Here is a 72089-nt window from a genome sequence, read left to right as displayed (position 1 = left end):
GAAAACCTCTGAGTAATTCCACTGGTGTAGCGTATGGGGTTTCTGGCGAACATTCCTTGGAAGTGGACATCTACTAGTAAGAATACGGGTTTCATGCTTGAGGATTTAGAAGTAGCTCATGAAAAAGGGTTTACCGATGAAGTGTTGAACAGTGGATGTAAAAGGGATCTTTTATAAAGCATATACGAACATTACGAAGGAGGCGACTAATTAATGACATGACATTAGACAAAAGTCACAGTCAGCATCCGATGTGGTGTTAGTAGAAGGAGGTGGACTTAAAATGATCGGCTAACCCCTTCAAAATTGAAATAAGGACTTAATCGACCCGACAAAGACTAATTCGTTCCCTTATTAAGCCACAAAATAAGTTAACTGGCTAAATGGGTCAACCCTAGAAACATTATAGGGCCTATACATCACCCGATTAACTTAATAACATTTTATTTTATTTTTTATTATTTTTTATTTTTTAACTAAGATAACACATAACACTCTTATTAATTTATTTATTTGGCCTATTTCTTTATATTTTCATCCTTGACTTTTTTATTGTGGGACATCTCACGGTCTATTACCGTGAGGGGTTTCTAGACATTTTTTGGGGGACTGAAGTTAACATGCAAAGACCCGTAGGTATAGCTGAAAACTATGTTCCCAAGCAGGGTATATAAAAGGGGATTAATAGAAAAGACTTTTAGAGCGCTCGAAAGTTCGGGACACATAAATTTTATATATTTTTTTATGTTTTCCCTCTCATCTTCAGTCCCTCCGTGCCTCCACTACTAAAACGAGTCTAAATAATTAAACTAATTCAAACATCAAACCTAGTGGTTTAGCCATTTAAGACGGCTAAACCCCCGGAAACTACAATTCAATTATCGAAAAATAAAACTTACTAAAAGAATTCACAGTATTGTTTTGATGCTTGAAACCTAGAAAACCCTCAAATGGCCTTCTCGTTCTTCTTTTTTCTGTTTTTGCCGTGCGTCCCCACGAACTCCCCCAAAGAAAAATGCGTGCCCCCTCTTTTAAATAACTAATCCCCCCCCCCCCTTTTTTTTGTTTTGTTTTTTTTTTTCAGGCTGAATTAATCTTATGCCTAATAATCGAGACATGTTTGCTATAACAATGGGTCTTAAATCTGATCTTGGGCTATTGAGTATATTAGCATGGATTGTTAAAATTCAGCCAAACAACACTAAATTGTTTGTGCATTTTTTTACACGATTTGGGTTGCACAATACATGAGCTTGGGCTAATCTTAGATTACAAAAGTGGGCTCCATTTTCTCATATATGACAGATTCATTGCTGCTGTTCTCAAGAACCAAAATGTGCATCAAACTTCGTTCAAATCCAATCTCCACCGTTCAGATTGAAGACCCCACTAAAATTTTAGCTCAATCGGACTACGTTTACCCCTCGATCCAATCACTTTATGAAGACTGCGCATTGCTGCCAAATTTCCAAAAAATCTTAAATCGCTTCGTTTTATTGCTTTATCGTGGATGTTGTCATGGAACTTCAATCGTGAACGCAAGGCCTTCCATGTGACTTGTATCGGTCCTCAAAAATATTATTATCCACTTACATAAATCTGCACAAATTAAGCTTAAACGAGTAAAATTTTCCAAAACTAACGATGTAATAAAAATGTATGAAATGCATACTAAATATACATAATATATCGTGAAAATGATTAACAAGATGTACTAAAATGATACGTAAAAATGAACCTAACAATTGGTGACTGATTCTTACACTCTTGAGTAGAGATTTGCGATGAATTGGGAGCAGTTCTCGGAGATGTTCCGTACGAGGTGTGTTCCCTTGTGGAGAATGAGAGACTAGCCCAGGAGTACCAGGATTTGAGGAAGACGACTAAGATGGTGATAGAGATCACAAGATGTTCACTGAGAGGGCCCTGTTTTGTCCTGAGTTCGCTGCTTTGGAGCAGGCTTAGATGACTCGATACTTGAGCATGCTCAAGATGGATATTTGACAATTTGTGTTTACCCAACGATACGACACCCTCGCTAAGCTCCAGGAGGCCGCGAGGAGGAGAGAAATTAAGATTGAGACACAAAATAGGGAACTACATTAGGCTCCGGTTCAATCCCAACCCGTGGCGAAGAGATTCAAACCCACTGAGTCGCAATCAGGAGGTCCGAGGGGTCGTACTTTTGGAAAGTGCGTCAAGGTTCATGATGGAGTTTGTCGATCTTCTTCTTCTTCTTCTGGTATCCACAAATGTGGCAAGGAGGGAAACTACATGAGGGATTGTCGTCTTTAGGTCCCGCCTGTGGGTCCCATGATTTGTTATCATTGCGAGCAGGTGAGCTATATAAAGGCCAACTATCCCTTACTTGCCGCTAGGCTTGTGTAGGCACCTGTCACTACTTCTCCTAGGATCACAGATGGACGAAAGGTTAGGGTGGAGCCCTCGAAGGCTCGGGGTCGTGCGTTCCATCTTACGACAAAGGAGGCCAGGGCGGTACCAGATGTCATTACTGGTATGTTTCTATTTATTATTCTGTCAGTTGTTTTATAGTATGCTTATGTTTATGATTTTGTTAGGTTCCTTCTTAGTGAATTCATTGCTTGCTCTTATGCTATTGGACTTGGGTGCAAGTCAATCTTTTGTATCTCGGTCTTTTAGTAGGGGTATGGTATGACTCTTGGAGAGTTGGAGAGTCTATTGCGAGTTTCTATCGCCAACAAACACAAGGTTTCGACATCGAGTGTTTATCGGGGTTGTGTCTTTGAGATTTTTTGGGTACCTTATCCGATTGATTTGATTCCCATTCCCATGGGGGATGTGTGCGTGATAGGAGAGATAGATTGTTTGAGAAGATTTGGTGCTATGATTGACCACGAGCGTCAGCAGATGGTAGTTTGAACCCCAAGTGGGGGAGAACTGGTTATTTGTAACGACCCAAAAATCAAGGGTAAAAATTTCATTTTTAATATAACTAAAACATTGATACCATTGGTTTCAAACATTTCGAATCTTCATTAAGTAAAACATTTATCAGAGTTCATTCCAAAATCATTTATTGCGGAAATCATAGGTGTGTGCATTGCGATCAATGCGAGCCTTTCTTTTCCCATCGATGGTACCTGAAACCAAAACTGTAAACCATAAGCACAAAGATTAGTGAGTCCTCCAGAGCATACCCCACACACAATCCACATAACACATACTGTGACATCCCCAAAATCACGGCCAGAAAAGACCGGTTTTGTTTATACTTTATTTCAAAATCAGAGTTATCTTTTAATAAAAGGTTTGCGGAATTTGTCCCAAAACAATAATATGATAAAGATTTATCAAAGCATTTCCATAGAAATGTATTCATTAGAAGACTCGGGATGTCATGTTCGTACAGATCAAAAGTATAAACAGTACAATATAAGCCTTACTACATTATTTCATATCTATAGGCCTATATCCGTAATCCCTCGTCCAAAACATCACACCTATGCTCATGCGCCACTACCTGTAATACATAAAACTGAGTGGGTCAGGCTTGGGAGCCTGGTGAGCACATAGGGTTTTCAACCCACAATAAATAAGTTTATTAATTTCATCAATCAACAATAACCCGATTAACCGTTCCCGTTATCCTCACTTTACGTCCCTAAACACCTATCACAAGGGACCTAGCCTAAGGATCATCATCGGGATGGACACTACTGCTAAGGGGATTCCTCAGCAATAAATGTCCTAATAGGCAACCATGTGGGGGATGGAGTACACCGGTGAACACATCGTTCACAACACCTACAGGTTGCGAGCCTGCTAGTGTTCCACTGGACTGTCTAGAAGAGTCCGTGGTCGTCATCTATACTCCGCTAGATGACTGGATCAACAACAACAACATCGAGGCCTCTCATCATTTTATCACACATCACCTATTACATCTACCCATGTTTTACCCCAACATTTTCGTAGATATAAAATACATATACAGTTTAAATCATTGAAAACATGTATAACAACGTTCATCTAGCATAGATAGCAAGTATTCAGATAATATGCACACATAGCACGTAAAATACTTCATATCTATGTGTAAGTTGAAGGTAACTATGCACTCACCTGATTAGGTGGTGACTCAGCACTCGGACAACGCTTCGATACTCTTAAAATGATATTCCTTCGATAAAACCTAGTATCAGTACCACTAGGGTTTAGTTTAATGATAACCGCGATAAATTAATTAGTCTGAGTATTATTACGCATTAATAATACTCGATATATCTCATAATAATAGCCCAAATAATTATTTTAAGGACCTAATAACATTCCTATAATTATTTGGAAGCTATATTAAAAATTGCGTAAGCGTAGCATACTTACAGCGAATTTTATCGAAAACCGGGACTCAATTGGAGCAGCGTTTCGAAACCGAAAAACTCCTTTTTCTCGGGACTCCGGGAGCCTCGGGGTTTCCTTAGGGTGCTAGGGGTTCAACTAGGGCTTAGGGGTGGTTTGGGGTTGTAGAGAGAGAAAGTAGTGAGAGAAAGAATGAGATTTTGGTGTGAAAAATGAGGCAGCCTCGGCCTCCTTTTATAGCCGCGAGGCCTCGGCGGTACGCAGGGCGTTCAGCAGCTACGCGGCGCGTTCTCTCGGATAAGGGTGCCAGCTCGCAGCCAGCTGTTTCGCACACCGGCCGATGGGAAGCGAAGGTACGCGGGGCGTACCGGTCCTCGTACGCGAGGCGTAAGGCGAGGTGTCGTGGCGCCTTCTGGACCGAGAGCGAGCGGACGCGGGGCGCACGAAACCGAACGCTGGGCGTAGCGAGGAGCGACGTGTCGCTTATCCGAGCGAGACCGTGGGCCGCAAGCGACGGCTCTGATCGTGCCACGTCATCCGATTCGCAACAGGTCTCGCATTTTCGAGTCCTAACTTCAAAAATTCGTAACTTTCGCATACGAGCTCCGTTTTTGACGTTCTTTATATCCACGCGAAGGTGGGAACATACTCTACAACTTTCGTTTAGACTTTGTCGGCTAATTTTGGCTCGATTTTAAATTTTATATTATTAACGGGCCGGGACACGATTGATCCGTTAAATCCTCATAACTTCTTCATCCGACATCCGTTTTTGCCCATCTTTTTCTCGTTACGCTACTCTCAACAAGATATTCGATTCTCGTTCAGTTCGTGTCGGCTAAAAACCGCTCGATCATGCATTCGAATTTTGGGTAGTACACTGCTAGTCCGAAACTTCGAAAAGGCGTAACTTCTTCATACGAAGTCGGATTTGGGCGTTCTTTTTATCGATGTTCTTAGTTTAACATATTCTACAACTTTTGTTTAGATTTCTAAGGTTAAAAAGTCTTCTATCGTAAATTTACTATTTTATGTCTTCCGGTGCCGTGCCGGTTTTGCCGTAAAACTTCGGCGGACCATAATTTCTTCATTATAGCTCGGATTTCGGCATTCTTTATATGTATGGAAACCTTGAGACATATTCTACAACTTTATGTAGAGATATCGGGATTATCTCACACTTTAATTTTGACGCTCATTTTTATTCTTTGTTAATTATACATTTATAATAAACACATAAACACATAGTTCACATAATATTCAAATATTTCATATTTATTACTTCAAAAAGAGTTACAATAGTTGACCTAGACTATTACACTGACAAAATGCTTAGCCCTGAAAACCCGGGCGTTACAATTCTCTCCCCCTTAGGATGATTCCGTCCCGGAATCATGCATCAGCAAATAGATGTGGATAACGACTCATCATGTCATCCTCTGTTTCCCAAGTGAGATTCGGCCCATTCGAATGTTTCCATTGGACTAGCACTAAGTCGACCATCTTGCATCGTAACTTCTTAGTCTTACGGTCAACAATTGCCTCGGGCTCTTCGATCAGCCTTTTATTTTCATCCATCCTTAACTCTGAGATTGGAATTATGTCGGGAACATCTCCCACGAATTTCCTCAAATAACACACATGGAAGGTGTTATGAATACCATTGAGTTCTTCGGGCAATTCCAGCTTGTAAGCTTGGTTCCCAATCCTCTGAAGAACTTTGAACGGTTCAATAAACCTTGGTTCCCAAATCGTATAAGTCCCTTCCACGGTGAGACTTTAAGTAAAACGGAATCCCCAACTTCGAAGGTTATCGGTCGTCTTTTCTTCTCAGCATAGCTCTTCTGACGATCCTGAGCTGCTAACATTCTTTCCCTAATCACCTTCAATTTCTCAGCAGTCTCATGGACTATCTCGGGGCCCATAAACTGCTTCTCTCCAGCTTCAAGCCAACAAGACGGCGTACGACACTTCTGTCCATACAAGGCTTGATAAGGTGCCATCTTGATGCTCGAGTGAAAACTATTATTGTAGGAAAATTCTACTAGAGGTAAGTGTTCGTCCCAATTCCCTTGGAATTTGAGGGTACATGCTCTCAGCATATCTTCCAACGTCTGAATCGTTCTTTCGCTCTGACCATCAGTTTGCGGATGGTAAGCAGTACTCAAACACAACTTCGTACCCAACTCCACTTGTAGACTCCTCCAAAACCTTGACATGAAACGACTATCACGGTCTGACACAATCGTAACAAGGACACCGTGAAGTCTTACAATTTCCTTCATGTAAGCATTTGCGAGCTTATCCATAGACCACTTCTCATTGGCGGCTATGAAGTGTGCACTCTTGGTGAAACGATCCACGACTACCCAAATCATGTCGTGTCCGTTCTTCGTTTTGGGCAGTTTAGTCACAAAATCCATTGTGATGTCTTCCCATTTACCCATGGGTACAGGTAAAGGTTCTAAACTCCCATACGGTTTCTGATGTTGTGCCTTAACCCTTGCACATGTTACGCACTCAGCCACATACTTCGCAACATCGAGCTTCATCGTTAGCCACCAGTAGTAGGGTTTTAGGTCCCTATACATTTTAGTGCTACCGGGATGAATCGAGTACATGGTCTTGTGTGCTTCTTCCATTAGAAGATCTCTTATTCCTCCCGTCTTAGGTACCCAAATTCGATCTTGGAATACCTTCAGTCCTCGACTGTTCGTACCGAACACTAACGTTTTTCCCAAACGTTCTTCCTTTCGGTCATTCTTTTCTAAGGCTTCTTCTTGAGCTTTCCTGATACTTTCCACAATCTTCGAGACGACTTCAATTCTTAACGCTCTTGGCCTTTTTCTTTCAAGATTGACTTTCCGACTGAGAGCATCAGCAACAATGTTTGCTTTACCTGGGTGGTAAAGTATCTCACAGTCGTAGTCTTTGAGAAGTTCTAGCAGCGTCGTTGCCTCATGTTCAACTCCTTCTGATTAAAGAGATACTGGAGACTCTTATGATCAGTGAAGAGCTTGCACTTCGTGCCGTAGAGGTAATGCCTCCATATCTTTAAGGCAAATACTACTGCTGCCAACTCCAGATCATGCGTGGGGTAGTTCTTTTCGTGCTCTTTCAATTGTCGAGATGCGTATGCTATCACCTTTTCTCTTTGGGTCAGAACACAACCCAACCCGACTCCAGATGCATCACTATAAACTGCGAAATCTTCGACTCCATCGGGTAGAGAAAGTATCGGTGCTTCACATAACTTCTTCTTTAGCTTCTCGAACGCCTCATCGTGTTTCTCACTCCATGTATACGTAGCTCCTTTATGGGTCAAAGCTGTTAATGGAGCAGCTATCGAAGAAAAGCCTTGGATAAATCATCGGTAATATCCGGCTAATCCTAGAAAGCTTCGAATCTCCGTGGGACTCTTCGGACGTTCCCACTTCATTACAGCCTCGATCTTGGCGGGGTCAACCATTATTCCTTCCTGGTTAACAACATGACCCAAGAATTGGACTTCCCGTATCCAAAAGTCGCATTTGGAGAACTTTGCAAAAAGCTTCTCCTTCTTTAACACCTCCAATACTTCTCGTAGATGCTTGCCGTGCTCCTCCTGGATTTTCGAGTAGATGAGAATGTCGTCGATGAACACTATCACAGATTTATCGAGGAATGGTTTACAAACCCTGTTCATTAAATCCATGAATGTTGCGGGAGCATTGGTTAGTCCGAATGACATAACCAAGAACTCGTAGTGTCCATATCTTGTTCTGAATGCAGTCTTCTCAATATCCTGCTCTCTCACCTTCAGCTGATGATATCTTGACCTAAGATCGATCTTTGAGAAGTAGCTTGAACCTTGCAGCTGATCGAATAGGTCATCAATCCTCGACAATGGATACTTGTTCTTCACCGTTGCCTTATTCAGCTCTCGGTAGTCTATGCACATCCTCATGCTTCCGTCCTTCTTCTTCACGAATAACACCGGAGCTCCCCAGGGTGATGAACTAGGTCGAATGAATCCGCTGTCCAACAGCTCCTGAAGTTGCGTCATGAGCTCCTTCATCTCCGTCGGTGCTAATCGGTAAGGTGCCTTTGCTATCGGTGTTGTTCCTGGTAATAAGTCTATACGAAACTCTACTTGCCTATCAGGTGGTAATCCGGGAAGATCTTCGGGAAAGACTTCCGGATAATCGCACACAACCGGTATATTCTGCACCTCTTTCTTTTCCTTCTTAGCATCGATTACGAATGCCAAGTATGATGCACATCCCTTGGACAAACATTTCCTGGCTTTCATCAAGGAGATGATTCCAGAATTCACTCTACGTTTGTCCCCGTACACCATAAATGATTCCTTTCCGGGTGGGTTTATCCTAACTATCTTCTTTCGGCATAATATCTCGGCATCGTTGGCGCTAAGCCAATCCATACCCAAAACGATGTCGAAACCGTTTAACTCTATGGGTAATAGTTCCTCATGGAATTTGTTTCCGTTTAGGTCAATGACGATGTTCCTAATACGATTACTAACAGGTACGAATTTGCCACTGGCAACTTCTACAATTAGGGCATTATCTAGTTTTTCTACAGGTAATGCTAATTTCGCACTAAATTTATGCGACACAAAGGAGTAGTTGGCCCCGGAATCAAACAGTATATTTGCAGGTAAACCATTTACAAGAAAGGTACCTGAAGCGACGTCTGCTGCCTCCTTTGCAGCCTCGAGCGTCATCTGGAAGGCTCTCGCCTTCGGCTTCGGTGGTATGTTGGGTCTTCCTGCCTCCTTCTTCTTTGGACAGTCCTTCAAAATGTGCCCTTCTTCATTACACCCATAACATGCCTTCTGGTTAAGGGTGCATTCATTGGCATAGTGCCCAGGCTTTCTGCATTTGTAACAAGTGACTCCTCCCTCACACTTCCCAAAGTGCTTCTTCTTGCACTTGTCACACCACTTTGTTTCTGATCCTCCTCCTCTCGAACCAGACTTCGAGAATCTACCTTTCTTACCGGACCTCGAGGATCCGTCAAATTTCCGTTTCTCTCCCACTTCCGCTCTCTCCAGACCCTTTTCTCGTATCTGGGTCTCCACATTCTTAGTAGCCTAGATGGCAACTTTTAGAGTGGTAGTTTGCTTGACCATTGGACCGAAGTCCGCTGGTAATCCGAGGGAAAATTTGTTAACCTTGGAGAGTTCAGTTGGGACGAGGTGAGGAACAAGCTTCATTTTCTCAGTAAAGCTTGCAGCGTATTCAGTAACGCTCATCCTTCCCTTCTTCAGACTCTGGAATTCGTTGTTGATCTCCAGAAGATCCTGCTCAGAGCAGTATTGCATCTTCAATTGTACCAGAAAATCCTCCCACGACATTTTGCTTGCTTCACCTTTGGGCATTGAATCAGCTAATAGCTTCCACCAGCTTAGTACTCCAGATTTCAATAGAGGAACTGCAAGAGCAGTCTTCTGCCTATTGCTACACTCGCAGCTCTCAAACATTGTCTCCATCTTAGAGATCCAGTTCATGACTTCCACCGGCGTCGGGCTTCCGGATAAACTCGGTGGCTTGGATGCCATGAAATCCTTGTATTTTCATCCACGTCCATCATTTCCTCCATCCTGGTGGTTTTGCCTAACTATCGGTGGGTTGGCTTGGCCAATAGTCCCACTGTAGTTTCCTTCTTCAGTCTGCCCTTCGTTCAACTCGGGCTGTTCCAGCTGAATAGTCGCTTCCTCTCGATTTTGCTGGAGCAAACGCCTGGTTTCCTCCATTTGACGATCCAACATTGCCTGGATCATCGCTTGCACTCCGGCCATCGCTATTGGTCCGGCAGCGGCTTCCACAACTGGTATTTGCTCGATCACGGGGGGTTGGTGTCTGTTCCCATTTGCGTTTATGTTTCCGCTACGGGTCCTTACCATCTTGATCTATTCACCGAATAAGGCGAATTTAGATCTTTATTTAGGAGAGACGTTTTAAATCGTCCTTATCACTCCGAAACGTTTACATGCTAGTTCTAATAGCGTAGTCGTACATTTAGAATCCTAAACACATAAGGTTTCCAGATCCGGTCGGCAACAGACCATAGATCCGAACAAAATAACAGCATATCATGCATAAAGCATTTAACACATAAAAGCATTTTAGGCACAATTCCTAAAATAAGCTAGTGCTCACACCTCACAATCATCGCTTAGCATTCTAAGTTTAAGTCTAGAAATCCTACAAATTCCTAGTTCGCTTAAACTAATGCTCTGATACCAACTCTGACATCCCCAAAATCACGGCCAGAAAAGACCGGTTTTGTTTATACTTTATTTCAAAATCAGAGTTATCTTTTAATAAAAGGTTTGCGGAATTTGTCCCAAAACAATAATATGATAAAGATTTATCAAAGCATTTCCATAGAAATGTATTCATTAGAAGACTCGGGATGTCATGTTCGTACAGATCAAAAGTATAAACAGTACAATATAAGCCTTACTACATTATTTCATATCTACAGGCCTATATCCGTAATCCCTCGTCCAAAACATCACACCTATGCTCATGCGCCACTACCTGTAATACATAAAACTGAGTGGGTCAGGCTTGGGAGCCTGGTGAGCACATAGGGTTTTCAACCCACAATAAATAAGTTTATTAATTTCATCAATCAACAATAACCCGATTACCCGTTCCCGTTATCCTCACTTTACGTCCCTAAACACCTATCACAAGGGACCTAGCCTAAGGATCATCATCGAGATGGACACTACTGCTAAGGGGATTCCTCAGCAATAAATGTCCTAATAGGCAACCATGTGGGGGATGGAGTACACCGGTGAACACATCGTTCACAACACCTACAGGTTGCGAGCCTGCTAGTGTTCCACTGGACTGTCTAGAAGAGTCCGTGGTCGTCATCTATACTCCGCTAGATGACTGGATCAACAACAACAACATCGAGGCCTCTCATCATTTTATCACACATCACCTATTACATCTACCCATGTTTTACCCCAACATTTTCGTAGATATAAAATACATATACAGTTTAAATCATTGAAAACATGTATAACAACGTTCATCTAGCATAGATAGCAAGTATTCAGATAATATGCACACATAGCACGTAAAATACTTCATATCTATGTGTAAGTTGAAGGTAACTATGCACTCACCTGATTAGGTGGTGACTCAGCACTCGGATAGCGCTTCGATACTCTTAAAATGATATTCCTTCGATAAAACCTAGTATCAGTACCACTAGGGTTTAGTTTAATGATAACCGCGATAAATTAATTAGTCTGAGTATTATTACGCATTAATAATACTCAATATATCTCATAATAATAGCCCAAATAATTATTTTAAGGACCTAATAACATTCCTATAATTATTTGGAAGCTATATTAAAAATTGCGTAAGCGTAGCATACTTACAGCGAATTTTATCGAAAACCGGGACTCAATTGGAGCAGCGTTTCGAAACCGAAAAACTCCTTTTTCTCGGGACTCCGGGAGCCTCGGGGCTTCCTTAGGGTGCTAGGGGTTCAACTAGGGCTTAGGGGTGGTTTGGGGTTGTAGAGAGAGAAAGTAGTGAGAGAAAGAATGAGATTTTGGTGTGAAAAATGAGGCAGCCTCGGCCTCCTTTTATAGCCGCGAGGCCTCGGCGGTACGCAGGGCGTTCAGCAGCTACGCGGCGCGTTCTCTCGGATAAGGGTGCCAGCTCGCAGCCAGCTGTTTCGCACACCGGCCGATGGGAAGCGAAGGTACTCGGGGCGTACCGGTCCTCATACGCGAGGCGTAAGGCGAGGTGTCGTGGCGCCTTCTGGACCGAGAGCGAGCGGACGCGGGGTGCACGAAACCGAACGCTGGGCGTAGCGAGGAGCGACGTGTCGCTTATCCGAGCGAGACCGTGGGCCGCAAGCGACGGCTCTGATCGTGCCACGTCATCCGATTCGCAACAGGTCTCGCATTTTCGAGTCCTAACTTCAAAAATTCGTAACTTTCGCATACGAGCTCCGTTTTTGACGTTCTTTATATCCACGCAAAGGTGGGAACGTACTCTACAACTTTCGTTTAGACTTTGTCGGCTAATTTTGGCTCGATTTTAAATTTTATATTATTAACGGGCCGGGACACGATTGATCCGTTAAATCCTCATAACTTCTTCATCCGACATCCGTTTTTTCCCATCTTTTTCTCGTTATGCTACTCTCAACAAGATCTTCGATTCTCGTTCAGGTCGTGTCAGCTAAAAACCGCTCGATCAAGCATTCGAATTTCGGGTAGTACACTGCTAGTCCGAAACTTCGAAAAGGCGTAACTTGTTCATACGAAGTCGGATTTGGGCGTTCTTTTTATCGATGTTCTTATTTTAACATATTCTACAACTTTTGTTTAGATTTCTAAGGTTAAAAAGTCTTCTATCGTAAATTTACTATTTTATGTCTTCCGGTGCCGTGCCGGTTTTGCCGTAAAACTTCGGCGGGCCATAATTTCTTCATTATAGCTCGGATTTCGGCATTCTTTATATGTATGGAAACCTTGAGACATATTCTACAACTTTATGTAGAGATATCGGGATTATCTCACACTTTAATTTTGACGCTCATTTTTATTCTTTGTTAATTATACATTTATAATAAACACATAAACACATAGTTCACATAATACTCAAATATTTCATATTTATTACTTCAAAAAGAGTTACAATAGTTGACCTAGACTATTACACTGACAAAATGCTTAGCCCTGAAAACTCGGGCGTTACACATACCATATTAGCTATAAAAGCTACCTCTACCACATATCACATATCACATTTAGCTATAAAGCTATCTCTACCATTAGCCATAAAGGCTATCTCTACCGTTAGCTATAAAAGCTATCTCTACCCTTAGCCATAAAGGCTATCTCTACCCTTAGCCATAAAGGCTATCTCTACCATCAACCATACGACTATCTCTACCACATATTGCCACAGAAACATGCCACATCCCTTTTACACAGCAAGTATACCAACTATCATAAAATGGGTCGGCTTTGGTGCCTTAGACCTATTAGTATAGTGAGAAGACTCACTTGGCACTGCTAAAGTCCCATAGATGCAACTCTAGCTATTGGTTGATAGATTCCCGAACTGCCAACATCAAACAACACCCAATTAATAATTGGGTTCCAAGCCCAAGGTCCAACTCACACCCCAAAATTCCCAAATTCAAGTAATGGGGCCAAAGCCCAACATATGGCCCGATTTTCCAAATTGGGACCAACCCTTCACATGTGCCTTACCTTATGGCCCAACCACTTATTCTGGTCCAAATACTTGGCATTCCAATGGTCCAATATCTCATAATCATAAAGGCCCAATTATGGCCCATCTATGGCCTAATTTTCCAAATTAGGCCCAAGTCCTTAACGTGGGCCTTATCCTAAAGCCCACCTAATTATTTTAGTCCATTTACTTGTTCTTGGATGGCCCATTATTAGCCCAATCACCAAAGCCCAATAGGAAGGCCCAAGTGAAATTAGGGTTTCACATAAAAGATGATTAGGGTTAAGTGTTCCTCACTTAACCCATTAAGGACTTAATCCATTAAGTCCAATATGGCCTTAGGATAATTACAATTGGTTATTAATTTATATTTTAATTTAGTAAATGATTCTAGTGTGGTTCCCGATCAATCAAAAGCCCATATATCTAAAATCTTGGGTTTATGACATTAGGGTTTTCCAAACCCTAATTTGGATTTCCAACCCAATACTAGCCTATTAGCTACATGTTTGGGCTTTTAGGTTAATTAGGGCTTCATTGGGCCTATTAGGGTTTCATTGGGCCCATTCTGTCCAAGCATCCCAAATGAGTCCAAAACACAAACGAGGCACACCGCCACCCAACATGGCGGTTGGTGGCGGCAGCCACCACTTCACGGTGATGGTTTTGAGTTTCTTTTCATTATTCCGACCCGATTACAATTTACAATGCTTAAACTCAAAAATAAACACACACACACACACTAATAAATAAACACACACACACACATGTTAGCAGCCGCCACCTTATGGTGGTGGCGGGGTTATTCCTTGGTTTTCCAACCATAGCATTACATATAACATAATACATCAATACACCTAAACATATGGCAAACATGCACACAGCCACCTTCCACGGTGGCTGGTGACGACGAACGGCGACAGCAGACGGCGACGCAGTGAAATGACCGTTGAATCAACTGCAGTGGCGGTGCGATGGCGATGGTTGGTGGCTTACGGCCTCAACATCAACGTATATCCATTCCCGATAGGAGACCACCGCTCTAATCCATTGATTAGGCAGCAGGTAGCACTGGAACGAGTTGAAATGGAGACCGAAAGCCATTTGTGGCGGCAGCAACGAGTCATGCGGGCGACAATGGAACAACAGCAACACTCGATATAGTGGTGGGTTATTCCGACTCTAATGGCGGCCAGTACGCTAAGCGTACCAAGTGGTATGCCCCGCGTACTACTTCAGGGACCAAACTGCATAATTTCAAAATAGAAGGGTCATAAGGTACATACCAGGGTACAAGTGTTACAAGAAAGTTTTTCATAATTATGAAACATAATACATGTCTCATCAAGTAAAACATATATTCAATCAAAACATTAGAAAGTGCTTCACGTTGGTTCAAGAATTGAATAAAAGGAAGTCTAAGAGATTAAGTACTCAAATAGACTAATAGTTCAGTTAAGGAAAATACAACATAAACGAAGAAATCAAGAAAGGACCAAATGATTAGTGTTGTTTCTATTGTGGAAGAAATCGGACACTAAAAGAGAAATTGCTTCATTAATCTCATTAAGTTGAAGAAGTATGACTTGCACAAGCCTTCTGATATCTATATGTTTAAACTATTTATTTTTCAAGCATCCACTTGAGTGTGTTATACTTCAAGTGACACTAATAATTGATATTATGTGCTAATGATTGGAATAAATAATCAACTAATTACAAACGAATGACATTTCATGCTAAAGGTATAACAAGTGTTGTTATAGTCTTTATTTAAACAATAGATGTTTGTACCTATTCTTATAGGGACATGTAATAGTTGTAATTTTTGAATAAATCTATATTTACTTACCGTTTAATGGATGTTCACATTCATGATCTGAAATGACGTATCCTGTGTTAAAGAATATTTTCTCATAATGTTAATTATGAAGTAAATCTATACCCTTTTCTTAGATTGATAGTTCGGATCGTAACACCTAAATGATCAAATGATATTTGAATAAACTTATCTATGTCATAGTCATCATGACTATATAAATAAGATATACATATATCAACTTCAAAAGGATAGAATTTTTGAAGAAAAATAAGCTTGATTCATTTGATATATGTGATGGGTTTTGGTCATAAGACATCCTATGTGCTCATACAAACCCTAAAGCTTGGATCTAGGTTTCTCTATTGTACATGCAAGTTATCCAAGACTATAAACCCTAATTCTAGCATTCAAATAATCATATTAGCCATAAGAATAGGTTTATAATGTTACCTTGATTGTTATGTAGCAATAACAATCCCAAATTTCCTTGTATTGACTTTGGAAGGCTTAGAGTCACAAGTGTCACTCCTCTAATGGTTCACAAACACCATAAGCAAGAGGATGAAGAGGAGAGAGGATGGAGGCTCCCAAAAACGTGTAGAAACCCTAAAAAGAAGCTTAGCCACGTTTTTGAGCCTTAAGGGGTCTTTATATAGTTGGGATATTAGGGTTATCTAACACGGAAACCCTAATTGGGACGCTTAAGCCCTAAGCAACCCATGGAGCCTTTTCTTTAAGCCTTGGACGATTTCATATGGGCTTCCCCATAGAATTCATCCACCTTATAATATAAGGCAATCCATGGCCCAATTGCAATTATCTTATAATTACAATTCGAGTCCATTAAGTTTAATTAATCTCTTTTAGTCACAAAACTAATTACCAATTAATTATTGACTAATATTAATTAAACAATATGATTTCTCCTTTAATATATTATTCTCATAATACATTAATAAATCATATTTAATCCTTTCTCTCCATAATTCATCCTATCAAGTTGCTTTGGTGAAGGCAACCCAAAAGGACCATGCACCATCGGGTCAAGTACATACCAAAATAGTTATGGACTTAGACACTAATCCAACAGTCTCCCACTTGGATAAGTCTAATACCTATTATGCGTATGACTTCAGATCCTGATCTGCAATTGTAGCTTTCCAAAGCCGTTGTCAACTCTGATCCTATCAGATACGCGTGTCCTTAGATAAGGGATCATATATTCCTCCATTCTAGATATCGTAAGACATGATTTCTAATCATTCTCTTTGTACTATTTCTCGATTCCTGATTTATGACGACTGACTAATTGAACAAATCAAATTAGCCCTAGCCCGGCCGAGCATTTACGTTTGTCATCACTAAACCATCGAGGGGCCCAAAGATATCGCTTTTATCCTTATTTGGATAAAAGGAATGGATAAACTTGGATACAATATTCGCTTGCACTTACTCACCGAATCACACACAATAATATGTTTTATAACACCAAGTTACTAGTGCGTTTTCATATTATCAATATGCAGCCGATTAGCAAGATACAACTCACACATCTCGATTTCAAGAATATAAGATGTTATCGTCTCACCAATCACTCGTGATACAATTCATGGAGTGATCCAAGTGAGCGTGAGTTTAATCCAATGCTCAAATTCATATTCATAAGCACTCATGAACGTTGCGGCAAACATTTGCTTATGTCTAATACTCTTTTAGACAATCCACACACCAATTCACGACAGTCTTCATTCATATCTACTTCCAACATATGAACGACTGTGGCTCGTTTGAATAATTTGATTATTCTTAATAAACTCAATTATTCTGGAAGTCAAAACATGCAAAGTGAAACACAAGAATAATACTAATCCCACATAGCCTCAACTCTTTGAGTATAAATAAAACTCCTTTTATTTATCACCATATCGAGTACTCATTATTTTTCGTTTCGGGTAATCAACTTCTTACTTGAATTATTACACTTGTCCCATGCTCCTAGCATGCACACAATGTTTACCTATGGTTTTTACTTTGTGAAATAGATCAAATTGAACACATTTCCAATCATTCTCATTTCACAACTCCAAATCCTTTTCCATAAGTGAAAGAATATCAAATTCTTGCTTCTTATAGAATATGCTAGATTCTAACATTCTATGCAATGATTCTTTCGTAATGTCACTGCACTAAAGTCACAAAGACTATTGACAATGATATTACAAAGTCCTCTATCGGAGATTGTTACAAGACAATTCCTTAGATATGATGTCTCTCACTCAAAGTACATTCCTTTGAACATCCTTTGCATAAAAGTTTCTAATCTAGACATAGATTTTCAATATTCAATTCCCAATATGTACACGCTTCCATATTTTCCATATGACAACTCATTCTTAATAGAATCTTATCTATTCGTAATAATGTCGATATGGTCCATTCAATACCATGCTTCCAACTACTCACAAGCAACCAGTCCTCGTCGAACTTTGGATTGTCCTTTGATAGTTGTTTAATTATTTTAGTCAAAACCAATTCTAGTCCCTTTTTCCTCTAAATACGCTAGACATTTGGAAAATTTTAGAATGGTCAAAGATTAAAGCATTTGCAATCGATCCTATACCCGAAGCGTATGAGACACGATGCATGATATTTTATTTGCTATGTTCTCAAAATTCGAATTGTGAAGAGGAATGCCGTAATCATAATCGAAATTTTAAGAACACACTATGTATCCTTGACTAAATTTATTAACATTTCTCAACCTAAGCCTTTAGATTTGAAATGAAGCATAATATTCTCTCCCTTAATTATAGCAAAACAACTTTACAACCCTTACGACTTTGCAAGGTACAACTCTTGTTTTCTATAATTAATATTGCCAACTTGCAAAACATTCCATAATAATCATGCAATCATAACTTTTATGCTCCCACTATCATGATTATTACTATAAAAACATAACACTTATGCTCCCACTAGCTTCGACATGTATTCAAAACATCTTATCTTCCAGAAAAAAAAACAATACCTATTGAATTTCTTAAGTCCATGTTTCTAATACTTAATGCTTTGATAATCTTTTATCAAGGCCTCTTAAGCTTATTCACCTTTGCCGTAGATAGTTCATATGTGTGTCTAAACAATTAAGACTAATTGCCAAACCTCACAACTCAAATCATGGAAAGGGATACCGTAACCATAATCGAATTTGAGAATGCAATTTTACAATCACTATCCTTTTAAAATCTTTGTTAGTGAAAGCATTTTCTCACAATCATTTTCATGAAGGAGGAGATCTTATGACACTTAGATTTAAATGGTGTATTTGTTCCTATCCATGTGAATTTGTTAAAACCAAAGTTTACGACAAATTCAAACTCATATGGATCGAACTTTCTTAATCTTGATTTCTTGCCTTATGGTAGCACAGCTGTCCACCACGTCTTCCAAGTAGTTAAGCAGCTCACCTTTTCCTATCAATGTACCTTTCATTGATCAAGGTGCCTTGCCTTTTATGCGTTCAAAATGAGAACTCATGGAACTCTCATGCATAATTAACTCAATTGGAAATAGCACATAAACAAAATAATGTCAATACGATAGGTTGTAAACTTCAACTCGTGTGCTAGTGATGATCGATAAGGTTTATTTGATTTGTTCTTGAAACCTTTCAAGACCTTTAAGACTCCCACTAACTCCTTGACATATAAGATTCTCTTGTCAATAACCATTTCTTGACAAAACAAATATTCAAGAGTTAGTGTAGCTTTTATCAAAACACTTCATAAATTGGTCCTAGTTGGCCTTTGTCTTATCCAAGACATCACAACTTTCCATATTTGATGAATGTTATAAACCTTCTTAATACTTTTCACTCATTGTCACAATCTTAACTTTAAAACTTGTTATTGGAACGCAGTATGATTGACCTTTTGATTTAACCATTTCATCAATTCTTGATTCCTCTTCTTAAACATACAATTGTACTAAGTCTCACTTAGAGGATCAATTCAGATATGGTTCTTAATCATAAAGACCTATCATAAAGCATAAAAGGTACTCTCCCTTCTTCTTAGGATGGAGAAACTTTTATCTTTCTGCCTACTTGATTCTTATTCGTTTTGCTATTGATTTAAACCTTTTTAATCAATTCCAAATTATACTTAATCTTATAAGTATAATCATATTTACTAAACCTTTAGTAAATCATGACGAATATCTTTGTTACTTTTATGGTGTATTTGATCAACACGCAACTTTGTGTACTCGATCTCCTAGTCCTTCTCTTAACACTTTGTCAATAAATTAGTCTAATTTCCAAATATGAAATTTCTCATTCATCATGCAACCAAGTTGCGTGATTCCAAATTTCTATCCAATTGAAATTTGGGCGATGAGAAACTCTCCCTGTTTGGTAAATTCTCGACATTTCCATAAATAAGAATCATATCCATTCGTTGTAGAAATATGTAAACATCAATTTTCATAACGATTTCATTGCAAGGAAGTAAACAAATAAATAAATAAGTCAAACCAAAATTTATTTTATTTATAAAAGCAGCAGAAAACATTTGTCCTTACAATGCAAAATCCATTGAAAACTATGTATTTCAAAAGGAAAATTTCTAACAACTCTATCATAACTATCTAAGCTCAAAATCTAATCTTCAAGTCCATGCGATCAAGATCCATTTTTTGTGATTAGATTCATCTTGCTCTTTCACCAAGCTTCCTTTCTTTTCACCGATCCTGCAAAAACATTCAAATGCAATCTTATCACATCATGTATTTTGAATCAATGAATAGGAACTTAACAAAGTTAGATAGTGGATTTTACCTGAAGCGCAGTCATACTCTTTGACTCTCCCATCTTTGGAATTTCCAGGCTCTCTGGGCAGACTTGTATCCAACGCCCTTTCTTTTGGCAGCAAATGCAGGTCGGTTCTCCTAGAACGTCCTCGGAAGCATGGTCGGTTGACTTTCGCAACAAATACGCTCCATTGCTTCGCCAAATCATTTTTGATTCAGTAGCAATGAGCATGTAAGTTAGGTCAATGAGGTTATCGTCATGATCCATCATATAATACTTTCTTTTGAACTCATTATATGATTCAGGGAGTGACTGCAGAACCCAGTTCACAGCCAACTCATCGGGAAATGACACACCCAACATAATCAACCTATCGATGTGTGATTTCATTCCTAGAATGTGGGCACACACGGATTTACCATCTTCATGTTTCATTTCCAATAGGGCTTTAGTGATATTGAACCTTTCAATTTTTTCGATCTTGTAGGTTAGGGATAACAATTGGAGGAGGTGGAGGAAGTGAAGCATGATATCTTGATTCTCGATCGAATCGTGGAATATCATCTTCATGTGGAATGCTTGTTCCACGGGATTTGGGAAGACCATAGTTGTCGAACTTTGACATCTACAAAATGGGAGAAACAAATTCAAGTTAGTTGATTGATTGATTGAGTCCTTAGTAGATCACCCAAATGAGATACTAAGGCTAGGACCCAACACAATATGCTACAACCTAGAAAAGGGATGTCGTAATCTAGTTGCAGAATATTTGAAGGTAAGTGAATGACGATTCACTAATTTCCAACATGAAAAACGAAAAAGAAATTTAAGTTTTAAATCTATGAAAACTCCTAGATCCTTTGAGATTCATTGAACATTTCAATGGCATGTTTAAATCTCGATATGCCCCTCTTGTTTGTGACTGGGATGCCGAGGATCACAAAGCGGGTGTGAATAACCATGCAAACTTACATAATGGCCTCACATGTTACAATCACCTATTTGATGTGTCGGTAAACCACACACGCTCCACCGAACTATGACAAACATTGAGTCACCCTTTTCTACCTTTTCTTAGAACCATTTAGTGTGCCGGTAAACCACACACGCTCCACTAACGTCTTCGCAAGGGCACAAAGTGTAATTTCATGGAATTGCATCAATTCACTTTTGCCTAAGTAACGAAGATTGGGAATTTGAAAAACATTTAGTTACTATGTGTTTCATTATGCTTATAATGGAAGGTTTCGTCCTATCCTACCCGTTCGGCTAACGATCCTCCACTAGTCAAGAGTTCGGTGGGTAAGAGTGGATACCCATTCAATCGCCATATTATAGGCAATTTCCTTAAACACCCCTTATAGACCATCTTCGTGAATGAGGCCTACTAACGGTAAGACTGACTTTTACTCATACATATATATAATGTTAGACTTTTAATGTTATATATATATATATATATATATATATATATATATATATATAGTATAGGGTGTATTTTACACTTTTAAAATACTAGGTGGTTAAAAATTAATAATTATACTTTTAATTCAATTAAATTTCAAACCAAAACTTTTATGGATTTATTAAATCTCCTTTAATTATACACCTTAATTAATTAATAAAACCATAAGGGTGTGAATTGAACTTTTCAAAACATTACTAGGGTTTTAGAATTTAACATTCCTAATTAAACTTTTAATCAACTTTTAAATTCCAAAACTCGAGGGCAAGTTTTGAAACCTTTTTCAAAACATTATGGTTTTAACTATTTAAATTTCAAAACAACAAAACTTTTGGGTTCAAATTTAAACTATAAAACCTAAAGGGGAAAATATGAAACTTTTCATAACAATAAGGATCAAATAACAAATAATTTTAAATTAACATTTAATCACATAATTATCCATATTTGATTTATTTAATGATTTCTTGCAAAACAATTTATCAATTTACTCCAAATAATTAATCAATTATCTTATAAGGAAACAATTATCTTATTAATTGATAAATATCTTCATTTAGATCAAAAATATAGTCAAATATATCATATAATCGGATTAATATTGATCTAACATGATAAGGTAACTATCCTAATGCAAAAGCAGCAAGAAATCCCGAGATAACCTCCATCTGACGAGTTGACTCGTCGAGTCAGGCTTGGACTCGTCGAGTCTGCATGGACTCGGCGAGTCCAGCCTCCAGAAACCCAAAAAACGATTTTTTTCAGTTATACAATGCATCAATACAATTGAAACCAAGCTAGGCTATGATACCACTGATGGGTTTTGGTCATAAGACATCCTGTGTGCTCATACAAACCCTAAAGCTTGGATCTAGGCTTCTCTATTGTACATGCAAGTTATCCAAGACTATAAACCCTAATTCCAACATTCAAATAATCATATTAACCATAAGAATAGGTTTATAATGTTACCTTGATTGTTATGTAGCAATAACAATCCCAAATCTCCTTGTATTGACTTTGGAAGGCTTAGAGTCACAAGTGTCACTCCTCTAATGGTTCACAAACACCATAAGCAAGAGGATGAAGAGGAGAGAGGGTGGAGGCTCCCAAAAACGTGTAGAAACCCTAACAAGAAGCTTAGCCACGTTTTTGAGCCTTAAGGGGTCTTTATATAGTTGGGCTATTAGGGTTATCTAACAAGGAAACCCTAATTGGGATGCTTAAGCCCTAAGCAACCCATGGAGCCTTTTCTTTAAGCCTTGGATGATTTCATATGGGCTTCCCCCGTAGAATTCGTCCACCTTATAATATAAGGCAATCCATGGCCCAATTGCAATTATCTTATAATTACAATTCCAGTCCCTTAAGTTTAATTAATCTCTTTTAGTCACAAAACTAATTACCAATTAATTATTGACTAATATTAATTAAACAATATGATTTCTACTTTAATATATTATTCTCATAATACATTAATAAATCATATTCAATCCTTTCTCTCCATAATTCATCCTATCAAGTTGCTTTGGTGAAGGCAACCCAAAAGGAATATGCACCATCGGGTCAAGTACATACCAAAATAGTTATGGACTTAGAAACTAATCCAACAATATGTGGATCCTATTTATATGGGAAAATGATTCACAAGTGTCTTTATCTATTAGTATTTAAAGAAGAAAGGATTTGACAAAGAATTATACATAAGTGGTGTATGTAATCTTTTCGATCCAAGAATAGATTTGATGATAGGTGTTTAATCAATTTCACTGACGACTTTTATTCGTTATTGTTGAAACCTTTGATTTGCTCAAATTGTTTCATAGTGAAGATTGAGAGACAACTTAATGATATCATCATTAACCTTTCGTTGTGATAAAGAAAATGAGTTATGTAAACTAAGTCTTCTTGGAACATCTTAAGAGTTTTGGAATCGATTCACAACTCATTCCGACAGTAACACTCACTCGTCATTAGTATGGTTCTTGTGGCACAAGATCACCTGGTCACTTGGATCTATCTTTTAATGTTCAAGGTAGCCTTCTTTTTCTCTAATCACTTGGATCTATCTTTTAATGTTTGAGGTAGCCTTCTTTTTCTCTAAGTGGGATAGGGTCACCTGGCCACTAGCTGAATGTCGATAACACATATTTTTGAAGAAGATAAAAATAGACTATTATATGATGTTTTTATAAGAACTATTTACTTTATAAAATTTTGGAATTATGCTCACTGCAATAAATATATATTGAATATATATATATATATATATATATATATATATATATGTATCCAACCAAATAAGTAGATTAAATACTTTGATTAGACTAAGGATGTAATGGTTTGTCCTTATCTAAAAGGTATGGAGTGATAGAGCTTATGTTAGACAATAATGTTAACTAATATATCATCTACTAACTGCATTTATGTAGACTATCCTAAATGATTGTTTAAGATGAAGTTTCTAATAATTCCACCAATTTCCATTCCATAATACTAGTGCTTAGAAAGTTCTTTTTCTAAGTGGGAGCAATTTGAAGCTTTAAGAGATAAATATCCATAAGATAAATGCATCACAATTTGGAACTAGTAAGGTTTCAGCTGTTGTTGAATCCTCTCAATAGTTGATCGGAAACTAACAAAACATATAGAGATGCATCCATATATGATTATCAAGTATGGGCTTGATTAATCTTCCTTGGTATAATATTATAGGGATGAGAATTTGGCCTGAAAACCCAAACCGAACCGAACCGAACCGAATTAGACCCGAATAAGCAATTCGATTCGGTTTCGGGTATCTATATAAGGCTTATTTGGTTTTCGGGTTATTCGGTCTGGGTTACCCGAATAAGGGCTTATTCGGTCCAAAAGGACCGAACCGAATATGAAAATTCACATTTTTTCCGTTGCACGATTGCTTATTCGCTCTTGTGTTCTATCAATCGTTACCCAAAATACCCACGCAATACACCATAATTAAAAATCAACGAAATCGATATTCGATCATCCGGTAGCGTATTACACCAAATCAACAGTAGCGTATTACACCAAATCGACGACATTACTCTTTGATCGATTGAGGTTTTTCTCATCCTTGCGAGTTGCATCTGCTGCCGTTGCAAGTTGCGATAACCTTGAATCTTTGATCGATCATCACTAGTTCAAAGTTCAAAGTCCATTAACGATAAGAAAAAAAATCGGCCCTTGCGTTTGGAAAAAAAATCGTTTCTTCATCCTCGTTTTCTAGTTTCTATGGTGATAAACTCCATTCAAGTCATCGAAATTGGGTTCCAAATCAAGAAACTCAAGTAAGTATTTGTATCTTAATCTACTACTCAATCTTTCAATGTGTTATTTGTAAATGTAATTTGGGTTATTCGGCTCCTTAATCATCCTGTACATGTTATTTGGGTTATTCAGGTCGGAATCGAACCGAACCGAATAATACCCGAACCGAACCGAACCCGTATTGGTTATTTGGTTCGGTATTCGGTTCATACAATTACCCTTATTCGGTTTTCGGTTTATTTGGGTTCAGGTCAGTTCGGTTCGGTTCCGACCCGAATAACATCCCTATAGTATTATACCAACATCCATCTTCACTATTGTTCTAGAATTTGTCCTCCTTATTCCTTCTGCATAACTCCATAATTTACCATAATATTATATCAAACCACCCTTTATATCATACAATGCATATTTCTTGGAATTTATGTATTATCAACACTAACAACCAAGTTAAACTCCTTATTTACATTAGGGGTGTGCAAAAAACTGCACAAACCGCATAAACCGCCCACACTGAACCACACCGCACTGCATAATGCAATTTTTGAGTTTTACGGTGCGGTTTGTAGTTTTTGTAAACCACGTATACAATGCGATTTGTGGTTTTTAGTTACAAAATCGCGGTTCAAACCGCACCGCACCACATGATTATATATATATATATATATATATATATATATATATATATATATATATACACTATTATATAAAGCATTTTAGACATCTCTTGAAATTTAAGTGGTACAACATCTACTACATCATATACAATCAGTTTATGATCATTCAATATATATATATATATATATATATATATATATATATATATATATTGCAAAAACCCTAATTACAAGAGTCTGGCATCGTATCTCATCTACCGGAATCATTGTCCTCATCACCATCTGCTCTCCAACCGCACACCACCCACCATATCAGTATGTCCTCTCACATCACTTTTCCATCAATGACAACCCATCACGATCTGTCACTCTCATTCCCCCCTCCTCTCTCTCTACCCTAACTTGCTCTCCAACCCCACCAGTACTCATCGATGCTGACCCTACCTCTGCCACCAACCGGTTCCAATGTGCCAATGCCTCCTCCGATGATTTCCCACATGTCTTATTACACTGTTTTCATGTAAGATAGGATTTTATTTTTGTTTTCATTCATCGCTTACATTCTCTATATAACTTTTTGTGCACAGACGATGCACAAGTGTCTTAGGCCTTAAAAAAAGGCAATTTCATGTTTCTTATTTTAAGTTTTCATTTATGTTCTATTACACGATGACAACTGATGTTTCATTTTTGGATTCTTGTTTTTACTTATTGTGGAAGTGGACTTTGCCAAGAGTGTATGGTTTTCTGTAGGACTCTGGTTTACAATGTGTACTCTATCTTTGAATACCTCATGTGTAAGGGGTGCTATGGGATGACACATGGTTATTCGTTGTATTTTTTTTAGACTTTTGTTTTTGGATTCCCATTTTGCATTTGCAAATGAGTAATGTGCCTTTCTTTCTGAGATTTATTCACTCTAATCTTACATGGGGTTATACTTTGGAATTGATTGTGATTGAAAATTACACTGACATTTTCTATATAATGCATTATCACATCAAGTATCTTGGAGAATATTTGGAAAATGTTTCTATTTCTGGTGTAGTTTATCAATTTCATAGGGATGTTGTTTCATCCATTAACATTATCTATGATGAAATTGTCATTTTGATCTTATTTTATCATGTTTGACTTGGATTTCTATTGGAATATATATGGATTTAGGGTTCTATTTAGGGTTCTTGGTTGCCTTGGATGTTATTAATAAGTAACCAGAATTATATGTAGTTGCAAGGTGTACTTGAGATGGATTAAGGATATATCTTTATTTTTTAAATAAAATGAAGTTATTCATCATGGTGGGAAAGATGTTTACTCGACATTGAGATTATGAGTATGGAATTATAAGCTATTACTGACAATTTTTACTTTGTATGCATTTATAGTTTCATGGATGTGGGTTGACTTTAAAGAATTTTTCAAAATTAAAAGATGCAAACAATGAAGTTTATGAGCATGGTGTGTTCTTATGGTACAAAAATAAACCTCTTATTCATTCCAGATTTCCAGACCCGCCTTGATGTAGCCTCTTATACATGTGTTGTCATTATTAATAAAAGCTTTTCAAACATGTTTGCAGGTTTTGACCTTTTTTGTAAACCAAGTTACCCAGATGAAATACCTTTACTAGGCACCTTTTAAAACGGATGAAATGTTTGTCATAGAATTAAAAATGAAAAGAATTCAGTTTATATTCCATCTTCTCCTGGTGCAGGTCAGGTAAATCAAAGTGCTTCAAGATCTGAAATTTTATTTCTTTTCTCTAATTTTCTGCTCCTTTATATGCCAATTTTGAAAGTTTATTATGCAAACATTCAATAACAAGAAAATAGAGCCTAAATAAAACTTTGCTATAGATGAAGTATTATATATATATATATATATATATATATATATATATATATATATATATATATATATATTAAGTGTTAAGTGTTTTGAAAGTTAGTGTTTGACTTCTAATGGTGATATAGTTTATTATGTTGAAGGATGGAGACAAATTTTTGATAAACACCTTGCTTTGTTTTTGGCAAGATGTTAATTGGATATTGTTTATCTCTATATGATACTTTAGTTTAGTTGTATTATATACACATATAATTTATGTAACACCCGATTCTAGATACGTATTTAAATTTAATTAATTGTATGATTTTACCCTGGGACTCGGCGAGTTGGAGGCCCAACTCGTCGAGTAGACTAGACTCTTAGACGTGAGTTTTAAGTAACCTACTCGATGAGTCGGAGAGCCTAACTCGGCGAGTAGGACTGTCTGGATTAAGCCCTAATATTTAGGGTTTTCACCCTATTTAATTACCTTATCTTGTCCCAACCTAGCCTCCATCGTCCTCCCTCCCAGTCCAGAAAAGCCCTAAATCGAAACCCTAAAGCATTCGAAGTGTTCTTAAGCCATTTTTGTGTGTTTTTGGTTGTTTCAAGCTTGAAGAAGGAAGTAGGAGCTTGGGGGTTCCAGAAGAAGCAAGTAGATCCAGAGGTTTTGCTTTAATTCTAACTCATTCAAGGTAAAAAGCTTCAACCTTCACCATCCATCTCTTAGATCTCTAGTTAGGGCTCATTTCTACCTTTTCTAAGCCTTAGAAGTGTCATATTCGAGATTTTGTGGTTATAAAGGGGTATGGCTTCAGATCTAGAACCATTAAGGGTTCCTATGGCATAAAAGTGCCAACTTTATTTCCATAAGAACCCCATGCATTTTGTAGACTCCATTTTAGGGCCTTATGTGCCAAATACCCCATGCATGAACGTCAAGTTTGTAACTTTACATGTATTATGGACACTAGGAGGCTAGATCTATGTTTTGGATGTGTTGAACTCGACTAAAATCAACAGTTTGGATTTGGACTTTGGGGGACTCGGTGATTCGTCCATGGGACTCGACGAGTCGGGGTATGGTTCCCCAACCCTTTTCTGTTTTGATCGAACTAGTTAAGTCTAGAAGAGGACTCAATAGGATAGATGTGAATCTGAACCTGGAAATCATGGAACTCGGCGAGTTCAAGGCAAGTCCCAACTACATGAAGACGTACTCGACGAGTTCATAAGGAACTCAGCTAGTCCATGGCTAAATATGCCTTCTTGCATGAAGAAGGACTCGACGAGTTCAATGATGAACTCGGCGAGTCAGTTGTAGAAGGTCTCGACTTTGGGTCAAGAAGAACTCGGCGAGTACGTGCAAGACTCGGCGAGTGGGGTCAGGGTTTTAGTGTTCTGAAGATATGGGGACTTGGCAAGTTTTTGGGTGCACTCGACGAGTCGAGTCAACCAGACGTTGACTTTGACCTAGAGTAGACTTTGACCAAGGTGTTGACCTTGACTTTAGCTTTGACCTGAGTAACTCTTGTAAGGGTTAAGAGTATGTAATGGTAAATTTAGGAAGGTTGTTATGTGTAGGAGTTGAGAGGGGTTGATCCCGTCATCGAGGATAGTCAAACTTCGGGACACTGAGGTGAGTTACCTTCCAGTAGAAGTGGGTCTAAGGCCACAATGCCGGCCCACTAGTGGAGTTGTTTGGTAGATGTTTGTCTTTGTGATAATCATCTGGGTTTGCTACTACCAGATATGTTTATGTGTTAGCATGATATGATGTTATGTGATAAGAGGTAATAGGGGGAATAGTCCCTGAGTACGGTCGTAAGGACCGAAGGGTAGGTTAAGCACCCGAGAATTGCCTGGTAGGGTAGGTCAAGCACCCCAGAACTGCTTGACATGGGTAGGTCGAGAACCCCAAAATTGCTTGGCAGGGTAGGTTGGGCACCCTAGAATTGCCCGACAGTATGTTTGTTGTATGGTATGAGGTATGATGGGGGAACTCACTAAGCTTTGTGCTTACGGTTTACAGTTTTGGTTTCAGGTACCTCTTCGTTGAAGGGGAAGGAGTTGGCACGGTAGCAACGCATCGCACCTACATGATTTCCGCCTTTTGAGATCCATGTGAATGTACTATGCTATTATTACTGTTGATGATATGATTTTGAGACATGTGATTACGGTTTTATGGTTTTATATGATATTGATGATGTTTTTCAGTAAACGTTTCTATAAGTAACATAATTAAAAACAAAATTTTTGGTCTTGGAAATTAGGATGTTACAGTTTATATATAAAAAATTAATATTTAATCAGTTCGTGCCATCCAAACCTTTATCATTTTTTGTTTAATAATCTCCATATTTCAACCCTTATATTTTTTTTTTATGTCATGTAGAGATTATGACTAATCCAAATCAAGAGAAATATGGATGGTACTTTTGATGATTTGTGTATGTGTTGAAAAGTCAAATGCCTCGGGTTTTCAAAGGTCAAATGTGATGGGGAACATGCATTTCAACCAATGGATTATATGAACATTTTGTTACTCTTAAATGAGGGGGAAACCTTCATTTTTAACTGATTGGTCATAAGTTCTGACCGAAGTAAATTTTAGAAAGACAATGGTGACAACATACTATCAAAATATTTTCCAGATGCTAAGGGTTATCTTATTGTGATTTTTTTTCATCTTTTTGGAATTTGGAAATTTCTAACCATTTCCCCTTTATAACATTGAAATTCATACTTAGGTGCCAATGTACATGAAACCTTTGATCCAAATGATTACACCTTCAGACCTGAGTTTAAAGAGACATTTTGAATGAATCAAAATAGCCTGTGTTGGATATTAGGAAATATTTAAAGACATCTCATTTGAAATATTTAATGAAGAGGGTTCTAAAAATGTTTTAGGGGCCAAAATGGTAAATAATTTTAGTAATGGGTCTAATTTATATTGTTGATCCGATAGTGTATTATAAAGAAAAGTTTGTAAAGTAACTTTGTTATATTTATTTTTTTTCTTAGATTTTCAAACTTATTGTTTTTCATAATGTAAAATGTAGGTAATTTGTGAGAATCATAACACTATTTGTTTTATACTTAGGTATGGCTTTATTTGAATTACACAATTTTTATAAGTGTGAAAAAAACCAATCGACACAAATCACATTAATAAGATATGTTACACCAAAAGGCTTATATATATGGGGTAAAGAGTTTTCAAAAACCAAATCGATAATTTTAAATTGTGAACAAATAATCAAATTAATAACATAATTCACATCCCGTCTACCCAAAATCAAAAACATTAACAAAGAATAATTATTTAAATATATTAAGTTTCAAATAATGATATATTTTATGTTTGACGATGGTTTAACAGAAAAATGAAATAGCTTTTGACAATAGACATTTTATCGAAAAATTGAAATATTTAAGTTTTGTCAATTCATTAGATACTTCAACAAAAATTTTAAACAAATCACTAAAATAAAATAAATATATAAAAATTTGTTTTTCGATTAACCATTCGCCACAAAAATCATGAATATTAAACATATCAGAGAACCGACATGTTACATGTTCGGTTAACCAAAATGAAAATATTTATTGATATTTAACTATTGGCGATAGTTGTATTGCACATATTTATTGCTAGGATATAAATAACTATTCGTAAAAAAACATTCACCTTAAGAATATTATTTGAAGTCTGGTAATTTGGAGATTCGATATAAGTTACTTATATGCTTAGACACTTTTGAGGGTTCAATTTTAAGAGAGAAGTAACAAAAAAAATGATAAATGATATTCTCAAATATAATAACATAACATGTTTTCGAGAGAAAACTAATCGCCAAAGGAAATTATTTGTCGCAAAAATTAAAAGTTCTTCGAACCATCCGTGAGTTACATAAAACATAAATATGTTTGGAAATTAAAACATGTATATATTGGCTTGCTTTAATATTGTAACATCCCAAAATTAAAACTAAAAATTTTGATTTTTAAATTAACAAAACAATTATCCAAATCATCATCATAAAGCCAAGGTGGAAAGAAATATATTGTACATCATAAAACATCACAGTAATCTAAAACATGGAATGAGATGGTGTGTACGCTACAATCATCCCGGGCTCTTCCCATTCGAAGCAGAAGTACATGATAACATAAACTATAAACCGTACACACAAAGCTTAGTGAGTTCCCCAAAATACCACATACCATACATATCAAACATATTGTGGGCCCCGCCCGGCATCGAGCCCCGCTCGGTATAAATGTTTGTCAGTCATCGGGCCCCACCCGGTATACATAAGCATATAAACATAATAACACATAACACATGCAATAATCACGAAGATAAATATCATACAGAATGGTCATCAGGCCCCGCTCGACATCGGGCCTTGCCTGGTAACATATAAACACATATCACATGCAAGTGTCACGCAAACAACTAGTATACTAAACATACAATCCATCATATAAACACATATCACATGCAAGAGTCACGCAAACAACTAGTATACTAAACATACAATCCATGGGTCGGCATTGGTGCCTTTAACCGGCTAAACATAGTGATGAAACTCACCTCTAGCTGTTGAAACACTCAAAGGAATCTTTGTCTGGTGGTCTGGAATATCCCCGCGTTATCATCATCAAAATAATATCCAAATAATAATTAGACCTCAACCCATAACCCCGAATCCAAGCTACTTAGCCCATAAACAGGGTGAAAGGCCATTTTACCCATTTTCTTACTTGGCCAAAAACCAAGACCCGAACCAACTATTCTAAAGGCCCAAATTCTAAATGGCAACCTAAAGCCCAATATGGCCCAATCTTCCAAATTGGGCCCAAAACCATCTAAATGTTGAATCTATATGCACAAGAATTATTATTGAGTGACATTGCTAATAATATATGATCCTATAGAGTCACACCTTTATCAAATTAGGGAATAATTATTTTTTTGTGAAAAATAATAATTATAAGAGAGTATAACTAGTTATTATTTTATATGGTATGAATTAATAAGTAATGCACAACATTTTGGACTAGTTGGATTCTTTTGCTTTTTATCTAAAGATAGTTTATATTTTATAAACTTAGAGTTTATAAAGATTAAAGAATCCTCCTCTTTTCAAGAGGTATGGCAAAAAATATTACAATATGGGGGTTGCTTGTCAACCTCCATGCCTTGTCTGCCATGCTCCTGATGCTAGACATTACTTTAAAGTATTTTAATGGTTATACTTTACTTTATATGAACTATATAAGAGATGCACGAGGCTTGCATTTTTGCAAGAAAAACATTCTCTTCTTCTTCCTTTTTTTACCTAAAAACCGTAAGTAAGAAAGAGTTTCATCTCTTTGAAATTTGGTGCTTTACTTTGGTGATTAGAAGCCCTCTTGAGTTGTCTCCTTTAGTGCTTATTTAATTTAAGCATTTAAAGGCTTAAGACACTCAAAAATATAAGGACGAAACTAGCATTCCAAGTTTCTTAATCTTGATGGTGGATACTTGTAGAGAAAACCATACTCTTTGATTTTTCTATCTTCATCAACACCCCAAAACCAAGTGGGTTCAAAGGCTTTAAAGGTTGTCATTCTAAACACTATTTGGTTGTATTTTTTATTTCATTCTAACCTCTATAAATGGATCCATGATGGTTTGATTTTGTTATGAACTAAAAATAAACTTGTCATTTTTAAAGTCTTCCGTTGCCAGTTTTTGTGAAAAACAAACTTATATTTTGTATAAAAAAAACCGATCACTATATCCAAAGGAGCCCAAAAAACCTAAAATCAGAAGTCTAATGGCCCGACCAGTCCCAATCTTCCAAGTCCAAATCATGGCCCAATACCAAGAACATCAAGCCTAAAAGCCCATCTGCTGTGTACACGGGACGTACTCAGCTCGTACGTTTAGCGTACTCCATCTTGGGCCAATACACACAACGTACTCCCCAGATTGACAACCCACTCCATTAAGCACCTAATCAGTTGAGACCTCAAGCCAAACTCTTAGATTTGGTCCTAAAGGGTGACTTATCACGTAAAGTTGGCAACTTTACACCTATGCATGGCTTTAGTAGGACTCAAGGCTCAAAAAGAGCTTAATAAATGTCTTAATGCTTGCATGAAGGAATAACATCTATAAAGTTTTCATTTTTATGAACATATAGCCTTTATGGAGCTAAGATCTAGCATCCATTGCTTCTGGAGAAGAACAATAGCTCATCTTTAACTTAAAAGGCTAAAAAGTGCATAAATAACATCATAAATTTGATCCAACACATAAGACCATCAAGGTGTGAGCTTTTTACCTAAAAAAAGCTTGCAAATGAGAAGACAATCCTGAATCTACAAGCTCAAGCTATGCCTTCAATCCACCACCAATAGTTCTTCTTCCTCTTCAACGAAAGCACCACCAAAATCACACTAACAAGCTCAAAACTCACAAGAGGTACTTAGGGTTATGTTTTCAGGGTAGATGAAGATGGATGGTGATGATAAGTGTCCAAGAGGTGTTATGATGAGGTTTAAATAGGGAGCAAACCCTACAAATTAAGGTTTGTCCAAACCGTACGTACGCCCGACGTACTCCCACATATGCCCAACGTACGTGGGTGAAGTCCGCGATCATCAACGTTATTTATACTTCTTAAAATTCAAGATATTGATAGCTCAATAAAAAAAATGCATGAACCATAGTAATGTTGGAAACCCTAGCAAATCAATAGAAATACATAGGAAACAAAAATACTTTTGAGACATTAATTTTTTTTTATTTATATAATTTAGAAACATCAAAATCGCACATATCTAATCCATTTCTAATGGTGACATGTCGTCGACGAAATAGTTACTTTTATTCAAGCTATTATTTTCATCAACTTTATTTGTTTCCATTGGATGAATATCAACCCTCTAAATGGTTTTTTTAAATATGTATACATAGTTGATAGTTGATATGTAACTACTTTTTAAAAATAGGATAGTTTATATGATCGACAACACCCAAACAAAAAACTTGTATGGGTACAAAACCTTAAGTAGGTGTCTGTAATTTAAAAGGGATAATCACAAAAATGAGTGGTCTCATTTTAATGATTGACCACCTTTTGCATTATATTTGCATGATATAATTTTTTTTCTGTTTTTTTTTTTAAAGTGTTTCATGGTGGGGGACCATTTAAAATGCAATTCTCAACTTACAATTGACCCCATTGTGAAGCTGATGGTGATTTTGTTACAAGGTAAAAGAGGAATTCAGTTGACAAACCAGTTAACTAGCTTATGATCAATCATTGGTTGCATGAATTGCTCCTATTTTAAAAGGTTGTTGCATATTCTGCATAAACATGAACATTGTTGCATAATTTATATAAAAAAAAAGGTTTGTTTCATAAATAAGTAACTAATCCTAGAAAACTTGATGCTCTCGTGGCAGTGTGCCTCCACATTCAAGATTTGCATCTCCTTGAATCATGGCCAAAAAAATAACTATTATGTTTCTTATTTCTAGGCCATATACAATTGCCAAAAAATAATTAATATGTTAATTATTCAGAGAAAAACCTGATTGGTAGTCTCATCAAGAAGATAATCAGCAGCTATGTGGAATGAAGACCAGATATTAATTTGTACAACACTTTCTTCTCTTGGCAACTATCTCTACACAATGAGGTCATTCCAAAAATCCAATATAAAGCATTTTTTTTTGTAGTAAATAGTAATATTGTATGAGTAATTGAGGAACATTGTATGAGTATCAAAAAAAGAAATTAAACCTGCAAGTTTTGAAGCATGCTTTCATTTGTTTGGCATCACTTGTCCCTGTGTCATTCACATATCAAACCCCTCTAACCAATATGGAAGAATACTCATTAGATTCGAAAATAAAAATGTAAGTTAGTTTGACTTAAAAGTCAAAGTTGCATCAAATGTGCAATTTGACTTTTAAAGTCAAATCTTAAAGTTGCTATTTATTGCGGTTTGGTCTTTGGTTGTCTCCTGTGACTATGTTGGTGATCCAAACTTGGTTTTCTTTGTGAATATCAACACCAAAGTATTTTAAATTTGTCATAAAATAAAATGTGGTTATGAATTAATTATACATTGAAATCCACCCACCATTGTGATTTATTTTTATGGGAACGAAAAAGCAAGATAAAAAAAACAACCTATTACTTCATCATATCGAAAACATCACCAAAAAAAAAAAAAAAAAAACAAAATCAGTTGCAATCCTATCAACAATTAGCTACCATGTGTTTGTCAAGATTATGTTAACTGGGAAAAGAAAAAACTTGTTCATAACATGAAGTTGATGCTGAAAATTTAAAATCAAAATGTTAAAACTACAATGCTTCTTTCTATATATGTAAAGAAACATTATTAAATAAACTCCAAATCATGATTCTACCTTCTTCTTCTTCTTCTTCTCTTTATTGGTAGCACTCTCAGTACCTGTACAAAAATCCTTTTAGTCAAGTGGGTAATGAGATTACAAGTTGCATCAAATGTCCGATTTGAGTTTTAAAGTCTAATCTTTAAGCAAAAACCACTGATAAAGCTACAAAAAAAATTGTATAATTGCTGCTTTCTCTTGAATTCTTTCTTAAAGTTAGTTGTATTTATTGTGGTTTGGTCTTTGGCTGCTACCTATGACTGAGCTACTGATCCAAAACTGGTTTTCTTTGAAAAAATCAACACCCAAGTATTTTAACTGCTGAAAAGATATCAAAATTTTCCATTCAAGTTATCTTTTATATCATAACTAGCAGACTTCAGTATTGATTTATAATCCATCCCAAGCATCTTAGCATGTATTAAAAACCTATCAATTCACCATTCTAGTTCCCACATGCTTATATCTCAATTTTCAGTTAAAATTTCCATTTCACAAAAAAATAAATAAAAATTAAGTAGTAGTAATAGTATCTTTAGAAGTTTTAGTTGCTTCTTTTGGCTGTTTAGTTGTTACTCAAGAAAAAAAACTCAGGACCAACAAAATTTAAAGTGTCATAAATCATTTCATGAATATTAAATAATATACCTTACCTACACTGTAATAAAAAAATTTCACAATATCATCATCATCATCATCATCATCATCATATTATAAAATTAACGTTATAAAGTCTTACAACGATCAATAAGAAGAACTGTTTGATAAAATTGTTTCAAAAGCTAGTATATATATATATATATATATATATATATATATATATATATATATATATATATATATATATTCTTCACAAACCTAGACATCAATAAATATGTAATAATAAATAGAAAATAGAAAATGAATTATGTTGTATGTAAGCTAACCTCTAGAAGCCGGTGGATTATAAGTAAACCACCATTTCCTACTGTTGTTTATGAGCTGAAGGTGTCTATTTCAGGTGATGAAGGTAATCATTCAAGAATAAAAGAGTGAACATAAAAAAAAAGATGCAGACTTTGTTACCATGTAAAAACAAGATGTTGGTGTGACAACCAACAGGTGTGAAATCCATGTTGATTTTCAAGAACAATGGATCAACCTCAAGATGTATATACATCTTCTACCTATCAAAATGAATTCAAATGTTTTTAGGATCAATCAGCATGCCATGCATATTATCTTTGTTATGAATCCAAGAATTAAAACAATCAGCAAGATGAATATTACTAGCCTCCCCTCCTTTTTGATACAAAATGAGAATATTTGGAAGTTGAATGAAGGACTATTATTTCCTTCATTAATGTTGGATATGTAACAAAAGTTGCTTCCTGAATATTCATCACAAAACAACAACAAAATTTACAGGAAGGACTGACTAACTACATATACAAGAGAAGAAGAGAGGGGAGATACCTGTTAGTACCATGTACGACCATTCTTTTGATAAAAAGTGGCAATTAAATTACAAGTATGCCCCTCATCTCATCATGTGATATTTGAATTATTCATATATTTACCAATGGGACTGCATGCAAGGATTTTGCTTCTACTAATTCCAACCTGCTAATAAAAAATATTCTAAAATAGTGTGCTTGCAGTGTGAAAAACTACTTCACTGACAAAAGGTAAAAATGCATATTCAATAGAATGTTTACTTTCGATTTTAGATAAAGTTGCATCTTTTATAGCTGTTTTTTGCAAATTTGCTCATCTTACAGTTTTGGTCCTCATTAGAGGTTCTTGTAACATTTTTGGTCCCCGAGTAGAGCTAAACTTTGTAAATTTGCTCCCAAAACTATTGTCATTTTTCTTGGGAGAGGGACCAAAAACATTACAAAACATAGCTTTGTGGCCCTCTAATGCACTCAGCGTGGGAACTGAAATGGAAAAAGAAAGTTACAAAAAGCCCCAAAAAAGAAAGAAAATTGGAAATTTTAAATAATTATCCATTCCATAACTGTTTTGTATATGTTGTTATGGTCCCATCAACATTCTTCACTACTATAATTGCCTATTGAGTTATACTGATTATGGAATATATATAGTTAACTTCATACAAGTCACATATGCATGCTTTAACAAGATTGGTAGAAGCCAAATCCTTGGTAAAAGCCTAATGCATATACATATAAAAAAAGGAACTTTATGTTTTTGCAGGTTGAGAATTATCAACAACAATCTCATACATCTAACTAGTTTTAATCTTTTAAGGAAGATCTCACTCAACTGTAATAATATATACGTATCTACAAAAATCTAGTTTTCTAAGCCCTGAATTCCACCTTGCTAAATTTATAGTCTTAATGTTATCATATAAGAAGTTGGCCTAAACAAATTGAATTGAACAAAATTCCAACTTTTCAAATCTTATTAATTTCCTGACCACAAACCTAAATGTCAAAAAAGATGTTTGGTAAAAACTTATAAAATTTCAGTCTTTCATAAAAACATGGAATCAAAACCTGTGCATGCATATCTTCTCTATCCCTGTTAGAAAGTAAATGTTAGATAACATTTTATGTAAATAATATCAAGCAGTTGTGTAGTGTCTGATATCTTACCTTTTTAATTTAACAGACATGCTAAAAGTTGCAGCTTTAATTAATGTAAAATAGTAATTTCATTCTCATTTCTATTTCTTTTTCTATTTCATGTGTTGAGAGAGATATCAAGAATTATATGTAAAGAATCGTGTAAAAGTAATAGTACACTTTTCCTTTGGCTGTTCATTTGATGCATTATTAATTATAAAACTATATAAATCATATAGGAAATAGAGTAGGAATATTTAATAATATAACTTACCTAAATTATAGTAAAAAAATCATGCTTTGCAGAAAAAAAAAGTTTAGGACATCATGTTTATATGGTACCCATCTAATCAATCAATCAATAAAAATCCCTCATTTATTCATTTGAACTGAAAAATAAAAGTATACCACCATATCATTAAGGTTATAAAGTCATACAACGATCAATAAGAGGTGATAAAGTTAATCAAGAATAATAAGTGAACATAAAAAAAGATGCAAATTTTGTTACTATGTAAATAAATAGTAGGTCTTCGTGTCAACAAACAAGTGTAAAATCCATTTCCATTTTCAAGAACACCACAAGATGAACATCTTTTACGTATCAAAATGAATTGAAATCTATTTAGGATCAACATAGATTTCATTATCTTTGTTATGATTCCATCAACTAAACAAGGCAACTGTAAGATGAGTGACAGATTGGACCTTTGCTTTCAGAGTCACAATATTTGACAACTGATCGATCTCTGCTCATATCACCACAACCATCAAAAAAATAAAGTCTGAATGTTAGAGACTTTGTTAAAATACATTTATATAACCCAGATACAAACAAATATAGCAAAGAGTAACAAAACTCGCATGATGATTGATCAGATCATATCAAATCTATCCTCACTCAGTTAAAAGCAGAGCCTATAAAACAATTAAAGGCTACACCTATTTAATACTTGAGACATTAATTATGTTAATGCTAAATTTATTAGTATAAAGTATATAAATAAAGCATGTTGGGACTTTCCTTTTTCATTTTCTGATGTCACCAAGGGCTCACTCTCTTTCACCAAAATCTAACACAAACATAAAATGAATTTAAAATCTCATCCAGTTATTACTGACTGATCATAGCCCCCAGTATTTGCAGATTTTAAACACGTTTTAGTTATTGACTGATCTGCCGAGCAAACTCACCCAAATCAAATTTTTTTTTCTGATAAAAACTTAAAATTTGAAATGATTCAAGATTTTTTTAAACCATAACTCAAATGACTTTTGTTAATTGGAAGAGCAGAATCACAATCAAAACAAAAAAAATAGAGGGGTGAGATGAATTATTTTGATGACTTACAGAACCCTAGATCGATCACAATTCTAGAAAGCAATTTTCTCATATGACCATGTTTCAAACAGATTCAGGAGAAGTTTCATGAAAAAAAATCGTATCTGGTATATTAAAAACTATTTGTTGAAAAAATCAAACCTCTGTTTTGGCTGTCGAATTAACATCATTTCTTCTTGTTGTTGTTGATTAAGACCAAAAGCTCTATGACTGCTCCAGTCAAAACACAGGATGTGATATTAATTATTATTCATTTTACAAATCTTCATAAGATTATATAACATAAATTTAGTTAGACTGCCAAAATCAGAGTTCATAAAAAAAACCCTCCAACAAAAAGATGAAGAGGGTGCTTCTACAGATCTTCAACTGTATAGAAATGTATCTACAAAATAAAAATAAAAACAATAATAACGATTATATTACGTATGTAATTAATTGAGATACATTCATTATATGAGTATTAGAAAGGAAAATTAAGAAGCATACTTTTTATTTATTTGGCACCACCTGTCCCCAATCATGTCTTTCACATATTTAACTTATTAGTTTCGAAATTAAATGTTAGTTAGTTTGACTCAAAAGTCCAATCTTTAAGCAAGATCAAACAAGTTTGATATTTTAAAAGTAAAATGTGTGGATGATGACGATGATAACTGAAAAAGGTGGAAATACATGAATGTGGCATAATATTATATAAGCCTATTAACAACAATAATTACCTTCATACCACCACCCATGGGAGAACTAATCAGTTGGAAACCCTGCCTGCAAATTTAAAATCAAAATATTAAAAGTCCAATCTAAATCATAATTGTTAACAACCTACCTACCAACAGAATACAATCCCAAGGTTTAAAAGTGAAGACAAGATCCCTTCAACCCAGAATTAGACAACAAGACTCATTGATCATTAGAAAAATTATCACATGCTAATCTCACTCCATCAATATATCTCAATTCTCAATTCAAATTTCCATTCCAAAGTAGATTAAAGTTTCATAAATACATTTATACCAGTAAGCATCAATCTTCAATAAGTAGTATTTAATGAATACATTTTTTTAAATAACTTTACTATCCTAAAAAATACAGTCACATTTTGGATATGTGTAGCCAAGACCAACAAGAAACAAAAGTTGGTTCCCAAATATCCTCCTGATTTAAACTAATAAGGGAAAGGAAGACAGAAGATAATAATGAGGAAATCTTATTTGAAGTTTGATTTCAAAGTGAAAATGATAAACCTTGAAAATCATAGAACTAAATTCAACTATTATGAGAAAAAGAATAACATTTAGCTCTTTCTTGATATACAATACAATACAATACAATTATAAATATAAATGTTAATAAAGATATATAAGAACATATATAAAACCAGGAGCCAAATTGGATTCATGAGGGCCAACAAAATAGTGAGAAAGACTCCTTCCATTAGAGTGGCAATGAAATGACACAGATACCCCTCATCATTATTTTTGACATCCATCAAGTCTGTAATCCTGCTACAGACCACACTTGACAACCTAATTAAGGAATAATATTCAGAATGCATAAAAAATTAACATCTTATGTAATCATCAACTAATTTCATTCTTTCATGTGTTGAGAGAGAGAGAGAGAGAGAGAGAGAGAGAGAGAGAGAGAGAGAGAGTTACCTTCATACAACTCAAGCCATGGGAGAATCAATCAATTGATTAATTGTCCTGAAAATTTAAAATCAAAATATTAAAAGTATAATGCTTGTATATGTAAAGATAAAAATAATCCAACAAATAATAACTGTTAACAACCTACCGATAGATTTTAGCTGCCCTCTTTCAAAACTTCAACCCATAATTAGACAGTCCAGAAGAAGATTCATTGATCATTACAAAATTTAACTTAATGCAACATTCCAACCACTAAACATGTTTTAGAAGATATCTGCAAGCTTTTCCATAACCTCTATCACATGCTAATCTCACTCCATTTCAAAGTAGAAATCATTAAAAAAAAATTAAAAATCAAGCAAAAGTAGTACACTTTTCCTTTGGCTGCTCATTTGATGCACTATTAACTATAAAACTATATGAATCATATAAGAAATAAATATATACTGTAACTAGTAGGAATGTTAAATAATATAACTTACCCATATTGTAATAAAAAAATATCACAGTTTTTGCAGAAAAATACCTCATGCAGCGATTTACTTGTAATGATTCCAACCTGTTAACAAACAAAAAAAAAATACTCTTCAAGAAAAAATATATAAAAATTAACAATCAAATATATATTCAGTCAACTCTTACCAGGATCTAAAACACAATAGAAACAAACAAATGTCAACCCAATTGACCAGTTTTTTTAGTCAACTCTTACCAGGAACAAAAACTATGCAGGCTCTCTCACCACAGCATATCACCCTTCAAAATAGACCTATTTATTATTTGAGACATTAATTAATTTGACATTATATTCATGCTAATTTTATTATAAAGTATAAATAAAGCATGTTGGGACTTTCCTATTTCATTTTCCAATGTCACAGAAGAATCATACTTAGTCAAGATGTAATGAAAAATCACTGAAATCTAACACAACCATAAAATGGAGACTCGAATATTAAAAGTCTAAACCAGTTTGTGACTATTCAAAAACCTGTATTTGCATATTTTAAACACGTATTTTCAGTTACTGTATAGTCCGATGGGCAAACTCACTAGAATCACAATCAAAACAACAAAATAATAAAGCAGTGAGATCAATTATTTTGACGAGTTACAGAACCCACAAATGACCATACTTCAAACAAATTGAGGAGAAATTTCATGAAAAAAAAATTCGTATCTCATATATTAAAAACTAGTTATTAAAAAAATCAAACCTCTGTTTGGCTGTTGTTGAATCGACGTCATTTCTTCTTGTTGTTCTCGATTATGACCAAATACTCTCTGACTGATCCAGTTATCCTGTCTCATAGCCAGAAAACTGGATGTGTTACATGATATTAATTTTACAAAATCTTCATAAAATTATTTAACATGGGGCAATTATCATAATAAGTAGCCAAGGTTCATACTCATTTTGCAAATCTAGAATCAATCCATTTGTTGATAAAATTAGCTTTCTTTTCCATACATTAACTTTATTTGTACATAAGAAAAATTGCGTCTCGAAAACAGAAAAACCCTAGATTAGAGAATAAAAAACTATAAGAATAAGAAGATGAAAAAAAATGTTAACGAAAAGATCAACAAAATGCAGTTTCTTTTTTAAGTTGTAATGCGTCTGAAGCATTTAGTTAAATCGACAAAATCAGAGTTTGCAAAAACAACGTCAACAAAAAGATGAAGAGGAATGCACGGTGATACTAGAAACCCAACAAGAATAAAAAAAAAAAAAAACAGCAATTAACCTTTGATTCTTTCTTATTCGAACATCAATTTCAATTTTACAAGAAAAATAATATCTTAATCATCAAAACAAAAAAACCCTAGAGAAAACTTACAACGATCTTGATAATTTCTTGGACTAGAGAGGTGGATGAGAGTCTACTGCGGAGGTTGGGGTGTTTTGGTCTCGTGCAATGGAATTACACAGATCGCCATGGGTCTCGGAATATTTTAATTACATTTGTTGAGAGCGGAATGACTGAAGAACGCAACCCTTTCGATTTCCATCAGCTTTAGATCTCCGGCGAAGGATGGCGGAGCTACTGCAATCACTATGTGCTGTGGAGTGTTTTTGGGAGCAGGACACCTGAAGAAGAAGGTATAAATAGCGGGAATACTAAGCCAGCCCTTTCAACTTCTAACGGTTAAATATTACTCTATAAAAGCTTTCCAAAATTAAGATTAAGATTTGGCTTATAAAGAAAGCAACGTATTAAACCTTAAAACTTATTAATATGTTTAATTCTTGTTTTGTTGAGAAGAACTTAATTGAATTAAAATGTTTATATATAAATGGTTTTTGTCATTGTAATGTTCAAATTTGGCATATGATCCCCATTAAGTTAAAATATTTTATTGAATAAAACTACACATTAAAGCAACAGAAACAAATCAAATCAAGAGATCAATCCTTCTTTGGTTGATTTTCTCTTGGAAATAGTTGTAATGTTTTTACGTTTTAGAAAGCCATAGTCATCATATCTCCCTGCAAACCATACAAAATCCATGATTGCTTCATACAACAATAAAAAGCCCAACAATTTATGCATTAAATAACAATATAAAAAAATACCACAAAATCCTACATTCAGGTTGTTCTATAACTCTATATCTTAATATCCCCAAACTGCAACAACTAACCCCTGTAACATAAACAAAGCGATAACATAATCAGCTAGCTTCAAAGTTCTCAATCAAATTTTTAGCTTCCATTATATTGTTGTGTTTCATTTTTTATCAGGTTTCCTCCTAATCAAACAGTTTTTTAAATTAACAATAATAGTAGCAATATACTTAGGATTCCAAAAGAAAACTATATGATATTTGCTTGAAAACATTCTCGACGTGATCAAACAGACATAATTGCTGAAAAGATATCAAGATTTTCCATTGAAGTTCTCTTTATATCATCACTAGCAGATTTTCAGTATTGATTTATAATCCATCCCAAGCATCTCAGCATGTATTAAACCTACCAACTGACCATCAATATATCTCAATTTTTAATTAAAATTTCCATTCACACAAAAAAATTTGAGTAGAAGTAATAGTATCTTTAGAAGTTTTAGTTGCTTCTTTTGGCTGTTTATTTGTAAGCTTAGGACCTAGAAAACACATGGTAGATTTAAAGTGTCATAAATCATTTCATACATTATACTGTAAACATCATTCTTTAGCTAGTAGGATTTCATGAATATTAAAGAATATACCTTACCTAAACTGTAATAAAAAAATTCACAATATCATACTATAAAGTCTTACAACGATCAATAAGAACTGTTAGATAAAATTGTTTCAGATGCTAGCCTGTATATATATTCTTCACAAACCTGGACATCAATAAATATGTATTTATGAAGTTGTAATATAAAATAGAAAATAGAAAATGAATTATGTTGTATGTAAGCTAACCTTTAGAAGCCCACCATTTCCTCCTGTGTTGCACTGTTGTTTATCAGCTAAAGCTCTCCATTTTAGGTGATGAAGGTAATCATTCAAGAATCAAGAATAAAAGAGTGAAAATAAAAAAGATGAAGACTTTGTTACCATGTAAAATGACTAGTTTTGGTCCCCGAGTAGAGCTAAACTTTGCAATTTTGGTCCCAAAACTATTGTCAATTTTCTTGGGACAGGGAACAAAAACGTTACAAAGACCTCAATTCAATTTGTGGCCCTCTGTAACAATTCACTCAGTGTGGGAACTGAAATAGAAAAAAAGAAAGTTACAAAAAAGCCCCAAAAAAGAAAGAAAATTGAAAATTTTAAATTATTATCCCTACCATAAGTGTTTTATATATGTTGTATGGTCTCATTAACATTCTTCACTACTTCAATTGCATTTTAAGTTATACTGATAATGGAATATAGTTGATAACTTCATACAAGTCACATATGCATGCTTTAACAAGATTGGTAGAAGCCAAATCCTTGGCAAAAGCCTAATGCAGGTTGAGATTTATCAACAACAATCTCATACATCTAACTAGTTTTAATCTTTTAAGGAAGATCTCACTCAACTGTAATATTATGTATCTAAAAAAATCTAGTTTTCTAAGCCTTGAATTCTATCACTTTACATTTAATGATAGACTGGCCTTTAGTTTCAGGTGGACTTCTACCTGCACATAGTAAAAAGCACAACAGCAGGATCTAGTAGTTACAATGGGAAAAAATTTTCTTCATCACCTTCTTTTTCAGAAAATAGTTGAAAGCCAAAACACCTTTTTTTTCTTGTGTTGTGTCCTTCTTTGTTGTATAACCCTATTTATGTTTTTTATAATCTATACAAACTAGCAAAACCGATCAACTTTTATTTCATTTGCCTAACTTTTTGGTACCCATTTTGCCCCATTTTCTTCAAAATCATAATAATACTTGGGCCTAATAGTTTCATTTGGCTCTTTCTCCAACCACCCTGAAGCTATATATAAAACACAATTCAATTTTAAAACTAAATGTTAAAAAGTTGATAAAAAATATATAATACCAGGAGTCAAATTGGATTCATGAGGGCCAACAAGATAGTGAGAAAAAAGATTCCTTCCATTAGAGTGACAATGAAATGACATGCATGCCCCTCATCATGTGATATTTGAAGATTCATTCACAAAATAAGTGATAAATTTTTAAAAAGGTGGTCAAATGGTCATAATTGATAACCTCTTTCACATGAGTGCCTTTTATCTCCAACACATTTTCAAGAAATACTGAAACTTGGTAAAAAACAATGTGACATAAGTTTTATGCATCTTGCTCTTCTTCTTATTCAATAGCCCAAATCAACTCTGCAACTCTGCAAACCTCAACATCAGCTTCAGTTCATCTTCTGGCAAAATCATTAACTTAAATGAAATTTAAAGTATTTAAGTTCAAGTTGAAATAAATGGCTAACCTTTTCCCTTTTAAACCAACAACTTTAAGCATTCACATTGAAAGAAAAGCTACTACTTTTCAACCTGGATATAAAACAATTAAAGGCCTTACCTATTTAATACTTGGGACATTAATTATACTAATGCTAACTTTGTTAGTATAAAGTATAAATAAAGCATGTTGGGACTTTCCTTTGTCATTTTCTGGGCTCCTGTTCCATTGTTGCACCAAATTCTAATCCAGTATTTGCAGATTTTAAACATGTTTCAGTCGGTGGATAATCTGATGAGCAAACTCACTAAAATCAATTTTTTTCTGATAAAAACTCAAAATTTGAAATGATTCAATATTTTTTAAACCATAACTCAAACGACTTTTGTTAATTACAATCAAAATGACAAAATAGAGGGGTGAGAGAATTATTTGGATGACTTACAGTACTCTAGATCACAAATCTAGAGAGGAATTTTCTCAAATGACCATATTTCAAACAGATTCAGGAGAAGTTTCATGAAAAAAAATCGTATCTGGTATATTAAAAACTAGTCGTTGAAAAAATCAAACCTGTTGTTGAATCGACATCGTTTCTTCTTGTTGTTATTGATTAAGACCAAAAGCTATCCTATTAGATAGTCACAACGCAGGATGTATTACATGATATTAATTATTATTCATTTACAAATCTTCATAAGATTATAACATAAATTTAGTTAGACTGCCAAAATCAGAGTTCATAAAAGAACCCTCCAACAAAAAGATGAAGAGGGTGCTTCTATAGATTTTCAACTGTATAGAAATGTATCTACAAAAAAAAACAATAATAACGATTATAATACGTATGTAATTAATTGAGATACATTCATTATATGAGTATTAGAATGGAAAATGAAGTAGTTTAGAAGCATGCTTTTATTTCTTTGGCATCACCTATCCCCAATCATGTCTTTCACATATCAAAACTCTAAAACAAAATGGAAGAATACTTATTAGGTTCGAAATTAAATGTTTGTTAGTTTAACTCAAAAGTCAAAGTTGCATCAAATCAGTTGGAAACCCTGGCTGCAAATCTAAAATCAAAATATTAAAAGTCAAATGCTTCTAATTCTATGTTTATAATAAATACAACCTCCAAATCATAACTGCTAACAACCTACCTACCCACATAAATCAATCCCTTTAACCCATAATTGGACAAGAAGACTCATTGATGATTAGAAAAATTATCACATGCTAATCGCACTCCATCAAAGTAGATTAAAGTTTCATAAATAGTTATAAAAGCTATAAGATGCATATAAGAAATACATTTGTAATAACTTAACTATCCTAAATTGTAATAAAAAAAATACAATCACATTTTGGATATATATATAGCCAAGACCAACAAGAAACAAAAGTTGGTTCCCAAATATCCTCCTGATGGAACTAATAAGAGAAAGAAAGATAGAAGATAATCTTATTTGAAGTTTGATTTCAAAGTGAAAATGATAACTCTTGAAAATCATAGAACTAAATTCAACTCTAACAAAACTATTATGAGAAAAGAATAACATTTGGCTCTTTCTTGTATATACAATACAATACAATTTTAAATATAAATGTTGAAAAGTTAATAAAAAATATAAAATACCAGGAGCAAAATTGGATTCATGAGGGCCAACAAAGACTCCTTCCATTAGAGTGGGAATGAAATGACACGGATACCCCTCATCATTAGTTTTGACATCCATCAAGTCTGTAATCCTTCTACAGACCACACTTGACAACCTAATTAAGGAAAAATATTCAGAATGCATAAAAAATTAACATCTTATGTAATCATCAACTAATTTCATTCTTTCATGTGTTGAGAAAGAGATATCAAGAATTACCTTATATAATTGTTTAGAACCTCCCCAAAGATTCTACCTGCCCTCTTTCAAAACTGCAAGGCATAATTAGACAGTCTATTTATTATCCGCAGAAGAAGATTAATTGATAATTACAAAATTTAAGTTAATGCAACATTCCAACCACTAAACACATTTTTATAGACATCTGCAAGATTTTTTCATAACCTCTATCACATGCTAATCTCACTCCATTTCAAAGAAGAAATCATTACAAAAATTAAAAATCAAGCAAAAGTAATAGTACACTTTTCCTTTGGCGGTTAATTTGATGCATTATTAATTATAAAACTATATGAATCATATAAGAAATAAATACATACCGTAACTAGTAGGAATATTAAATAATATAACTTACCTATATTGTAATAAAAAAATCACATGTTTATATGACACTCATTTAATCAATCAATCAATAAAAATACCTCATTTATTCATTTGAACTGAAAAAGTCGCATTTGGCTCTTTCTCCAACTACCCTGAAGCTGTATATAAAACTCAATTCAATTTTAAAAGTAAATGTTAAAAAGTTGACAAAGCAATATATATATATATATATATATATATATATATATATATATATATATATATATATATATATATAATACCATGAGTCAAATTGGGATTCATGAGGGCTAAGTCAAGATAGTGAGAAAAAAGATTCCTCTCAGTACCCCTGTATAAACATCCTTCCATTGGAGTGGCAGTGAAATGACATGTATGCCCCTAATCATCTGACACTTGAAGATTCATCTTCACATCATTGGGTTGCTATGAGTCTCGCTACTCCAACTGGATCTCTCATGCGGGGATTTACTTGTAATGATTCCAACCTGTTAACAAAAAATACTTGTATATATATATATATATATATATATATATATATATATATATATATATATATATATATATATATATATTAACAATCAAAATATATATTTAGTCAACTCTTACCAGGATTTAAAACACAATAAAAACAAACAAATGTCAACCGAATTGACAAGTTTTTTTAGTCAACTCTTACCAGGAACAAAAATATACAGGCTCTCTCACCTCAGCATATCACTCTTCAAAATGTAACTATATATTATTTGAGACATTAGTTAGTTTGACATTAAATTCATGCTAATTTTATTATAAAGTATAAATAAAGCATGTTGGGACTTTCATATTTCATTTTCCAATGTCACCGAGGGCTCCCCTGTTCCTTCTTTCTCCTTTCTGGTTTACATATGCTACAGAAGAATCATACTCAGTCAGTTTAAAATCACTGAAATCTAACACAACCATAAAGAAAATTTAAAATCTAAACCAGTTTGTGACTATTCAAAAACCAGTATTTGCAGATTTTAAACACGTATTTTCAGTTACTGGATAATCTGATGGGCAAACTCACTAGAATCACAATCAAAACAACAAAACAATAGAGATGTGGCATAAATAATTTTTATGAGTTACAGAACCCACAAATGACCATACTTCAAACAGACTGACGAGAAGTTTCATGAAAAAAGATTGTATCTCATATACTAAAAACGAGTTATTAAAAAAATCAAACCTCTGTTTGACTGTTGAATCAACGTTATTTCTTCTTGTTGTTCTTAATTATCACCAAATAAATACTCTCTGACTGATCTAGTAATCCTGTCAGATAGCCAGAAAACAGGATGTGTTACAATATATTAATTTTACAAATCTTCATAAGATTATATATAACATGGGGCAGTTATCATAATAAGTAGCCAAGGTTCATACTCATTTTCCGAATCAATCCATTTGTTGATAAAATTAGTTTTCTTTTCCATACATTAACTTTATTTGTACCTAAGAAAAAATCACGTCTGGATAACAGAAAAACCCTAGATTAGAGAATAAAAATCTATAAGAATAAAAAGATGAAAAAAAACGTCAACGAAAACATCAGCATAATGCAGTTTCGTTTTTAAGTTGTAATGCGTCTGAAGCATTTAGTTAAACCGACAAAATCAGAGTTTGCAAAAACAACGTCAGCAAAAAGATGAAGAGGAATGCAGTGTGATACTAGAAACCCAACGAGAATAAAAAAACAGCAATTAACCTTGGAATCTTTCTTATTCGAACGCCAACTTTAGTTTTACAAGAAAATTAATATCTTAATCACCAAAACAAAAAACCCTAGAGAAAACTTACAGCGGTCTTGATAATTCTTGGACTAGAGAGGTGGATGAGAGTCTATAGCGATGGTTGGGGTGTTTTGGTCTCTTGCAATGGAATTACACAGATCGCCATGGGTCTCGTAACATTTTAATTAGATTTGTTGAGAGAGGAATGACTGAAGAACACAACCCTTTCGATTTCCATCAGTTTTAGATCTCCGGCGAAGGATGGCGGAGCCACTGCAATCGCTATATGTGTATGTGGGGTGTTTTTGGGAGCGGGACACCTGAAGAAGAAGAAGAACGTATAAATAGCGGGAATCCTAAGCCAACCCTTTCAACGTCTAACGGTTAAATATTATAAAATCTTTCCAAAATTAAGATTAAGATTTCGCTTATAAAGAAAGCAACGTATTAAATCTTAAAACTTATTTATATGTTTAATTCTTATTTTGCTCAGAATAACTAAACTTAACTGAATTAAAATGTTTATTTGTAAATGATTTTTGTCATTGTAATGTTCAAATTAACGTTTTTTTAACACATTAGGTTAAACTATTTTGTTGGATAAAATTACATATTAAAATATTAATTTTAGAATGTATTTATTATCACAAGATTGACTATTATTGAGTTGTTTAAATATTATATTTAGATAAAAAAAAATTATCGAATTTGTTATTTATAATTTAAACTAAAGCCAACATGAAAATTGATATAATTTGGTCAATATTTGTTTTAACCATCATATTTTTTTTCTAAAAATATCATAAAATTCTATCACAGCCCCTGTTGCTTGTTGCTTCTTATTTTGCAAGTTCTAGTATTCTAAAAAAAACATTCAAATTTAGGAAAAAAAAAGTCAATTGTCGATTCTATTGTTTATTTCCTTTTGTTATTTAACTTTTTTTTTTATTAAAATTTATTATTTTTTTTTATTCTTCATAAAAAACATACATATCGATATTTTAATCAAATGTTGAAAATTCTTTGTAATAAAAAATTGTATGAAAAAAAAAATCATACTTGTGAATTTGACTTGAGAAGTATAGTTTGAAGAGTTTTCTAGGTTACATAAAACATAAATTTCACATAAACATTTTATGATATTTTCTCATTATAGCAATATACTATGAAAAACTAAATTAATTTGGGTATAATCGAAAATACGATATTAGAATACATACCTTTAAGTGTATTAAAATATACTAACTATTGAGTTTTTCAAATGCTCCATGGAAAGCTAACATCCAATAGTGTGAATGTCTCTAATGTTTCACACCCAAAACCTACTAGAACTTGAAAGAGAGAGATGAGAAAGAAGTGAAATCTGTATTTCAACTTCTAGGTATGATAAGCCACAAAATTTTGATGTCCATGAGTCCTATTTATAGTTTAGGTGATTTGTAGATAAATTCATATTTAAACAATTAAATATTATATTTAATCCTTAGTTCAATCATTTTCTCATCAGCCAACATGGGGCTTCCAAAAACCCTCCAAAAAAACATCCATGCTTGGATGGTTCTAGAGTTGCTTCTTTTGTTCAACTATCGGAGAACTACAATTCAATCCTTAAATCTTTAATTAATTCCAATTAATCTCAAATTAATTTCTTTCCCTTATTAATTACAATTCATTGCGATTATGTCAACTCCTTTCCCTTCGAAGAGGAAGTACCTGAAACCAAAACCGAATACCGTAAGCACAAATCTTGGTGAGTTCCCCATCATACCACATACTATACAATAACATACAGCCTAGCATATCCGGGTGTTAGCCTACCCCTTCGGTCTCTTTCAACCGGTAACTGCTTAGCATATAAGGGTGCTGGCCTACCCTTTCCGTCTCTTTCAACCGGTAACTATCTAGCATATCAGGGTGTTGGCCTACCCCTTCAGTCTCTTTCAACAGGTAACTGTCAAGTATATTTGGGTGTTGGCCTACCCCTTTCGGTCTCTTTCAACCGGTAACGGGGACTATTTCACCCCTACCACTACCATATATTATCCTAGTACATAAACACATAAGTCACATACTTCCTAGCATATCTTGGTGTTGGTCTACCCTTCGGTCCTTACGACTGGTAACAGGGTCTATCATACCCCTCCTACCACTATCATATAATATCATAGCATACTAGCACATAAAGCATAACAAATAGTGGCATACCAGACAATTATCACAAATACAATCATCTCAACTATAATCAACTACTAGTGGCCTGACAATGCTGCCTTAACTCACCTTATATTGCTGAAGTCCACTGCAAGAAATCCTTAGTTGTTGTCCTAGCAACTCCTCGAGCTATCAACATCAAAATATCACCCAATTAGCAATTGGGTCCCCAAACCATGATCCATAATCCATACTTGGGGTAAAATGATCATTTTACCCCTGGCCCAACAAGATACATAACTAAGGCCCAAGTCCAAAACCAATCAAGCCCAAAACTCCAAAATCCATAAAATCCAACTAATAGCCTAATTTTCCAAATCGGGACCAAATCCTTATCTAGGCCTCACCCTAAGCCCAATAACTTATTCCTAATCCTAACATACATCCTTAACTGGTCCAACAATCCACAAACCCTAATAATAGCTCAATCTCATTGGTCCCACTAAGGCCCAACTACTAATTAGGCTGTAACACCCTATTTATTTATTTAATAAATTAATTAATTAATGAATGGATAGTAGCCTGAAATTAATAATTATATGGCAAGGTGTTGGTCTCGAGGAACTATTGGTCATAATTTTTGAAGTTGGGGATTAAAAGTGTATGTTTCGGACCTAGTTTATAATTATTTATGAAGACAGGGGCTCCGTGGTAATTATTTGGATTTAATTTAAAAGGAAATGAGGTGGAAGGGCTGATTATGTCATAATTAAGATACTAGGGGCAATTTGGTAAATTTTGTACCTAAGGTGTAAAGGATTTTAATCCTGAGGGTTAAATGGTAAATTATTGGCTTCAATTGAAAAGAATTTGTAGAGGAGGGGTTGTTTTAGTAAAAACCGGACCTAAATTGTAAAGGATTTAATGTTACGGGTTTGAATGGTAAATGTGGGCCTTTATTTGAAAGAAATGTCAAGGAGAGGGGCCATTTGTGGCATTATGGAAATAAGTTTGTGGGGGGATCGGGGGTATATAACCCATCACCCCCATCCATACCCTAACCCTAAGGAAGCCATCAACAGTCGCCACCTCTCCCACCTTTATACCTCCCTTACCGGCGCCGCCATCTCCGGACCTTCCTACCGTCGTTCATCAACCTCCAGCCGATGCCTTTCATTTGTGTTCCGATCCGATGAGTCTAGCCTCCTGCCGCCGCTGCCTCGCCATCCAAACGCCATAACAAACACCAAAGCCTCCATCGTTCTCATTCTTTTTCTCCATCTTTAACTGCCGCTGTGAGCGCCACCGCACCGCTACTGGTCTACCTGCTGCCGCATCGACGAGGAAGGTCTCTCCGCCGCCTGATGCCGTCGTAATAATGTGAGTGGCTGGGAAACCCCCCCCCCCTCACCGAGACCATGTGTGGGCTATGAGCGAAGAAGAAAAGGTCGTTGACAACCAGAACCACCGGTTGGACCAACCTCGTCTCGCACCTCCACTCTTCTCTAGTGTTCGACGTCGTTCAGGCTGCTGTTGTCACCAGAAGTGGCCCTTGGATGCCGCTGTTGCCGCCGCTTTGTACTTCTGCCGCCGCTACCACCACCTCACGGTGGTGGCTGTCATCTCAGATTCATTGTTGCCACCACCAGGAGCCACCATGTGAGTGGATGGTGGGTGAACTACTCTTCAAAATGTGTGGTGTGTGTGTTTGTCAAGTCGGAAAGCCGAGGACCGCCACTGCCACCATGTGCCAACTTGGGTGTGTGTGTGAATGTTAGTTAGTGTGTGTTTATTTAGTATAGTGTGTGTGTTTATTTCGTGAGTTCATTGTAAAATGTAAAAATCGGAATAATAAAAGGAAAATTAAAACCACCACCTTAGGGTGGTGGCTGCCGCCACCGACCGCCGTGTCGGGTGGCAGTGTGCTTTGCCTCGTGGTGTTGATTCGTTTAAGGTGCTTGAAACCCTAATGGGCCCAAAGAAGCTCAAATGGGCCCAATGAAGCTTAATGGACTCTAATGGACCCAATAAAATCCTTTGGGCTTAATAATATTATTGTGGGCTTAATAGGCTTAATAAAGCCCTAATTGACCTAAAAGCCCAACAAATTGACTAGTGGGCTAGTATATGGGTTGTAAACCCTAATTAGGGTTTTCAATAAAATCCTAATATTGGGAATTAGTCGGGACACACGAAAATTATTAATAACTCGAAATATTAAATAATAAACATTGGTAGGATTAATATAATTGATATTGGACTTAATGGATTAAGTCCTTAGAGGAAGAATTCCTTAATAGGTTAAGTAGGAAACTTAACCCTAATCGGCATTTTATGTGAAACCCTAACTTCACTTGGGTTTATTGTTGGGCCTTTATATTGGGCCTTGATGATTGGATTATTAATGGGCCATCCATGAATAATTATATAGACTAAAATAATTTAATAGGCCTAGGGTAAGTCTCATGTAAGGAGTTGGGCCCAATTTGGAAAATTGGGCCATAGATGGGCCATAGTTGGGCTTTAATGATTGTATAATGTTGTGCCTTAGAATAAGACCATATATAGGCCTGGGTCCAATTTGGAAAATTGGGCCATATGTTGGGCTTTGATTCCTAGTTGGCTTTGGGCCTATGGATTGGGTCTTGAGCTTATATAAGCCAAGCCTGGGGTAATGAAGTAATTATCCAAGTATGTATTATGGTTATGTGATGGGACCCAATTATTAATTCGGTGTTGTTTTGGTGTTGACAGTTCGGGAATCTGTCATCCAATAGCTGGGGTTGAGTCTGCGGGACTTTAGCAGTGTGAGGTGAGTTACCTTCCAGTAGCGGTGGGTCTACGGCCACAATGCCAGCCCGCTAGTAGGAGTTGTATGTTAGATGATTGTCTTTGTGATGTCATCTATGTTTGCTACTACATGATATGTTATATGCTAGCATCATATGTTATATGTGATAGTAGTAGAGTTCGGTTGTTAGGACCGAAGGGCAGGCCAGACACCCCAGATATGTATGACAATATGTGATGATATGTTTATATGCTAGCATGATATGTTATATGTGATAGTGGCAGTAGAAGTGGAAATGTCCCCAAGTTCAGTTGTTAGGACCGAAGGGTAGTTCGGACACCCCATATATGTCTGATAGTATGTTCATATTATGATATATGCGATAGTAGCAGTAGGGGGTGGAATAGTCCCCGAGGGTCGGTTGTCAGGACCGATGGGTAGGTCAGCACCCCAGAATGGCTTGACATGGGTAGGTTAGCACTCCAAAATGGTTAGACACGGGTAGGTTAGCACCCCAGAATGGCTTGATACGGGTAGGTCGGCACCCCAGAATGGTTGTACCGGGTAGGTCGGGCACCCCAAAATTACCCGACAGTATGTATGCCATGTGATTGTATGGTATGTGGTATAACGGGGGAACTCACTAAGCTTCGTGCTTACAGTTTACAGTTTTGTTTTCAGGTATTCATTTTCAAAGGAAAGGAGTCGGCTCGATCGCAAAGCATCACACTATGGTTTTCCGCACATAAGATCTTTGGGATTACACTCTGATATTGTTTTATGACAACATGTTTTGATTATTTCTACTTTGGTTTTGACATGACATGATATTACGGATGTTTTATTACACTGTTGATTTTCTAATAACGTATTTAGAAATGAAAATTTTGGCTTGTATTTTTGGGATGATACAAGTTGGTATTAGAGCCTTGGTTTGAGGGATTTGGGCACACTCTCGGGTGTGTTTGAACTCAAACTAAGGACTTGGTATGAAAATTTTCAAAAGTAAAGTCATTTTACAAAAGACGTTTGAAAAGCATTTGAAAAGAGAGTAGAATTTTGAAAAGAACTAGGTGTGTGATGCATGCAATCAGCCGAGCTCAAGTAAGTTTTCCCAAGATACCCATACATGTTGTGATATGTTATGATATGATATGATTATGAGATCTGCAAGCTAGATTAGGGCTAAGGATCTAGGAGGATGCCTTATATGCCTATTATATGTGCTTGTAGACTTGCATGCTAGAACTGATCAGTCAGCGATAGGATAGCCTGTTTAGGTTATGCCTAATTTTATGAGCCTTTGAATTGCATGTACAGATTCCTGATTAGAGGATAGAAAGGTTTGATTGGAGTATGATGGTTAGATTTTCCATTGTCTAAATGTTGCTTGCTTTGTGCTTTGTAGGACTCTTAGTAATGTGAGCTAGCTATTAAGTGAATATGCTAAGTCACATGTTGCACATGTTGGATAATCTTAGAGTGATAAATTTGACCCTATTGTGCAGCTCTCGTTTGAGTCTAACCGCTCTAGGGATGAGTCTTTTACTCGAAGGATTATCTGATCTCTGTTGCATGTGGCTATATTTATGAGGTAGCTAGTTGACATCACTGGGAATCATTCAGCAACTGAGGACTGGGTGGCTTCGGGAACCTAGGAAAGCCTAGGATATGTTTCAGTGGGTTATTAGTGAGGCTCAGTGAGACTTGGGTGTACGAGTTTGCGGAAGTGACTTAGAGGATTCAGGAGGATTGCTGAGGAAAGTATGGATAGGTGTGGAAGGTAGTATTGGGATTGTACTACTGAAAGCACAGGATCCATACTCGAATTAGTGAGAGTCTTGGAGAATCTGAGAAGCTTCGGGGAAGAGTTAGTGACCCAATTTGGGGACAGAGGATGTTCCAGTGTTGCAGCTTGGCTATTGGAAAGTGAGCTAGCGAGCGTGACTGGGGTGTCAGACCCTGAAGTAAATGACTTCCAAGAGTTTATAGATACGAGATCGATTTGGAGCACTTTGAGAAAAGGTTCGTGCTAGGTGAGTATAGTAGAGGGTCCCGGGAAGAGACCCATGACTTATGATCATCGAGTGAAGGGTCAGCAGGGCCAGAGTCAGTGCATCACGTACATGGCAGTATATAAGGGAGTTTGTCGCTCCGAGGGTTTAGGCTACTACAGGGTAGCGAGGTTGCCCATGTCAGCAGAAGGTGATCAGTATTCCTTTACATGTTGCGGGTATGTCATCTTCTATTGCTGCTAGATGGATGTTAGGAATACGAATTGCTTTGGAATTGTGAGTGAGTTTGGATAAGTCAGATCTCGGGTCGGTTTCCTGCTAGTGTTTGGGGTTATCAAGGATCATATATGTCATCCTGCATGCTGAAAAGTCCTTGATGAACCCACAGAGGGATGCATCTTGCGGTGCGGGTTCCGCATGTACCGTTATCATTCTGGATCTTCATCGAGATCTGTGCAGGAGTGTTGTTGGAAGATCCTCGGTCAGGGTTAGAGTGATAGTTCTCCAGTGAAGTCAGCATTCAGGGGTTCTATCATTGTTCAGGTATGATCGGTAATTGTCTATGGATGAACTTTGGAGTTCAAGGCATAACCATTGCCAGGGCAGAGCTGGTGACATGAGAAGGGTAGTGCCAGTCATGGGTGTTCGATGCACAAGTGGTTGGCCATCGTATGTTCAAGATAATTGTATTTTCGCATGGGTTATGTTCGGTTAGAGTTTAGTGATATTGCAAGAATGAAAGTGGGAATAAGGATTCATCTGCCAGAGTAAAGATTAGAGCCTCTAGTTGTCAACATGTGAGATGGATTGAGGTGTCAGACTGGATCAGATTTCAATAGTACTCATCAAGACTTCCGAGGATGGGAGATCTCAAGGTTTAATCGGTGATTAAACGCTAGCATTGGCAGACACAAGTTGTCATCAGTAGGATATTAGAAAGAGAGAAGGATTAGCAATCCTTCAATTCTCATGCACGGTAAAGACTTAGTCGAATCTAAGTTGGGGAGAGACTTTTTATAAAGTTCTCCAAATGTGTGTTCTGGTTGCGCAGGGTGCGATCTCTTGGGCACCGTGTCAACCAAAAGGGTATTATAGTTGATCCGACCAAGATAGAGGTTGTGATGCAGTGGAAGATTCCGAGGTCTCCATCCAAGATTCGGAGTTTCCCAGGTCTAGCAAGTTGATCAATTAGTATAACGACTTGGAATCACTAATAAATCTTATTTATAGGTTCATAATAATGATAATGAACTTAAACATAAGTTGTACTTAAAGTATGGTAAGCATAACTCACTTACAAGGGGGTTTAGCGAGGAACTGGGCTCTGCACTGGCAGAACTTCTGAGCCAAAAGATTTTTTTTCTTGGGGCTTCTAGCGCTCCAAGACGTGCTACTAACACCTAAGAGGTGCTAGGTAAAGGCTTAAAGGGTTTGGGGGTGTTTGAGAGAGAATTGGTTAGAAAGGTGTGAGGAATGGAGTGATGTGAGCCTTCTATTTATAGGCTGTGAATATTCCGAACATTGAGAGTTCCCTAGCATTACGTTGGATGTTCGTGGCCACATGTCACAATCTGGTGGCAAGCCGTGGGGAAGAAGGTTTGGCCCAGATTGTGTCACGTGTCACTCACTGGTTACTCCAAAAACTAATTATCTTCTAAAATCCATAGCTTTCGTATACAACCTCCGTTTTTGACTTTCTTTATATCCACCCATAGGTATCGACAAGATCTACAACTTTCACTTAGACTCTATTGGATAATTTTGATTTTATTTTTAAAGTTATATTTTAACAGGATTAGACAGTTAAAGTTCGTTAAAAATTCATGACTTTGTCATCCGATGTCCATTTTCAACTATTTTTATATCGTTGAGCTCTTATTGACGAGATCTTCAATTCTCGTTTAGATTGTGTCGGCTAATTATCGATCGATCTAAAATTTGATTTCCATGTTGTATACTGCTATGCAAAATCTTATAAAAATCATAACTTCCTCCAACGAAGTAAGATTCGGACGTACTCTATATGCACGATCTTGGTTTAATGTATACTAAGACTTTCGTTTAGATTTATAAGGCTAAAAAGTACCTTATTAAAATAATCATTTTTTACGATACGTGGTGTCGTGCCGGTTTTGTCGCAAAACTTTGACGGGTCATAACTTCTTCGTTTTAAGTCGGATTTCAACATTCTTTATATGTACGGAATCCTTGTTTGATATTCTATAACTTTGGTTAAGATTATTTACTCTAAATAATCTTCTATCAAAAGGTCATTTTTAACGCTTATTGTCTCTAAATTGACTATCCCGAATATGCAGGTGTTACATATAGCATCAAGTTCCAGTAGGCTATAATGCATCACGCAAATCGGGAAATTCTATCATATGGTCCTTGAAGGTCTCCTTAGCCTTAATCTAACATGCAATTCACATATCAAGCATACTACTCATAATACATAGGTATGAGTAGTTTGGGAACCACTTACTTGAGCTCAGCTGATTGCACGCATCGCACCCCTTCTTCTTAATAAAAATGGTTTTTAGAAGTTTAACTTCACTTTTCTTAAGAAAAATTAGCATTTCCTTAGTTTGAGTTCTGACATGCCCAAAAGTTCCGAATCCCTTAAACCAAGGATATGATACCAACTTGTAACGTCCCAGAAACGGTAATGAAAAATTTCATTTAAAAGTCTATCAAATCATTCATTAATTGTTCAAAACCAACATCAAGTCATAATATTTAAAACATCATAGTACAATTCTTTCAAATGCGGAAATCATGAGGGGAGAATGTTGTGCCATCACGTTGGACCCTTCCCTTTTGAACCGGAAGTATCTGAAACCATAAACATAAACTATAAGCACAAAGCTTAGCGAATTCCTCAAAATACCACATACCGAAACATACAAGTGCCATGGGCTACCCCATGGTCTTTCCTTGCAATGTCGAGGGAGGCAACTTAATCCATTAAGCTGCTGAAGACCTAGTGCCCAAGGCGTGGCACCAAGTCGCCACGACATGGCGATAAGGAATATCGCGATGGACCAACAGACTGAGATTATATCTGAGAGATTCTATAGTTTGAGGTGAGTTTCCTCACTTTGTTTAGCAAGTCGAAGACTGCAATGATGGCCCATCGTTTAATATGTTTAGGATGCTAGTTGTTTGCGTGACTTTTGATGGGTTTTAAGCATAACAAACAATCCCTACGTATGCATGCAACCTTAATATTGTAGGATCTAGGTTTTCTCTAATTGTACATACAAGTATTGAACATAAAAGAATAAACCCTAGGAGTTACCTACTATTTTCGAAATTCATTTTAAGATATAGTAGACATACCTTTGATTGTTATGTAGTAATAACAATGTAGATCCAAGAGTTCTTGAAGCTTGAGAGCAAGTGTCACAAGTTTCACACCTCTAATGGCTCACAGACACACCTAGCAAGAGGATGATACGAGAGAAGAGGAAGGCTTGAGAATTTTGGCTCTTCTTAGGGTTAAACGTGATGGCTGAAATCTCAAAGGGGTTTGCCCTTTATATAGTTGTTGGTATCTTAGAGCCAAAGTTAGGGTTTTAAGGAGGAAACCCAAATTCCTTAGCTTAAGGACTAAACAACCCGTGAACCTCATCCACGAGGCCCTTGGATGAAATTTCTAGGGTATTCCTAGAAGATTTCGTCCAACCCATCTAGTAAGGTTCAAGAGCCCAATTCCACAACTATTAATAAATTACCAATCTGCTGCCAACACTTTTAATTAATTCCTTTAATCCCAAAATTAATTCCAAATTAATTTCTGATTAAATATTAATTAAATAATATGATTTCTAATTAATATATTATTTCCATAATACATTAATAAATCATTTATATTAATTTATTATTCCAAATAATAATTCTTCCTCTTTTTTAATAGTCCATCCTGTCTAGTCGCTAGTATGAAGGCAACCTAAAAGGACTATGCTACTATCAACTCAAGTATATACCAATTATAGTTATGGCTTAGACACCTAATCCAACAACTTTTGCATGTGTTATGTGTTTATATGTATATCAGGCGGGACCTAATGGTTATATTGTATGTTATTTATCTTTATGATCTTTATGCATGTGTTTATATGTTTGTATGTATACCAGGCAAGGCCTGATGATTGATAGATTTGTTCCGAGCGGGGCCCGATGCCGGGAGGGGCCCATTATATGTTTGATATGTATGGTATGTGGTATTTTAGGGAACTCACTAAGTTTTGTGCTTACGGTTTTCAGTTTATGTTTCAGGTACTTCTGGTTCAAAGGGGATGTAACATCCGGATTTTCAGGTACATTATTTAATTATTATTTTTGGAGATTTTGAGAGAGACTCGGCGAGTTGATGCTTAGATTCGCCCAGTAGAGTCACGAATTTTCATCCAGGTTAATGATCGGACTCGGCGAGTCGACTAGTGGACTCGCCGAGTCCGCGCTGTTTAATGAAACCCTAATTTCCGGGGTTTGAGACCTATTTAAAGGCCCTTATGGCCTTCATTCGCGGCTACCAGTTCATAGAGTGAGACCCCAGAGTGTGTGAGTGTTTTGAGAGAGAAAGGAAACCATTTTTGATCCTTGTGTGGGTGATTTTGCAAGAAGAAGGTGACCAAGGCAAGAGGAAGCTACAAAAGGGAGCTAATCTATGGATTTCCGAGCTTAAGGACTTCATCTTGAGGTACATATTCGATCCTTCTTCAGTTTGCGGTGTTAATCCTTGAGAGTTAGGGTTTCTAGCCCATTTAGAGTATGATTGTTAGTGCATTTGGTCCCTTCTTGTGTTGAGGCTTCGAAAATTGATCCAAAGAGGCCCAGAGACCTTAAATCCTTGATCTTTATTGAGTGTCTTGGAGAGATCTGAGTTTTGGATGGCATACTGAGGCCATTTCTTCAAATAGAGGCATGGGGTCCTTTCATGGGCATCAAGATCCAAACTTTACGTGTTTTTATTGCTTTAGGAGGCCAGATCTATAAGTTAAAGGAATGGATCTGACCTCAGGAGCTCTTTTAAGCTCGAGCATGGCAAGAACTCGTCGAGTCCCAAGAACAGACTCGACGAGTAGGGCTAGGGTTTCCCGTAAGTCACTTAGTGAGTAACTTGTCGAGTTAGGGGAATGACTCGGTCAGTCAGAAGGGGGTAGAGGATTACAGGTGGAACTCGCCGAGTCCATAATTGAACTCGACGAGTTAAGTCGGGGTGGTCCCGCGATTCATGCCAGGTGTAACCCGTCGAGCAGGGGGAAGGCTCGACGTGTCATGAGAGGCTAGAGAGATAGTGGACACGTGTAGACTCACCGAGTCGCCCAAGTGCACTCGACGAGTCAGGTCAAAGTTTGATCGTTGACTTTGTTGACTTTAGGGATTGGTCAACAATGGGGTCTTTAACCGAGACATCTGAGGGTACTAAGAGAGGGTTGGGTCTAGTCTCGAGAGTTATATTTATGAGCGTATTTTACTTTATGTGATTAGGCGGAGGCTAGACTATACTGCTACCGAGTCAGGGATTTACCGAGACATCTGAGGTGAGTCTTCTCACTATACCTTACCTTGAGTGGTAATTAGAGTTATGTGACAGAGTTATTGTATGTTATTTATGTGTTGTGTTGCACTGCATTATTTCTATGTGATTTATGTCGTGTGTATATTAGAGTATATCAGAGTTAGAACCGGAAGGTTCACAGAGCTAGGACCAGAGGGTCCACAGAGTTAGGGCCTAAGGGCCCACAAAGTTATAGCCTCTAGTGGCTAGTATGTGTTATGTGTGGTATTTTGGGGAACTCACTAAGCTTCATGCTTACAGTGTTTTGTGCTTTGTGTTTCAGGTTTTCTCAGGATCACAGACGGCACCGGCTCGATTGTACACACCAGAGAAAGAATTATGTTTTAGAGGATCCTGGATTACTATTTATTTGATTATGGAGTTAAGTTTCTTGTAATTTAAACAAAAATGAGATTTTTACAAAAAGTGTTATAAGATCAAAGTGAATTTAAATAAAATTTTAGTTTAAAAGTTTTCGGTGTTACAGGGGAAGAGCCCAAGATGATTGCAGTGCACACACCATATTGTTCTGCATTTTATATTACTCTAATGTATTGGGATATTGTTAATACACTTTGATTCACTATGGTTTTATGATGTTGTTTTCGATAATGGTTTTATTAATTTAAAATTCAATATTTTTAGTCTTAATTTTTAGGACGTTACAATGTGATTATTACCGGTAGGATCATATGTTATATGCATAGAGCCAATCTAGGCTCAGAGTCATTATGGACTCGGGGGTTGATACGGACCCGACACAACCTCTTGTTGTTATATGGGTTGATACGGACCCGACACAATTACATGTTGTCATATGGGGTTGATACGGACCTGACACAACCACATGTTATATCTATATGTTTATTGTATGTCTTATTTTGGAAACTCGTTAAGTTTTGTGTTTACAATTTATGTTTATGGTTTCAGATGCTTCAGTTTTCAAAAGGAATGACCCGACTTGATTGCACTTCACCCCAGAGATATTTTGCATTGATAACTTTTACTCTGATATTCAAATGCTATTTTTATCTTGAATGGTTTTGAGAACAATTTTTTTTTTTATAAATCACTGCTTTAAAAATGAAAATTTTACCTTATAATTTTTTAACGTTACATAATTAATTATTTCTAACTTTTTTTTGTAGCTTTACATTCCAATCAGTATACCACAAGATCAATGGTTTTTGGGGGCTTTTGATTTGAAGACAATCAAAATTACTATATACGATAATCATTGGAATGGTGACTACTGTTCGAAAGAAGAGGATTGGTTTATAAGTATGAGAGCCCGCATCCCCAAACTGCTAATAGGAGTGAACTACTTGGGTACCGAACCAATTGATTCAATCTCACTTGAGAGCTTCAAGATGACCCTCAAAAATTCCCCATACATACCACAACAGATTGACAGCAGAGGGGATTATGGGGTGTTTTTGTGTTGGTTTCTGGAAGCGTTGATCACTGGGAAATCGATTTTTGTAGAGGTTAAAACCGATCCATGGGTTTTGGGTTATAGAAACGACTAGTGGAAATTTTTTAAGGTACAAGGAAAAAGATAATTTAAACATCGTATTTGTAATATGACCTACAGACACATCATTTATGTAGTTTATGTATTTATTAGTTGTTTGTTGATTTTAATTGCATATTATATTTTATAAAACCAAAATATATATATATATATATATATATATATATATATATATATATATATATATATATATATATATATATATTATAAAAACAAAACTTCTACATAATATAAAACCAAAACTTACGCTAAAAGAAAAACCACATGTTACAAAAAAAACAGTAAACTGTATTCCGGAACCATGGTCTGGAACCGTAGAGCGGAATTCCGAAGAGCTCTCCAGAACAATGTGTTCTGAGAATGTGGTTACTTTTATAAAATGGTCATTTATGTCAAAAATGTCATTTATAAAGGTTGGATAACTCAATATACCTAAAAAAAAAAGTTTCAAATTCAAAATCTACTTCAACTAGCATTTAACCAAAAAAAAAAAAAAAAAGATTTTAGCAAATTGGCTTAAATACTCTTTAAAATAAATAAATCATATCCATATTTTTAGTAATTATCTTATATGATTAAATATAAATATATTTTAATAATTATGATATCTTTATTTGAAACAATAATATCATACATTTTATAATTTATTAATATCCATCTAACAAAGTAATAGATATTTATGATATGAACTTATAAACCAAAAATAATTATACAATAATACTATTTCTTTTAGAACGTCAAAACACTTGGAATATGTAAAATATATTTGGTATGGATTCTTACGAAATTGAAAAGTCTTATTTATTTTATTTGTAAAAAAATATCATCTACCCGTTTAATTGATAAGTTTGGTGAAAGATATAAAATAACATAAATAGACATTTTGAAAAATATGTTTATTATAATTAATTAAGTGTCAATTTGGAAATTAAAAGAAATCTTGGAAAATTAACCTACGTAGTTTTAAAAAAAGCTAATTTAAAAACTATTTTTGGCTTGTTAAATATGACAAATTAAAAAAGTTCGAAAAATAAACTTGTTGTGGGGCGCCAAACAAAACCTTATTGATATGCATAAAAAAAATGTTTTTACCAATCGAACACCAATCAAAACTTTTGTCTACTCTCATCTCTTTAAAAAAAAAAAAACTTTTTTCTACTTTCATAAGTAAAAATGTTTATTCTTACCGGCTTTTCGATAAAATGATCCATAACAAATATGGATGATTATAAGTGGGTACCCGCCTCATTTTGTCTAGACCGTAACTAGAACTAGCGGTTCCTGTGACTGATCTAGGCAATTTTTAAATTTTTAGAACCAGTCTCGAAACTGGATAACCCGGTTACGTCGGTTTTTTAATTTCGTTAATACAAAATAATTCTTATCAATTAAAACAAAAATTATATACTATAACTAGTTCATTATGATATAATTTACAATCGGCAATAAAATAATCGTTTTAAAAAATAATCCAAATCGCTAAATATAAGTCATAAACCAAAGTCCATGTTATTACCGTTAATATTTAGCATCATAATCACCAATTCATATTCATTTTAGACCGTTTGTATTATTGAAAAAAAATTGAAAATGTGATCTATTAGCATGGTACCTCCATTAACCGGTTAGGCAGTCCCAATAATATCATAGTCATCAACGTTAGTATGAGCAGTTTGTTTAAGTATTAAGTATTTTAAAATTTTAATATTTTGGAATCAGTTCTAACAATTACCCGACGGGTAACAGTTACAAAAAAATGGAAACCAGAACCAGGAATTGGTGGTTCCAACTGGTTCCAGTTCCAAAAACGGATGATAATAAGTCCCTACTATGACACTATCTGAATCTATTTCATTTTTTGTATTTTTCTTTTTCAAAAATTTATTCTAATTCAGTAAAAACAAAACATTTTCTTGAAATTTCAGCATTTTTTTTTCGGAATACTAAACTTAATATTCAACTTTTATCACTTCCAATAAGGATTTTATCGCCAACTTAATACTAGTAAAATTGAGTTTAAAATTTTAGAAACTATTATTATAATATAATAGTCATTTTCAATGTCAACCGAAATGCCACCTCTGATTTTATCACTTCCTATAAGGTTCACTTCCTCTGGTCACAAACTTATACTGTTTGACACGTACAAATCAATATTAGCATTCCAACAAAGTAAATGCTATCCAAACAACCAAACAACTTATATTATATTACTCCCAAAACCTATCCAAACAACTTTCTCCCAAATCCTATCCAACAACTTATGGAATGGAGTGGTTGGGAACAAGCTTACAAGAGCTTTTAAAATTTTTTACCTTTTAAATTTTTTTAGCTTTTACATTAGAAAAAGAAAACTCATATTTCAGAGCTTTTAACTTTTAGTTTTCATGTTTTATGAAGTTTTACAGCTACTTTTGTCAAACACTTCTAAATAAAAAAGAAGCTACCATTTTATGCCACCATGGCTTCCAATTTTTGCAACCATTTGATGTACTGATGTTGCTCCTTTTTGTGTAAGTGGAGAAGGAGGAAGTTGGTGAGGCTTTTCCCTATTCCTCTTGATATTAGGTACTGCTTCAGCTCTTGTTGCAAACCAAGGTCTAAGTTCCTAAAATAAATAATGAATTTATCAAAATTAACCAAATTTTAATTATTTCTTAAACCTAGAACTTAACATTGTCTATATTGATAAGGAAAGTAAAAACATACCTGAACAGGGGACCTCTGTAGACTGAGGAACTGAAATCAATAGGCGACTTCAAATAATATGCATTTTGAATATGAAAGTCAATTCTATCTTGACCTTGGTCCAAAACTTTACAATCAAACTGCAGTATTGAGGTCAATCCTGTCTTTTTGATGCACACCTTCATATCCACTTCCTTGGGATAACAGTCATCTCCTAGAAAGGTTTCCTCACCAAGTATTGCAGAAATAGCAAGCTCCTCACCAGATTCACATTTCTTGATCATAGTTACATCTTTGGAATGTTGTGAATCCCAATCCATCACAAAATCGCCTGAGGAACCAGTTTCATTCTAAATTCATATCCATGAATGCATTAATCAGCTTCCATTGACAAAAGAACTAGTCTAGTATCTGTATAAACAAAGAATGATTATAGAAATAGAGGTACCTTATAAGGATCATTAGCAAGCTCGTGTCTTATCTCTGATTGCAAGACTTTAAGCAGTTCCAGTTCTTGCAAAGCTCTCTTTCCCTTTTGCAACAATGTAGTAACCCTTGACATTGCTAACCAGAGAATAGTGATTAGTGATTAAACAAGTAAGGGAATGCACAATCAAAATAAAAACAATGTGCAACCGGAGGGAAATCGTGATGTAATTGTGTTGATTAGTTAACGACAACAATGAATCGATTGAAACGATCCGAGTTCGTTAACTGATAGATCCAAGGTTTTTCACAAACGTATAATATATCAGTTGAATACTTCAGATTAATCTCGTGATACCCGTCGATTTCATTAGCAAACATGCGTAAATTGATTATCAGAAAGGTAAAGGCTATATTGATCGGGCGACATTGCGAACTCAAGAACAGAAATTGCAACAGTTAATAAAGCTTCGAAATATATGAATGAAACGATACCAGTATCTACAGCAATCAAATCGTCGTCGTTTCTCAAAATCCCTAATTTGACGAAAAGAACATTAACTCAATCAATTTGCTGGTGTGATTATGTGAGTATGTGTGACTGAAAGGAGCGAAGAAGATTAAAAATAAATAAATAAATAAAAGATTGGGGGGTACCTGCTGTCTTGCCGGCGAGAAGAAGGCCGCTGGTCGTGACGTTGAAGTAGACTTGTCGAGTGAGGATGAAGAAAGCAAAAATTGAGGGTTAGGTTTGTAATTCAACGAGACGACGAAGGGGCAAAAATGGATATTTAAATTACCATCATACATAATGTGCTGTTTGATTTTCTGAAGCAAAAATTCATGAAGTCTGCGGACTACCTTTGCAACCCTCTGCAGTAGAAGAGGTGAACCAAAAGGTTGCAGATAATAAGAAGCGTGTTTGTTTTTTTAACATCTGCATACTGCTGCAAATATTAAAAAATTAAAATAAACTAATTTTATAAACCGAAAATAACTTTTTAATACGTAAAATTTAATAATGTATAACATTTCGGTAAAAATTAATGATACTTCAGTAAAAAAGAATGATATTTCAACAAAAAATAAAGATATTTTCAGTAAAAAATAATGATATTTCCTCAAGAAATTATCATTATTGAATATAAAAAAAATAAAAAATAAATTCAATAAGAATAAACGAAAAAAAAGGGAAAAAAAATGTGAAATAAAATTTTAATAACATATAATCAAAATTTCAGCAATAAAAAAAGAAGAAGAAGAAGAGGTTGGAAGAGGCAGTACAAGTGCTGCGCCAAACAGAGCACGCGCAGAGGTTTTTGATTCAGAAGACTTCTAAAAAACAAACAGCTGCGAGATGAAAAGTGTGAAGTCTGCGGACTACCTTTGCAACCCTCTGCAGTAGAAGAGGTGAACCAAAAGGTTGCAGATAATAAGAAGCGTGTTTGTTTTTTTAACATCTGCATACTGCTGCAAATATTAAAAAATTAAAATAAACTAATTTTATAAACCGAAAATAACTTTTTAATACGTAAAATTTAATAATGTATAACATTTCGGTAAAAATTAATGATACTTCAGTAAAAAAGAATGATATTTCAACAAAAAATAAAGATATTTTCAGTAAAAAATAATGATATTTCCTCAAGAAATTATCATTATTGAATATAAAAAAAATAAAAAATAAATTCAATAAGAATAAACGAAAAAAAAGGGAAAAAAATGTGAAATAAAATTTTAATAACATATAATCAAAATTTCAGCAATAAAAAAAGAAGAAGAAGAAGAGGTTGGAAGAGGCAGTACAAGTGCTGCGCCAAACAGAGCACGCGCAGAGGTTTTTGATTCAGAAGACTTCTAAAAAACAAACAACTGCGAGATGAAAAGTGTTGCGCGTGTGCTGCGCCGCGCAGCAGTAAGAGGTTTGAAGAGGGTTTTTTTCAAAAATAAACAGCACCTAAATAACTTGATCTTTTCTGTACATATTTGCTATTGTAATCTTTTTTTTTATGTATCGTTAAACTCATATATCACGTTTGAAGTTTATCTTTTTATTGATAATACTCAGTTTAGGTGGTTTCAACTAATCCTTTGGTTGATTAATGATTTTATAGGGTAACAAATTATATTTGATAGATACATTGCCAAAGCTTCACACTTACCATCGGAGAGTCGAAAATTTTAGAAAGTGCAATTAAAGACAAATTTACAAAAATAGTCTTTGTGGTATGTATTTTTTTGGAATTTTAATTCAAATCACAATTTTTCTAGATTGGTGGTCCTTTTAAGCTAGTTTTGTTGTATTTTTAGTTCTCCAGAAAACTGAAAATATTAAAATGCCATTCTCATACATTTTTTTTTATGATTTTTGCTATTTAATTTAAAGTTTTATTAATAAAAATTATGGGTCTCTCTCTCTCTCTCTCTTTGTTTTTATTTCTTCCACCATCGGAGGTGGATGCATTTCCGGTGAACATCAAAAACAACAAATCCACCGGTGAGCCAAGGGGCTGCCATCGCCACTACCAACACCTCCATCGCCACCAACTGCCGCCTCTGTTAATGCTTCCTTCTTCTCGGATCAAAGACCTCCATCATTTTTTACGTTTTTCTGCCGATCACAACAGTAAGGGTATGAAGGCTCCGGGGATAGCCTTCTGCCGGTACCGCTCCTCGTGACTGTGTAACTACCATAACTTGAGACCTGCTTATCAATTTCACAAAGAAAGAAGAAAGAGAAATCGAATCATCAAATAAGAAATAAAGGATCATTGAGTGTTGTGATCAAAAACACATACACACACACACCTATTAATCGATCCAACTAAGATAAGGAAAGGATATCCATGGTTCGATTTCACATGTAAAATCAATTTCATATTCGAAATTGATTTCATATTGTATTAGGGCTTACCGAGATTGGATCTTGAGAGATCGACGTGGTTAAATCATGACATATTCGAAAAGGTTTTTTCCCCTGATATGTCTTCAACTTCTCAATCAATTTCATCTGTTGTTCTTGAAGAGCAAACCCAGAATATTGAATGTGCGTGTGTATCAGTGTGTATTAAAGTGCAAAGCTGTGAATTGATTTCCATGTGAATTGATTTCCAAAACCGAAAAATAGATCACCGTTGACATCCGTCAACGACGAACATGACCATCACTTGCCAGTAAACATATTGTCGTCCCATTTTTCTACCACTCTGTCGAGAATCAAATCCTAAATCTTGATATTTTAGGTGGGTTTCATTGTGATAGTTTGGTCTAAGGGTTTTAATGGAGGAGATGGTTAATTTCCCGACAATGGAATGATTATCGAGGTTCATTGGGTAAGGGAGGGGAAATAGCATGAACAAGAATTCAAGAACTGGGTGAGAGTTGGGTGGAAATAGGGGAAAGAGGTGGGGTCATAGGAGAGAGAGAGAGAGAGAGAGAGGATCCACTTTTATATTTAATAATAATAATAATAATAATAATAATAATAATAATAATAAAAAGTGAAATAAAAATGAAAAATAAATTCATTAAGGGTATAATAGTCTTTTTAGTTTGGACAACGACCAAAACTGCAAGCAAAGTAGCTCAAAAGGACCACCAACTGTCCAACTCAATAAAGTCGGGGTTTGGACTAAAACCCCAAAAAAATACATATCGCAGGGATCGTTTTTGCAATTTTGTCGAATTTAAATTACATCCTACTTTTTATACCTACAATTATTTCTACTCACTAAAATTATAACAAATCACCATTCAATTTAGTTTTATTTAATATATTCCTAATGAGAAATTAAATATCTTCCTACTTTTTGTTTCTATAAATCTTCCTACCCAATTTTTTTTTTTTTTTTTTTTTGGAACGGCGAATCTAACATACTATTAAATACACCTTAAATCTACCTATTTCCACGACGAGACTTGAACCCTCAACATCAAGGAGGGAGGGCAACAACGGATACCGCTAGACTATAAACCCTTTGGTTCCTACCTAATTAAATAATGACATGTGTATCATTTAACATTCATTTAATAATATTTTAATACACTAATATGACACCTATCATCATTTAATTGGATAGGAAGATTTGTAGGAACAAAAGTATGAAAATATTTAATTTCTCATTCCTAATATAGCCCTAAAGAGTGAGTTAAAAAAATATATGAAATATTTAAACTTATCATAATTTTATCGGGTAGAAATAGTTGTAGACATAAAAAAATAAGAGACAATTTAATTTCACTTTTAAAATAATAAAACCTCATTCTTTTAGATTAAATGAATAATGACTTAAGAAACTATATTTTATGTATATATTTGGTCGCTTCATTTTAACCAATCAAGATTTACTATTAAATTCACATATAACGTTTGGAATATATCATTTCAACCAATCATGGTCAATTTTTTTATTGGTTTTTTGCGATCATTTTAGTTGGTTAATAACTTTATGCTTCATGTACAAATTTGACCATTGACTTGTTTTATGCATTTACCATTAAAATGAAATTGTTGTTTAAAAAACACTATTAAACTTCTTTTACAACCTTTAAAACAATTTAATAAACTTTTTTTTTTATAAAACAACTTTTTTCTATCAATTTTTTAATATTTGTTTACAACTTC

General features: G+C 35.3%; 1 protein-coding gene and 2 long non-coding RNA genes across 5 annotated transcripts; all 3 read right to left on the bottom strand.

The window, feature by feature from the left end:
- Positions 1 to 41841: 41841 nt before the first annotated feature.
- Positions 41842 to 42728, bottom strand: LOC145047911 (uncharacterized). Its single transcript, XR_013682520.1, has 3 exons — positions 42643 to 42728; positions 42138 to 42194; positions 41842 to 41984 (listed from the first exon to the last, which is right to left on the bottom strand). It is a non-coding gene; the product is annotated as an uncharacterized LOC145047911 (long non-coding RNA).
- Positions 42729 to 47787: 5059 nt separating this feature from the next.
- LOC144998347 (uncharacterized) lies at positions 47788 to 50596 on the bottom strand. Of its 2 annotated transcripts, none has more exons than XR_013660267.1 (7): positions 50362 to 50596; positions 49751 to 49836; positions 49217 to 49427; positions 48801 to 49025; positions 48618 to 48677; positions 48175 to 48227; positions 47788 to 48070 (listed from the first exon to the last, which is right to left on the bottom strand). It is a non-coding gene; the product is annotated as an uncharacterized LOC144998347 (long non-coding RNA). The 2 variants fall into 2 exon arrangements; XR_013660268.1 differs by having other exon boundaries at positions 48867 to 49025.
- Positions 50597 to 66486: 15890 nt separating this feature from the next.
- On the bottom strand, positions 66487 to 68228 carry LOC145048038 (Mitochondrial glycoprotein family protein). 2 transcript variants are annotated; one of them, XM_078996433.1, is made up of 5 exons: positions 68123 to 68228; positions 67961 to 68002; positions 67488 to 67603; positions 67061 to 67389; positions 66487 to 66959 (listed from the first exon to the last, which is right to left on the bottom strand). In XM_078996433.1, the coding sequence occupies exons 3-5, from the start codon at positions 67599 to 67601 to the stop codon at positions 66803 to 66805; spliced, it is 600 nt and encodes a 199-aa protein (XP_078852559.1). In that variant the 5' UTR covers positions 67602 to 67603; positions 67961 to 68002; positions 68123 to 68228; the 3' UTR covers positions 66487 to 66802. The 2 variants fall into 2 exon arrangements, with proteins under 2 accessions (XP_078852559.1, XP_078852560.1); XM_078996434.1 differs by lacking the exon at positions 67961 to 68002.
- Positions 68229 to 72089: the final 3861 nt, after the last annotated feature.

This window comes from Lactuca saligna, chromosome 5 (genome assembly GCF_052625555.1).
Source record: "Lactuca saligna cultivar CGN05327 chromosome 5, ASM5262555v1, whole genome shotgun sequence".
NCBI classification, from domain to species: Eukaryota; Viridiplantae; Streptophyta; class Magnoliopsida; order Asterales; family Asteraceae; genus Lactuca; species Lactuca saligna.
Note: the sequence above shows the minus strand (reverse complement) of the source record. Positions and strands in the feature narration are given on the sequence as shown.

Bases quoted from the DNA above. Each gene is read 5' to 3' on its own strand.
- LOC145048038 (XM_078996433.1), bottom strand. From the start codon at position 67,601: ATGTCAAGGGTTACTACATTGTTGCAAAAGGGAAAGAGAGCTTTGCAA. The intron at 67,390-67,487 runs GTACCTCTATTT...ATATGAATTTAG, and splicing joins TTGCTAATGATCCTTATAAG to AATGAAACTGGTTCCTCAGG. The intron at 66,960-67,060 runs GTATGTTTTTAC...TATTTATTTTAG, and splicing joins TACAGAGGTCCCCTGTTCAG to GAACTTAGACCTTGGTTTGC.